Source organism: Sorex araneus, chromosome 7 (assembly GCF_027595985.1).
Source record: "Sorex araneus isolate mSorAra2 chromosome 7, mSorAra2.pri, whole genome shotgun sequence".
Classification (NCBI taxonomy): Eukaryota; Metazoa; Chordata; class Mammalia; order Eulipotyphla; family Soricidae; genus Sorex; species Sorex araneus.
Genome location: NC_073308.1, coordinates 76,794,398 through 76,864,804, shown reverse-complemented (window position 1 = coordinate 76,864,804; position 70,407 = coordinate 76,794,398). Strand labels below are relative to the sequence as shown.

The 70,407-nt window shown below is 54.6% G+C and overlaps 1 protein-coding gene across 2 annotated transcripts; it reads right to left on the bottom strand.

The window, feature by feature from the left end:
• Positions 1-13,733: 13,733 nt before the first annotated feature.
• ANKRD50 (ankyrin repeat domain containing 50) lies at positions 13,734-41,510 on the bottom strand. 2 transcript variants are annotated; one of them, XM_055144365.1, is made up of 5 exons: positions 41,409-41,510; positions 39,534-40,777; positions 28,016-28,245; positions 18,690-22,238; positions 13,734-17,487 (listed from the first exon to the last, which is right to left on the bottom strand). In XM_055144365.1, the coding sequence occupies exons 2-4, from the start codon at positions 40,043-40,045 to the stop codon at positions 18,691-18,693; spliced, it is 4,290 nt and encodes a 1,429-aa protein (XP_055000340.1). In that variant the 5' UTR covers positions 40,046-40,777; positions 41,409-41,510; the 3' UTR covers positions 13,734-17,487; position 18,690. The 2 variants fall into 2 exon arrangements, with proteins under 2 accessions (XP_055000340.1, XP_055000341.1); XM_055144366.1 differs by lacking the exon at positions 41,409-41,510 and having other exon boundaries at positions 39,534-41,216.
• Positions 41,511-70,407: the final 28,897 nt, after the last annotated feature.

Here is a 70,407-nt window from a genome sequence, read left to right as displayed (position 1 = left end):
AGAGGAGTCGGGACCCCCCCAGAGAGCCAGAGTCTTGAGGACCTGCACCCGGGCCCACTCCTGCACTCAGAATCCAACCCTGGTCTGTGTTTGCTTCAGGGCGAGGGTGGTGCTCTCCCCTCAGTGCTCAGGGGAGCGGAGGCAGGGCTTCTCTTCAGCGGACAGGTGGCTGGATGACGTGAGAGGGTCTGAGGCCGGACATCCCTGTGAGCACTGTTCTCGTCAGCTTCCACTCATCGGGTGAGAGAGCTTTTCCTCACAGCAAACGCCTCATCAGCCAGCCCGGGACCCAGGCAGCTCCGGGAGTGCCGCTGCGGCAGGTCCCAGTGCCGACGTGCGGCCAGGAGGCCCCGCTCTGGTCCCCACGGGCGCCAGGCACTCCTGGGGCTCTCCCCCCTGCGTCCATCCTGGTTGGACTGAGGCTGCCCTGGGTGGTCCAGACCGGGACGCCAGCACTGAGGCCGTTCCATGAGGCCCAGCTTGGAGATGAAGCTGGTCCCCCCGGGCAGGGCTGTCGGCCCAGCGGCCCCGTGCTGGACTCCCCGCGTTTCTGGACAGGGGTCAGGGTGCTGTCCTGGCAGGGTGGGACACCCACACTTGCCGCTGGTGCATTCACGAGGCTGTGCCCAACGCCTGTTCAAGCACGGGCCGGAAGCACTGGGGAAGGCGATGCTCAGTGTCCCCTGCCCGTCTCTCCCCCACCTGCCCCGGCACCAGCTGGCGTCCCCGGCCCTGCTCCCATCTGGACCCAGGGAACTGGGCACCACAGCCTGGACGGCCTGTGCTCAGGGGATTCAGGCTGGGGGGGCTCAGGGGACTCAGGCTTGGGGGGCTCAGGGGGCTCAGGCTGGGGGGCTCAGGGGACTCAGGCTGGGGGGGCTCAGGGGACTCAGGGTGGGGAGGGGCCGTGCTCAGGGGGCTGAGGGTGGGGGAGCTCAGGGGGCTCAGGCTGGGGGGCTCAGGAGACTCAGGGTGGGGAGGGGCCGTGCTCAGGGGGCTCAGGCTGGGGGGGCTCAGGGGGCTCAGGCTGGGGAGGTGCCGTGCTGGGAGGGACTCAGGGTGGGGAGGGGCTGTGCTCAGGGGGCTCAGGCTGGTGGCTCGTGCTCGGTGGGGCAGGGTGGCAGCCCCGCGTCCCACCCCCCCAGTCCTCTGTGGCTGGGAGGTCGTGGGGGCGACCTCGGCTGCTTCCTGCACGGGCCTCCGTCTGCTTAGAGACGGGGCACGAGTGGCGCTAAACTGGGGGCTTTGCTGGGCAGCCCAGCCGTCCCCGGTCCCTCTGAGCTGCACGGAGCCCCCTCGGCGAGGGTGCTGGGCCCAAGCGTGTCGGGTACCTGCCTGGCCTCCCCAGGCCGCACGGGAAGCAGAGAGCTGACCTGGGGTGGGGTCCTCTGCCAGAGTGGGCTGCAGGGGGCAGAGAGGCCTGCAGCGGGGGTGGGAGGAGCTGGACCAGGAGTGAGGCAGGAGCCCTGCTGCGGAAGCTTCCGGAAGTCCCTCACGCAGTGGTCATCCCGTCCCCCTGGGTCCTCTCCCCATCCCCAAGAGAGGGCCTGGTTCTCTTGTGCTGCCAGGAGCCAGACTGGGGCAGACCCTGCCTGTGAGTGCCCAGTGCCCGCGGGCAGGCAGGCGGCCGTGGGGGCGTCCTCCTCAAGCAGCCCCTTCTGGGGGACGCCATTCAGCCACCCCAGAGGCAGCGAGGCCCTGCCAGCCCCGAGACTGTGGTGGGCCTGTGTCAGGGAGAGGCTGGCTGCTACTGGACGCGTCTGCAGAAAACACGTGGGAAGAGACTTTGTAGACTCAACAGCTCACGGCCTTGAAAGCTCCAGCGGGGTCACGGCCCCTCCAGGCCGTGCCCCTTGGACATCAGACACGGCCCTCCGCCCTGGAAGGTGTTTTCATTGCGTGCCACAGGCAGGAAGTAGGGGCAGAGGCCGGCTTCCGTGGGGAGGGGTGGCCTCGCTCCTCCTAACCCTTCCCTCCCGGGCTCGAGGCACCCCCGGGCACTCCTGGGAGGGTCAGTCCAGCACGTGCTTCCCCTTCAGAAAACGTTGTCTGCCTGTGCTCAGGTCTGCAGCTGGACATGGATCAAGGGATAGCGCGTGCCTTAGCGTGGTTCCATGGTCATTGCTACATGTGCTGTGCCTTCGTGATTCCGTGTTCATTGCTACACGCGCTCTTCTTTCTCATGATTCCATGTTCACTGCTACATGTGCCGTGCTTTCTCGTAGTTCTGTGTTGGTGGCTGCACGTCTGTCTCCACGGCGGTCCCTGAGACTTGGCAATTGGCCCTCGCTCTCAGCTTCCAGCCTCGAGGGAACCCTCGATAACCCCCAAGCCGTGCTTGGGCATGATGCTTGAGACTTTCTCTGCGGACCCAAGAAAGGCCAGAAAGCCGAGGGACGAGACGGGGGCCCCACCACAGGCCGTCACAGCAGGCCTGCCCGCCCCTGTGCACGCTTGTTCCCACCGAGGCCCCGTCCTCTTGGCCTCTTCTGGCTGCACATGAAGAAACACTCTGGCCTAGCATTAATTAGCTGGCCGTGACCCCCGAGGGGTGCCGCCACTCACCGGAGTCAGCTCAAAGGTTTTTCCGGAGAAAGGAACGCCCAGCCGAGACATGCCTGCGGCGTGACTGAACTGCTGCTCTGGGGACGAGTCTATTTTGTCCCTGCACTTCCCTCTCGGCCTGGCTCTGCTGAAATGCTGGAGCCAATCGCAGCCACGCCTCATAGTGCCAAAGGTCCCTCAGGCTGCACCTCTGGGCCCAGCCGCCTGTGCAGGCTGAGGCACACTGGCGGGATCGTTGACACCAAATACAAGCAGACCACAAAGGCCTGGGGACCACATTGGGAGAAGAATCCAGCAACAGCCATTTCAGCCCAGAAGATAAATTTCTTAAGCATTATCCAAGTTGTGTTCAAAAGAGTAGATAAGGAATAGGAGAATTTTTTTTAAGTTAGGCACTAGTTATTTTCTAAAATCAGACATTTCTTCAAAGAAACAATTGGAAGATAGTAATGCTTAAGTTTTTTAATATGAAAACTCACTGTCCTGTACATAAAGAACTTGCGACAGAAATGGTGAGTCTGTGAGATCTTGTTGGCACAAAATGGGGAGCACCTGGCCCAGAGCCAGACTTCTTGGGGTTAGAATTAACTCCTCATCCAAACAAAAAGGACGGAGAAGCCTCTTAGTTTAAAATGTATTTCCCCAAACATAAAAACATGAATTTAGGAGATACATGCACACCTGTGTTCATTGCAGCACTTAGAAGTGGGGATATGGAAACAACCCAAGTGTCCAGCAGGTGAGTGGATAAAGCGACTGTAGATATATACAGTGGAATACTATACAGCTATAGAAAAGGTGAAACCATGTGGTTTGCTGCCCTTTGATGGAATTGGAGGCATTGTGTGGAATAAAGTAAGTCAGATCAGAGGGAGAAGGACAAATACTAGATGTTCTCACTCTTCTGAGGTCTGTAACAAGATGAGGGTATGGAAGTGCCCAAGGCAGGCTGACTTTGGCCCTGGATTACAGAACTGAGAATGCCCCCAAGGGAGGGACAATCAGGCTGACAGGAGGTAACACGGTGAAGAGGCAAGGTGACTGTGGATGACAGACTCCTGTGTCCACACTGTGTAAGCATGTGACCCAAACAATAGGTAGGAAGTGGAAGGGAATCTAGGTGGAGAGTGAGGTTGTACCCTGCGAAGCCCAGTGCCGGGGTGGGCAGGTGGGCCCAGGCCGCATCTCCGCACGACTCACAGAGCTGGAGTCTTTTCCGCGTGTTTGTTTGGGGGCCACACTCGGTGATACCCAGAGGTTCTTCCTGGCTCTGAACTCAGGAGTTACTCCTGGCATGGCTCGGGAAACCATATGGGATGCCGGGGATCGAGTCCTGGTCAGGTGGGTGCAAGGCAAGTGCCCTGCCCGCTGAACTACCTCTCCAGCCCTGAGATGTGGCTCACGGGCCCGCTGACACGTCACTCGTCCCCGGACACCGAGGCTGCTCACCTTGCCTGAGCGTGACAGCCATCTCCCTTCAGGCTACAGCGGGAGCCTGGGGCGTTTTCTCTCACACACAGCAGGAGCAGTGAGAGCAGCAAAGCCCTCACCGACCTGAGCGGCGTCTGCCAACTCTCGTCCAACAGCACCGACAGTGGGAAAAGGCACAGCCCCAGCCCGGGGCTGCCCGGGGCCTCCTACTGGAATCCCGAGTGCAGGGGGGAGCCCGGGGCTGTGAGCAGTCCTGAATCGCCCTGACCTGACTGCTCGGAGACCAGGGAAGGGCACACGCCCTGCCCTTCCTGCCTCGCCCAGATCCCCGAAGGTTCCGCCCGGGGCACCTGAAGACTTTCCTGGGAGTGCTCCCAGAGAAGAACGAAGAGTGCTCGTGCAGGCTGTCCGCAGCAGGGCCGGGGGGAGCGCGTCCCCGTGGGCCTCGGCATCCCCGGGAGAGACGCTGCAGTGCTGATGGGTCATGGAAGGAAAGAAGGCGGGGGAACTGCGGGGCCAGGAGCCACTGGCTGGGTGGCACGGCGCCGTGACCCTTTGCTGTAACCGTGGTCCCCAGGTGGAACACGTGAGACTCTGGCCGGGGACACGAGTTCTCCTCGGACCTATGACAGCTCTAAAGAGCCACTCATTTTTATGGGATTGATTTTGGATTTCACTTATTGCATCATGTGATTGGAGCACTTTTGTTTTTTTCTTTTTTATTATAATTTTAATTTTTTATTGAATCACTATGAGATACAGTGACAAAGCTTTCATGATTGGGTTTCAGTCATACAATGTTCCAACATCCATCCCTTCACCAGCGCACATTTCCCACACCAATGTCCCCTGTATCCCTTCTGCCACCAGCCCGAGGCGGCCTCTATGGTAGACACTTTTCCTCTTCTTCCTCTCTCTCTCTCCCTCTCTCTCCCTCTCCCTCTCTCTCTCTCCCTGTCTCTCCCTCTCCCACTTCCTCTCTCTCTCTCTCTCTCTCTCCCTCTCTCTCCCTCTCCCTCTCTCTCTCTCTCCCTGTCTCTCCCTCTCCCACTTCCTCTCTCTCTCCCTCTCTCTCTCTCTCCCCACCCCTTTCCCTCTCTCTCCCTCTCTCTCTCCCCCTCTCTCTCCCCCTCTTACTCCCTCTCTCTGTCCCTGTCTCTCCCTCTCCCACTCCCTCTCCCCCGCTCTCTCCCCCTCCCTCCCTCCCTCCCTCCCTCCCTCCCTCCCTCCCTCCCTCCCTCCCTCCCCTTTTGGGCATTATGGTTTGCAATTGAATACTGAGAGGCCATCATGTCCGGTCCTTTGCCCACTTTCAGCACGCATCTCCCATCCAGAGCGACCCCTTCCAACCATCACTGCCCAATAGTCCTTCTCCATCCCACCTGCCCTCTCGCCCAGCCCCTGAGGCATGTGCGATTGGGTCACTTTTAATTGGACCAAGTGCCCGTGATGCAGGAAGAAGCAAGCGAGGGATGCTGGTGTGGGAGGGTCTCAGGAGACGCCCCCACACGCTCATGCGGCCTGACACCACATGGCTGTGCCTTTCATGCCGTGCAAGTGGCCTGGAGTCCCTTGCGATAGGTGACGCAGGAGATGCACCACACCTGTGCGGGGCGAGGCTGCGTCTCCTGCCCCAGGCTCGCTGCCTGACTCTGCCCTCCTCTCCTCCTGCCTTTCTCTTCTGCCTTAGTCCTTCGCAATTACAAATTTAATGGAAGTATAATGGTTGTTTCAGCTCATCAAGAAAGCAAATTACCTGGAAAACTTAAATAGAAATGAACTGAACTGAAAGGTGCCTGACTCACTTACCAGGGAATTTTCTTTCACGTGACTGGGTGGCCTGAGGTATTTGTTCTTTGTTTTTCACTTGAATTAAACTGTGCTTAAACTCCTTTTCCGAATAATAAAGACTAAAACAAATTCCAGAGTAGTGATGGAGGGTACATATCAGAACACTGGGGCTTTCTCTGAGCTACAGTCTTTCTCTCTTCTCAACATTATTGATCCCCAACATGGTCCCGAGTTAGTAAGTTGTGAGAAAATTTGGTTATAGTTCAGTTAGAAATTTGGCAGATGAAAGAAACAAACACTAGAAATATCAAACCAAGCCTAAACTGCATCCTTAGGCCTGGGATTGTTGGTCACGTGGCCTATATTGTTTCGAATTTGCTTTTGTGGGGTTTTTTTTCCCTTTTTTTGGGTCATACCTGGTGATGCTCAGGGTTTACTCCTGGCTCTGCACTCAAGAATTACTTCTGGAAGTGCTCAGGGAACCATATGGGATGTTGGGAGTCGAACCCGGGTCGGCTGTGTGCAAGGCAAACGCCCTCCCCGCTGTGCTCTCGCTCCAGCCCCTGGCTTTGGGTCTGGAAGGTGCAGAAGTGCATGCCTGAGTTTAACTGAGGGGATGTGCCGTGGACGTATCAGTGGCTTCCCGCTCGCCGTGGACTCGCCATCCCAAGGACGAGAGCAGGAGCCAGCCAGGCCAGATCTCCAGGCACCCAGACCAGCGCCCCTGCGGGCTCTCTGCAGGATGGTTTTTCCCACCAGTGGCTGTGGCTGGGTGCTTTCCAGGTCTGAAGAGGAGAATGTCTGCATGGAAAATACTTCATGACACAGAAGGAATTATGGAGCTCTCGACACCGCCCCTAACAACTCGCAAGGCATAACACTCTTGCAGAGGTTTTTACTTTAGATGTTGCTCATTTAAACCTCCCGGCACTTGGAAAACCGGTTCCAGATGATGACTCAACCTCCCCCAGAGGAGAAGGCTGGGAGTGCCGAGTCACTGCCCGAGGGTGCACGTTGCCACGTCACTGGTTTAAACCTGCTTCCCAAGGCTGCTCTTCTAAGGGATGGATAAGGGGCCTGCAAGACCACAGACCCCCTCTCTGAGCACCACCAGTGAGTCAGTCTATGTCTCGGTCCAGATGGGCCAAGCGGTGCCTTGGACATGGTCTCAGCTGACCGTGGGGCCAGTGGTTATTGTAGCAGATGTGAAGAGGACAGTGTTAGACCCGGTCACACCTAGAAGGTAACCCAGGGGGTTTGCTGTGAGGGGAAAGTGGGCATGGCAGAGGCCTCGGGCATAAGGTGGGGACAGAGACATGCCCTGGGGGTCATGGGTCACGGACACCAAGGCGACATAAAGGTCCAAGGCCACACTGGGGTTGCATGTGGACCTGCCCGGACACCAGAGAGCCACAGCAAGAGGACAGGGCCGAAGCAGCCAGCAGACAGCCTGTCTAGAAAGTTTCTGAGTGGGGCCAGGGGGTCAGAAGCAGAAGAGGGTCTTCTGGGAATAGTAAAGGAAACAGATGCCGATATGGGGTCCAGCCGTGTGACAGCAGGACCTTCTGCTTGCTGTGCCCCAGGGCTCCTCAGGGGAAGCCTCTGTCCTCCTCTCCAGATGCCACGACACCCCGTTCCACGGGATGTGTAGGTCTGTGAGACGCTGTGGCTTCACACCAGGCCGGGGAGCCAGACACAGCCGTGTAGAGAGTTCTTGTGCTCTCCATTTTCAGGAGAGTCTCCGAGCCTCGTTCTCTGGGGTGGGGTGTAAATCTGTCATCATGCCTGAGAGAGTGCTAGATTTTCATCCTAAGATTGGAGACATTTGTTGTCGTCGTAAAGAATTACCGTGCTTCCTCTTACCAATCTCTGCGCAATTTGTCTGGCCGTGGGAGGCCCGCGCTGGCTGTGGTGTGTTGGTGGGGCACAGGGCAGGAGCTGGCGCTGCACACGGTCCCAGGCAGCACATGCACACAGGACTAGAGCAAGACTACAGCTCTGATGCAGAAGCAGAACTTGTCCTCTGCTTACACGTTCATTACCTGGTATCTTCCTTCTAATTACAGTTGCCAGTTGTACTTAGATTGGAAAGCAATGTGGCTTTTATGCTTCTATTTCAACTCTTCCACATCACTGAATGGAAAAATTGCAACCTGAAACACTCACAAAGAAATGGGTATACTTATTGTGAAGTTTTCCTCTTCATCCAGATCTTTAACTAAGGGGGTTATAGCGGGTGTGGAAATAACCTCAAATGGTTACTAAGAATATGCCTGCAAAAGTTACTGGTGGTTCAAGTACTCCGAGCCCTCTCATCTGGAAACATAAATGAAAATTGGAGAACCAGATCATTCCACAGCGAATCCTTCGGGAATGAGATAGAATTAGTGCAGGAATGGCTGTCGAATCACAGGAAGGGACACTGGGACCCACGCCAACCAAGTGGCCACTCCTGGGTCCCTGTGAACTGAGGAAGAATCGCATGTGAATGCCACTGACATCTCTGAGTCCAGAACTGCAACCCCAGAAACCAACCTGACTCACAACCTGTGGTTTTTTAATTAATTTTATTATAATATTATAAATAGTTCACAATATTTGATTACATTTAATGTACGAACACCAATCCCACCACCATTACATCTTCCCACCACCATATTTGGATGTTTCCATCCTGAACCCCACCCCTGCCCCAAAGCAGAACTGAAATAATTTATTTTGTATTGTTTGTAATGAATAAACTGCTGAAAATGCTCCAAAAAACTTTCCTTAGTGGAGAGTGTGTGAAGATTGTTGTATTTCACCCAGGGGCCATTAAGCCCTTCTATAAGAGATCACGAATATGTGTTAAGGGTTGAGCCTTGTGTGTGTGTGTGTGTGTGTGTGTGTGTGTGTGTGTGTGTGTGTGTATGCACATATATATCTGTAAACATATATTTCCCTCTAAGATTGGTTGCTAATCTTAGATAACCCCATCAAACATGGTGCACTACTCTTGGAGTGTGAGTGGGGTGAGGTATGAGATGTCCAGGGATCGGTTTACTCGTGGGTGACTTCAGCCTGAGCATGTGGAGAGCGGCCGGGAACATGGCTGTGGTTGAGTTCTGGAGGATTTCAGCTGCTGGGGCTGGGTCCCTTGGGGTGGGGAGGGCCTCACCTGCCCCCCTCCAGGGCACCCTGAAGGAAACGGCCTGCGCGGGGTCTGGTGGCTATGACAAGTCCTTTCATGCTCTCACGAGAGAAGGACAATGAGTCTCAGGATGTGGCTGTTGATGAGATTATCTGGTACCAGCCAGAGGTGGCTTGTGGGTGTGACTGCCGAGTTGCCGGAAACGTGGGCAGAAGTCACCCATTCCCGGTTCTGTTGAACCCAGAGTTTTCAGTCACCAGTCCCGCATACCTGGGTTTCTGCAGATTCACTCCGGTGAGGCTCGGCCCATGGCGATGGCAGTACGACCTGTGTTTATACACCGGGCAGCCCAGCCCTTTAGCTGCTTCTGTTCAGACTGGCTATGGTCTCTGTAATGAGGGTGTGACAGTCTCATCAACCTAACTGGCTACAAAATGACCAGATATTCTACATAAAGACCAAGCAGATTGGCTGTAGGGCCATAAGGTTGGGACAGGCAGCCAGGAGTTATCACCATGGACCTCTGCCTCCAGCTTGGTTTCCCAGGGGACTCTCCTGAGGGAGCAACAGGACCCCTGTACCTGCAGGGTCTCCGCCCCGAGCCATCAGCTCACAATGGGACCTGCTTGCTTTTTTGGGGGGGTCGGGATGAGGGTGGGTACAGGGTTTGGGCCACACCTGGAGATGCTCAGGGGTTATTCCTGGCTCTGTGCTCAGGGAGCACTCCTGATGGTGCTTGGGGGAACAGATGAGATGTTGGGGATTGAATCGGATTAGACAAGCGCAGGGTAAACACTGTTCCCGCTGTACTATGGCTCTGGCCCCTTCGCTTCCTCTTCCTAACACACTGCCCCCTTGGGATGCCCAAGAGCTGCTGCAGCTCTGGGCCACAGTTGCCCCCAAGGGAAGAGACCCCAGTACACACTGCTTCCAGTCCACGGGAGCCACGCCTCTGCGGGAGCTTCCTGTCCACGAGCCACACCCCTGGAGACAGACTCCCTCCAAGGCCACCTGGGACTTTCAGCATCATCTCTCACAGGAAGTTGTGCTTTGCTTGTCCTTAGCTGCAAGGGTCCTTGTATACAGCACCTTCATAGCCCCAAACACACACACACACACACACACACACACACACACACACGCACATGCACACACGCACTCACGCACGTGCGCGCCTAGTCCAAGTCAGAGCCTAAAAGCACACACAGGCCTGGGGCAGGTGAAGTTTCATTTCCAACCTAATTGACTCTCATTGTAAGACCCAGTCTTGGGGAAACATAATGAATTATGATTTATTTAAATACCGTTTAAAATGCACCGTTCTTCATTTACCAAACATTAAATTATGGAAGGAGAAATCAATTGCATAATCAGTAGTGTTATATTATTCTGAGCTAAGGCAGTAATTAGAAAGTTAGCTGATACTGAATGTAACAAATCATCATGAACTGTGTTTAAAAGATGACAGAACTGTTTTTAAAACAATGTTAGCTGAAAGGGCACAGGCATAATTTAAAAAGAAGACATTGTGCAAGAAAAAGCAGCATAAGTGACAAGAAATGGTCTTTTTGTGTGGCCTCTCCTGTGCTAGGCCGTGGGGTACCCTCTAGTGATTCTTGTGACACCAAGCCTGCAGTTTATGCAAGGGCCCAGGGTGCCCTCCAAAGCTGCACCCAGGCATGCTGAGGGGACCGCGGTGCTGCACACAGGGCACACACCTTAGCCCCTGTGCTCTCTCTCCAGACCCAGGACAGTTTAAAAATGCTAATGGAGTGTGAGCTGGAAGCAGTGAAGAAACGCCCGGTAACTGCACACTTGTGGGTTCAGGAGTAAAGCTGCCTGAGCCAGGGTCTTGAGTAGACGGCTTGTGTTTCAGAGGCTGTCGGTCTCCCTTGGGGCCGTTCCAGGTGACTGCACCCCAACTCACTCCCACTACCCTTGGGGACACCTGTGTGGCTCCTGTCCACGGCTCTGCTAACACGGGTATACAAAGGTCCCTTTAGGCCCCTGTGGGTGACTCTGCAGGGAAACCAGAAGAGACGGGTGACTACAGGCTGCGAGGGGAACATCCTGGTTCTGTGAGCAGCCCGAGGGAACTTCCCCCTGACCCGCCGCAGCATCCTCATGCCTGTTGGTCTCCAGGTGGGACTCACGCGTCCCTGGCGGCCATCTCCTGGTGCCCCATCTCCATAACCTCAGCCCTGTCCCCTCTGAGTGGGGCTTCCTCGCTTCTCCCTGGGATTCTCTGTGCTTTCCTCGAGCTCACTCAACAACCTCCCCAGAGTGTGTCCCTGTCACGCTGAGAGGCTCTAGAGTGGCCTTCGTGCCGTCACTCAGAGCTCCGAGGCTCTGACAGGGCTTCCCCAGTGGGTTTGCTGAGCATGCGTCTTGGTAGACTGTCCTGAGGGACGGGTTGGGCGTGGCTCTTTCCTTCCCCTCCAGTCTTCATCCCCTAACAGATGGCGAACATGCAGCGTGAAGGCCATGAGTAGAATGGTTCAGGGTACGAGCAATGGCAAATGGAGTCCTGGACACGTGGCGTGGATGCTGGCCTGGAAGGCTGTGGGAGTCCAACATGCAGGGGTGGATCTGCCGAGAGGCAAAGGCCTTGTATCTATCTTTAAAAAGGGTTCATAGCATAACACTTCCTTAAGCAAGAAATCCTGCTCAGGGGGCTGACTGGTACCTTGTGTCAACACTGAAGGGCAGAAACACCATTTCTGTCTCCATCTGAATATTCTTCCAGAAAACTGATCATCCACTTCCATGCAACATTACCTACTAAAACCAAAGATACTACAAAAGGCAGAAAGCTTGAGCTCAATACACCTCGAGAACACACAAGTAAGTGAAAATCAAATCTAGCAATCTGAAGGGTAATACCCCATGGCCAGATTGCATCATCCCCATTTACAGAATTCATGTTGATTCACAATTTCCATTCCTTACAAATTGGGAACAGAGAGAAATGCCCTCTGTGTATCTTATGGTTAGATGTAACAGTTGAATGCTTTTTCTAACTTTGGTAACGAGGGAAAATTTCATTCCTAAAATGTATTCAGTACTGTACTTAGTGCCCTAGACAGAATGAGGTGAGAAAGGGTACAAAAGGCACAAAGATTGGGAAGAAAGATACACAGGGCTCAAGCTCAGCTTGTAAACTGTTCTCACAAGACTGTCACTGTCACTGTCATCATCCCATTGCTCATCGATTTGTTCGAGTAGGCACCAGTAAAGTCTCTCATTGTGAGACTTATTGTTACTGTTTTTGGCATATCCAATATGCCACAGGTAGCTTGCCAGGCTCTGCCGTGCGGGCACGATGCTCTCGGTAGCTTGCTGGGCTCTCCGAGAGGGGCGGAGGAATCGAACACAGGTCAACATGCATTAAAAATGTAGCACAGTTTCTTCAAAATTTGCCATTCTATCAACTTTCTCACATGCAGACTAAGAAGAAATGAGCAGCCTAAAGGACACCAGGGCTTCTGAACTTCATAAATATATATATATATATATATATATTTTTGCTTTTTGGGTCACACCCAGCGATGCACAGGCGTTACTCCTGGTTCTACACTCAGGAATTACTCCTGGCGGTGCTCAGGGTACCATCATAAATAGATTATGAGACTATAGTTATCATTTAGCTGAAATTTGCCAGTGTGTTAATGAGAAGGTGGATACATGAACAGAAATCTAAACATGCAGTAAACTTCAAAGTATTTCATTGTAAAGTTGAATCACTTAACTTGAATTTTATGGTAGCAGTAATGCATGAAAGCAGAGGCCATATCTGGAAAATCATGATTGCAAATAGATTTGCATGAATGAGAGTTCTCTGAAATCCGGCTGAATCCATACTATTCAGAATCTGCCCACGCACTGGGACAAAGGTGTGAAACTGGGGCCGGAGCGATAGCACAGCGGGTAGGGCGTTTGCCTTGCACGCGGCCGACCCGGGTTCGATCCCCGGCATCCCATATGGTCCCCCAAGCACTGCCAGGAGTAATTCTTGAGTGCAAAGCCAGGAGTAACCCCTGAGCATCGCTGGGTGTGACCCAAAAAGCAAAAAAAAAAAAAAAAAAAAAAAAAAGTGTGAAACTGGGTCAGCAACAAATTTTCACAGTCCACTCCCTTGGAAGATCAACTAGAAAACTCCACCTAAGTTTAGCTCACACAAGTCTGTTGTAAAATTCTTTCTTCTAGGTATTCTACCCTTTTGTGCTTAAGCATTTTCATTTAAACAGTCTTAGGAATCTCAAAAATTTAAAATATAAATCAGGTAATTGCTACTGAGCTCTGTAGCTGTCGTGAACTGTTTGTATAGAAATTGCTTATTGGCCTTCTTTGAAAGTTTATTCTCTTTGAAGTAATAAACATTTATATATACCCTTTTGCATACACATACACACTGATAAGTCACTGAGTGAGGATATAAGGGGATTTAGAAAATGAATAACTATGTTTGCAATAAAACACCAAAATATTACAACTACGATGATCAGGGTTTTCTGAATAAACACACAGTTTACTGGAATTCTCAGACATGGTGGGGTCCAGTATGAACCCCATCAGCATAAACAATGGGACTACAGTGAGTCCTCAAGGTAACTCTAGGAAGACAGAGAGGCTAAGCCTTTTTCCTTCTCTATCATCCTTTAAAGTTTTTTCTATTTCATTTCTCATTTGTAAGATGTTTCCAGATTCATCCTCTCATATTTACTAAAATAAGCTAGTAACATAAAATAAGCTGTTTTTACTGTAAGCTTGTCACACATGTTCTGTTGGTTCCAGGATAAAATTAAAACAAGATATCCTCTGTAAAGCAAATATATTTATTATGCACTTTCATATACACAGGGATTTTTGCTGAATATAGTACAAGGAATAAAATAAAACTCTTACAATGTGAAATTCAATGTACATTTTAGATTATTTACATACCCCAAACCAAGGGAAAAATTAAAAGGAAGCAATCATCTGTGACCACATTGGATAAGTATAAATGGAGGCGAGAAGCAAAATAAACATTTGCATAGTCGAACAATACTGAGAAGAGGGTTGGCTCCTAGGCTTGAAGACAGGAACAACCGCGGGAGTGGGGGGGGGGGACAAGGACAGGAGGGAGGGGCTGGCTGTGCTCCCATTGTACATGGGGGCAGGACAGGGACAGGGACAGGAGGGGATGGCTGTACTCGCAGTGTACATGGGGAGGGACCGGGGGCAGGACAGGGACAGGGACAGGAGGGGATGCTGTGCTCGCAGTGTACACAGGGAGGAACTGGGGGCAGGACAGGGACAGGGACAGGAGGGGATGGCTGTGCTCGCAGTGTACACAGGGAGGAGCTGGGGGCAGGACAGGGTCAGGGACAGGAGGGGATGGCTGTGCTCGAAGTATACACAGGGAGGAGCTGGGGGCCGGACAGGGACGGGAGGGGATGCTGTGCTCGCAGTGTACACGGGGAGGAGCTGGGGGCAGGACAGGGACAGGGACAGGAGGGGATGCTGTGCTCACAGTGTACACGGGGAGGGACCGAGGGCAGGACAGGGACAGGGACAGGAGGGGATGGCTGTGCTCGCAGTGTACACGGGGAGGGACCGGGGGCAGGACAGGGTTAGGGACAGGAGGGGATGGCTGTGCTCACAGTGTACATGGGGGACCGGGGGCAGGACAGGGACAGGAACAGGAGGGGATGGCTGTGCTCGAAGTGTACATGGGGAGGGACCGAGGGCAGGACAGGGGCAGGGACAGGAGGGGATGGCTGTGCTCGCAGTGTACACAGGGAGGAGCTGGGGGCAGGACAGGGTTAGGGACAGGAGGGGATGGCTGTGCTCGCAGTGTACACGGGGAGGGACCGGGGGCAGGACAGGGACAGGAGGGGATGGCTGTGCTCGCAGTGTACACGGGGAGGGACCGGGGGCAGGACAGGGACAGGGACAGGAGGGGATGGCTGTGCTCGCAGTGTACACGGGGAGGGACCGGGGGCAGGACAGGGACAGGAGGGGATGGCTGTGCTCGAAGTGTACACGGGGAGGGGCCGGGGGCAGGACAGGGACAGGAGGGGATGGCTGTGCTCGAAGTGTACACGGGGAGGAGCTGGGGGCAGGACAGGGACAGGGACAGGAGGGGATGGCTGTACTCGCAGTGTACATGGGGAGGGACCGGGGGCAGGACAGGGACAGGGACAGGAGGGGATGCTGTGCTCGCAGTGTATACAGGGAGGGGCTGGGACAGGGGCGAAGGGAGGGCTGGTTGTGTTTGAAGTGTACACGGGGTGGGAACATGTACACTTCAGTGTACATGAAGTGTTGGGGAGGAATGACAAGGACAGGTAAAGGACAGCAGACAGTGACACTGGTCGTGCTCACAGTGCACACAGACTTCCGTCACCCTTCCTTCCTGTAAGTACCTGGAGTTTTCAGTTTTCATTCCTGCATTTTCATTACTTCCGTCTTTCTCAACAATGGGCACAGTGGAATGTAACACCGATGTTTTATGCACAAGGATCCCGTAGTTGAGCGGGTGATTTACAAAATCTGAACATCTTATGTCAAAAACAGTTTGCTTCCGATTCACACCGAGAGGTGGGAGGGGCGCGCCCAGCACTCTTCACTGACCTGACCTTGCTTACAGCCCTCCCTGTCCTGTTTCAAAGCAGAAACACCGACTTGTGAAGAGTCAGTGCGACTCACCCCAACAGTGCTCCTTTCAAGCACTGTTTCAAGTGTTTGTGGCATGGACACAAACCCTCGAATTTTCTGAAGATCATCATCCCTCACATAAGGAGTTATAGCTCTGCCCTCTGGCCACAAGGTGTGCTTTTGTAAGAACAATAAAGTTAAATAAATACAATAGTTCAAAGTTAACAGAAAAACGGGCAGCTTTCAGGATTCTCTTCCTAAAGAAAAATACTGGAACAAACAAGAGCTTCACCTTCTATAGTGACATAAGCAGATGGCATTTGTGATGTGAGTTAAGTTGGTTCAAAATAGCTTGTGTTCGGATTTATTAATAGGATCGTCAACACTTTTAAGGCTGCTTTGCAAGAATCCTATTAAATGTATTACCAAATGTCCCATAGGGACAAAACCCAATACCTGCAACATTCATATTCGAGTTATCAGTATTTCCGTGGCACCACAGCATGCAAACACACAGCCCAGCTCTTATTTCTGATGCCACTGAAAGGACAGGCTACCGGTGCAGTGAGACAAACGCAAGAGCGACACCTTCCACTCATGTCCCATGAAGCAGAGTGGAAGCCCGTCCCCCCGGCACCTAGACCCCAGGAGACACTCCAAGGAGGACAGCAGTCAGTCTCCAAAGCTCTGCCATCGTCCCCACCCCTCAGCAGCACGAGCTATCAACAGCACCTCAGGGCTCCTCCATGGCCAATGCCCATGCCTGGGCCTCTGCACAACCAAGTCCAGTCACTCTGGGCACAGAGGCCAGCATGGCCCTGCGGGGTGCAGGCAGGGGCTGGAGCTCCTGGGAATAGACCGCTCCACTTCCCTGAGGACAGATGCCTTCTCAGACCTATCCACCATCCCCTGAGCAATGGTCCAAAGAAGGCCGGGAAGAAGGCAGCGAGTCCAACCCCCTCACTCTTGTTATGGGAGCAGCTAGGAGCCTGCGCGGCATGGGGGGGATACACCCCACTCCCCATTGCATGGACTCGATGCGCTGAGGGGATGCTGAGGGAACGCCTATGACGGTGCAGGGATTTATGAGCTAGGGACAGCTGGGTGCAAAGCAAGTGTGGATGTTCACATATAAAATCAAGCTCATCAAACAGAGAGGGCGGCCCAGAACTGGGTCAGGGGACCCCGGGCACCACCTGCCCACAGGACTGTGCCAGGCCATGTCCTTGAGGCTCCATGCTCAGGATCAGGAGCCAAGGGGGTCTGGCTCTGGCCAGCATGGGAACTTGGGAGACCTGGAACGTTCTACTGGAAAGTCCAAATTCAACTCGCAGACCAGAGCTGCTCCTGGAAGTCTGAGAAATCTGACACCTTCTGTCCAGAAACCATTTTTTTTTTTAAAAAAAACCTTGAGGTGGCATTGACTGGAAACTCACTTTAAGCCCAGGCTGATGGTGCAGTGAACATCAAAAGACATGTGCGATTTCCTTTATTGAGCAACACTTGCAAAGATACACAAGGAACAGACCAAACAGACAGGGCAGACGCAACAAACAGAATGTGCACGTGTAGGTGCCACAAGAGGAAAAAAATAAATACAAGAACACTTTTCATATGTGTTTGATCATGGCACATGCACGTTTATCAAATCTTAACTTAAAATACTCAAATCTTTTTCAGCGTTTCTCGGGCACTGCAGTTCATACCTACATAAAAAAGTGCTGAGTCCTAGTGGTGGGTCCAAGCACACAGAGAGGCCTGAGCCCAGTGGTGACACAGAGAAGCAACCAGCTTCGGGCGGGAGGCATGTCACAACCACAGAAAACTCTCGAGACCTGCTTCTTCCTCTCACCAACCTGCACCAGGTTTCTGTCCAGTACTGCAGAACTGCTCCGGCCATGATGCCACACGTTTCACGGAAGAGGACACTAATGTGAAAGTTAAAAACAAAATTAACTTCTGTATTCTGCATCTGCTGATCACTTATGCACAGTCTGAGGACCTTCTGGAGAACATCTGTGCACCAGACACTTTTTCTGAGAAGCACTGAGAGATGCCTATTCAGGACTCACACTCAAGGCCCACTTCAACAGTCCACAAATGCTCAGCAGCACTGTGATTCTACAGGAGGTACGGTGAGGCCTGGAAAAGCACACCATCGGAACATGTGTGCTCTAGAATAATTGGAGTGGAGGATGGACTGCAGACTCATGTGTGACTCTGATCTGTCAACAAGGCAAGGTTCCCAGAGGCAGCTGTTTATTAGGGGAAGGGCTGCGGTGATTTATAATCACGTTTCATTATCTCTCCAACAATGAAAGAAGCCAGAGATCCCAGCTGGCTGAAGACTGCCACTGGCAGAGGTTAGAAGGTGAAGGGGAGGTGGCGAGCAGGTCTATTATAAAGTCAGCAAGGCCCATCAGTACTGTGTGGTGATCCAGCACGTATGACTGGGAACATGGGCCATGTGTCAGCCATCCCTGCACATGCAGGGGACACTACTGAGTGCACTGGTCACCATGCACAGGCAGGGGCCACCTGAGTGTAGCCATCCCTCCCTCCCTCGGCACAACAGAGACCACCTGAGTGTAGCCATCCCTCCCTCCGCACAGTAGGGATCACCGTGTGTCAGCAATCAATGCAACAATGACGTGCTAAGAGCTCGTCTGAATTCCCCGTGTCTCCTCTGTCCTTGGCATGCACACTTCAGACAAGAGTCTGTAAATGTCTGCTGTCGTCAGCGCTGCCCTTTACACCCCCAACTGCTCTCAGGAGATGTCAGTGACACAATGTTCACCGGATTGGAGACCACCCCAGACACCACCCCACCATCAGAGCAGTGTGAGGAGGTGAGCTGTCCAGGACAGACACTGTCCCCATGCTCGGGCTTCTGAGTAGCCTACATGTGTCCCACTGATGAGTGTGTCCCTTGGAAAGCCAGCCATGCACGTGGTGACGGAAAAGACTTAAAGCAGTATGAACACCTGATACTTTGGACAGGGACTGTGGAGAGGAAGAGGGGGACTAGGGGCGGGGCTGGGATAGCAGTGGGGACAAGGGGACGGCATGGGTGGGCAGGCCGGAGAGTGCCCTCTCACATCTCCTTGCCATGGGGTGAGAGGCAAGTTACCTCACAAGGGCGTCTCCTTCTTGTAGTTGAAGCTGGGGTCGGAGCTGTCGAGCTGCAGCTTCAGCGCCTGCTTCAGGCTGAGCTCTGTGTCGGAGGGCGGGAAGCCTTCAGGCACCTCCTGCCGCCCCCGGTCGGGCACGGCGCGGGGCACAGACACGCGCCCCAGGAACACTTGGGTGCTCTGCAGGTGGTAGTTGGGGTTGGTCATGATGCCGTTTCTCTTCTTCTGCTCCCCACTCTGCTGCTGGATGAGCAGCTGCTGCTGGGAGCGCCCCACGTCCTGTGGGGCGGGCGGGATGACCACTTGGCAGGGAGGGTCTGAGGAAGCCATTCTGTGGGGGCCCCCACTCCCAGTCTGGGCAGGGAGGCCCCTGGCATCGAGGGGGGTCATTTCGTATTCTAGCACCTTTGGCTGTGTCGAGTGGCTGGCTTTGGTCTTTCTGCCTGCAGAGCCCGCCTTGCCCACGCCATCGGCTCTCCCACTTTTGCTGCTCTTGGTGGACTTCAGGCTGGGCTTGACCTGGCTCCACTCAAACTCACTGCTAGGGGAACGGTGGCTGGGGCCCAGGGACTGTGTGGTGGAGGAGGGGGACACGATGGACTGGCGGCTGCGAGAGCGAGGCAGGGAGTGCTGCTGGATCTGCTCCGTGAAGGACAGGCCGGGCACGCTGTCCATGGGCACTGTCTGCGCCGTGGCTGTGGAGGACGTGGTCCGCAGTGAAGAGTTCTGGGAGCTCTTGAGGGAGTTGTTCGACAGTGACGACTTGTGGCGCTCCACAGTGGAGTCAGGCGACTCGGACGGGGAGCTGAAGGCGTGGGCCGGGCCGCTGGGCAGGCCACGCAGAGAGGGCGGCGCATCACCCCCACCCGTGCTCCCTGAGCTGCTGGACTTGATGGTCAGCGCCTGCCCCTTGGCCGAGGCTGATGGGAGGGGCTTCTGCTCCATCGTGTGCACGGGGGATGGGGAGCAACCGTTGAGGCTCGAGGCACCATACTTCTCTAAGAGTTTCATGATCTGCGAGTGGCCATTTTTGGCTGCCACACGCATGGCTGTGCGGCCAAACTGGTCAGCGTGGTTGGGGTCGGCACCACGCTCCAGCAGCACCTGCACGACGTCCAGGTGGCCCTCCTGGGCTGCGATGCAGAGCGCAGTGGCACCCTGGTTGCAGGTATGGTCCACCCCAGCACCACGCTCCAGCAGCAGCCGCACCACCTTTCCATGGCCCTGCCAGGCTGCCGACTGCAGGGCCGAGCGCTTCTCGCTGTCAGCGGCGTTGACATCGGCCTGGTGGCCCAGGAGCACCCGTACCATATCCAGGTGTCCCTGCCAGCATGAGACGTGCAGTGCTGTCCTGCCTTCCGCGTCGCTGGCCTCGGCATCAGCGCCGTTCTCCAAGAAGTACTCAGCCATGGCCAGCTGGTTCTCCAGTGCCAGGATATACAGTGTGGGCCGGCCGTCAGCGTCCTTATAGTCAACATCGGCTCCATGGCTGAGGAGCAGCTCCACGATGTCACGGTGCCCCTCCAGGGCCGCCACCCGCAGGGCATTCCGGCCATCATAGCCACGGTGGTCAATGGCCGACTTGCTCTCCAGCAGGACCTGCACGCAATCATAGTGGCCCTCTTGGGCGGCCAGAATAAAGGGGATGCGGCCATCATTGTCCATCTCGTTGGGGCGGGCACCCTGCTCCAGGAGTGCCTCGCAGATGAGCCTGTGGCCCTCGAAGGCCGCCATGTGCAGTGGCGTCCAGCCCGCATCATCCCTGTGGTTCTCGTCCAGGCCCCGGTCCAGCAGGGTGCGCACCACCTCCACGTTGCCCTGTGCAGAGGCTATGCTGAGCACCGTGCGACCCTCACTGTCGATGCTGTCCACGGCGGCGCCCCAGAACAGCAGCGTGTTCACCACTGACGCATGGCCCATGGAGGCTGCCGCCAGCAGGGGCGTGCGGCCGTTGTGATCTGTGTGGTCCACATCGGCACCCCCCTCAAGCAGCAGGTCCACCACATCCACATGGCCCTCGTAGGCGGCCACCAGCAGTGGGGTCATGCCGTCTTTGTCACAGTGGTCCACCTCTGCCCCTCGGTCAATCAGGAGGCTGACAACGGACGCGTGGCCCTTGCTGGCAGGCACACAGAGTGCAGCCACAGAGAGTGCTGTCCGGCCGTCCACGTCCTCGTGGTTGGCTTCAGCACCGTGCTCCAGCAGGTGCTCCACGATCTCCCGGTGGCCCATGTAGGCTGCTGCGATCAGCGCCGTCCTGCCCTCGTTGTCGGCTTTGTTGACCTCTGCGCCGTGCTGCAGCAGGTTCAGCACGATGTCCTCGTGGCCACCCCAGGCCGCCGCCCTCAAAGCAGTGCGGCTGTCAGCATCTGCACAGTCCACCTTGACACCTGCGTAAAGCAGGGCGGAGACCACCTCGGTGTGGCCACCCCAGGCAGCGGACCGCAGCGCCGTCCAGCCATCTTGGTCAGTGTGGTCGATGTTGGCGCCGCACCCAATCAGACAATTCACCACCTTGGTGTGGCCCTGCCTCGCAGCCAGCGTCAGTGGCGTGTGCCCATGAGCGTCCTCCACCTCCAGGTCAGCCCCCCGAGACACCAGGAGGTTGACAACGTCCAGACTGCCGCTGTAGGCGGCATTGGCTAGCAGCGCCCGCCCGTTGGAGTCACGCTGGTTGACAGAGGCACCATTGTCCAGCAGGGTCCGGATGGAGTCCTCCCTCTCCAGGGCCTGCCGTACAATACCTGAGGCGCGCTCGTCCCCGCTGCTAACGTGGGCGCCAGCCTTCACCAGCAGCTGCAGGACCTCCTGCTCCTTGGGGATGAGGGTACACAGGGCATCGCGGACTGGCGTGCCATTCCAGATCATCCAGAGTGCCAGCTCGGCAGGCTCCAGCTGCAGGTTGGAGTTGACCAAGTGCAAGGCAAACTCCTGTGCCTGCAGGGCAGAGAGGTGCCGAGCCTGGCAGGTGTAGCTCATGGCCAGCATGCGGTGCCCCTCCGCAGCATTGCACAGGTACTTCTGGGTGCAGTGCTTCACGTCCAGCAGCCACTCGGCGAAGCTGTAGTGGAAAAGGATCTTTGTGCTGCCGAGGCCGTCAACGAGAAGCTTGGAGAGGACGTCTAGCTTGCGCTGGAAGTCTTCCAATGTGAGGGACATGTTTTTGGTCCATACTGCATGATACAACTCCATCACTGTCAAAGGTCGACAGGCTGCAAGAATCACATTCAAAATGGGTTGGACCTTTGCAAACTGTTTTCTCACAAAGAGTCTTTGGCACAGCCAGAGATAGAGCCCATTGAGCGTGCCCGGGATGTCACGGATCTCTCTGAGCATGATGAAGCTCTCCACGACTCCATCTAAAACCCGCTCCAGATAGAGGAAGCAACCGCTGCTCTTAATGTGCAGCTGGTTGAGCATCTCCGCTGTCTCCTTGGTGAGGTGCTGGCGCAGAGCCTCCTCCTGGTCTAGGCGGTGCAAGATGTACTGTTGCACGTCCTTCACGATGTAGGCCTTTCGGAGGTCATCGAGGCTGATCTTCCGGAAACCTGCACAGGAAGCAAGAGAAAGGTCATCGGCTGAAAGTGACTGCAGAGCTGCCACCAAGTACAGGAAATGACTTTAGTGTGTCACCATCACAGACACTGATAACAAGCTACTCCTGATAAAGCAGGGACTCCCCACCAATGATAGACACAAGCTCTCCCTTCTAGGGGGCACTGATCCTCCCACCAGCTCTGTGCCGCTCCACATCCCAGTCCTGGAAGCAAGCACATACCCACAGCAGCACTGGTGAGGTAACTCCCTGATGACAAGGCAAAGAAAGACAGGCCAGTTGTTTCCATATAAAAACCTTAGCTGTTTCCACCATACATACCAGCACATCAACCATCATTAAGGGAATGTCACTTGCCTTTCAAGTACATCATAGAACTGTCACTGTCACTGTCATCCCGCTGCTCATCGATTTGCTCGAGCGGGCACCAGTAATCTCTCCATTGTGAGACTTGTTACTGTTTTTGGCATATCGAATACGCCACGGGTGCTTGCCAGGCTCTGCCATGCAGGCAGATACTCTCAGTACTTGCAGGGCTCTCCGAGAGGGATGGAGGAATTGAACCCAGGTCAGCGGCATGCAAGGCAAACGTCCTACCTGCTGTGCTATCACTCCAGCCCACATCATAGGACATGTTTCCAAATTCAAATGATTCTATCCCAGACTGTTCACACCTTGACCCTTAGCAGGCAACTCACCCAAATCATGTTAACAAAACATCAGCATTGCAAAAACATAGCAACTCTCTCAACCCAAACCTAACTAAAGGCATAAGAGTATAGTCACTAGAAAGTCCTCCCTCCCTCCTCTATAGGGAGCTCCTCTGAACAGATGCAGACAAGGGGATGTCCCCACTGCAGAAGCACACAGATCCCAGGAAGAGAGAGGAAGGCAGTAGCTCAGCAGAGACTGAGCAGAATTCCCTCCTCCAAGGAGCAATGCAAACCTTCTCACCAACACTTTCCAGGCAGCCTGAGAAGAGGAGACAGATGAAACCCGCCTGGGGGAGCAGATGGGGATCCTTGACCAACGAGACCAGATATGGGTTGTGCATGACACCGTTACCACAGAGGGAGGAGGGGCACTAGGATTCAGACGGGAATTAGCATGATCTGACTGACCAATTGCAGCAGCAGTAAAGACAAAGGGAAAGGTGGATCTGGGAACTGCCAGCTGAGCTTAGCAAATGAAGGAGAGAGCAGTGTCTGCAGCACTGCCAGAGAGCTTGGCAGTGGGAGGGGGTCCGAGGTCCCTGCAGAACCGGGAGCAGAGAGCTGACATACTCTGCTTTGTATCATTCAGCTAGAGGCACTTAGATCCAACGTGCAAATTTAAGGAAACATACAACTGACTGAGAATACACAAAGAAGAAACATATCTGCAAAGTTCTAAACCTATGCAAAGATGGAATCTAACTATACACAAATACCACAGATAAAAACCTGCAGTTACTATATGTACATCTATAAAGAGAAATCTGCATTATCCATATATACACTTAAATGGAATCTATAATTATATATACATCTTAAATGGAATATATAATTAGACATACCTAAAAAAATCCACACTTACATGTCTATACATACATTTAAATGGAATCTATAACACATATATACACACAAACCTAAAATGGGATCTGTAATTAGATACACATAAATAAAATCTGTCATCTCTTTCTCTCTCTTACACACACACATATACACACACACCTAAAGTGAAATCTGTAATTACAAATATATATGCACACCTAAAGTGGAACTGCAGAGCCACAACTATGGATAAGTGGCCGATCCCATGGCCAGCATGTACAGGACCCTGAGATCTGTCCCTGGCAGCATACGCCGCCCCCCCCCCCCCCCCCCCCCGCCCAGGCCTCCCTCCCACACACTAGGACCACTGGGAGTGACTCTGGGCTCCCAAGCACTGAAGAGTGAGTGGCTCCTATAAAAAAAAAGTTAAAAAAATATTTAGAAAGAAATCTGGAGGGGCAAGAAAGATGGCACAAAGGCTGGATGCCGGCTTTGCATCCTGGAAGACCCAGGTTCAAACTCTGGTACCATGTCTCTGTAAACAATGCCATGAGTAACCCCTAAGCACCGAACTGGGAGCAGCTCCGGGTACCATCAGGTACAGCCCCAAGACCCAAATGCTTATCCACATACTCAAATACACCTATGATGAAATGAAGTATGCACATACATACATGCATACATAGAACTGTTAAAATATGCATTCCTGGATTATGTATATAATTATATAAACATATGCCTAAATGGAATCTAATTATATTTACATATACCTAAAATAGAAACATAGCCAAATGGAATATACAATTATATATATACATGTATGAAAAAATAGAACCAGTAATTATATATATACACATATACCTAACGGAATCTGTAATTATATATACATACACTTAAAACAGAACCTGTAATTACACACATATACATATACTAAAATGGAATATATAATTACAGATAGAGCAATTGAATATACATATAGTGATTATTTTCAACAGAAATAATTTTTAAAAATGCATTTTAATTATAAAAGAAGATATTCTTGATCTAAGGAGAATTTTAAACACGCCTAGAAATTAATAATGATCCATCTTTACCACCTTGATCTGAAATAACTATCCTCCACACATGTTTGCATTTTCATTCACTATAAGCACTAGAAATTCATGGAAACAATGTAAAGGAGAACACACAGCACTTTGCTAACAAAAACTAACAAAGTAATAGCTACTTTACACTACACAATGACTGGAGGTCTCCAGAGTGATCTTGTCTTGTCTTCACATAAAAGATCACATTACTTGGCTGAGGATGTGGCTCAGCGGAGGAGCACCTGCCTTGCATGTATGAGGCCCTGGGTTCCAACCCGTGCCATTAATAGCAAAAAGAGATGATACTGCCTATTTCAAACAAATGTCTATGATTTAAACCTAGTAAGACAGTATGATGGAAACTGAGAAGAAAAACACAATGTGGAAACACCCAGAGCACCAGTTCATATACTAAGAAGTGACCACTGAACCCGTCCTCTGGAACTCTCAAGGCAAGGACCTGGCCTCTAGATCTTTCTTTTGGGAAGGACCTGTCCTCCAGACTTCTCCTCAGGGAAGGTTCTGTCCTCCAGAACTCTTCTGAGGGAAGGTCCAGACCTCTCTTCAGGGAAGGTTTTGTCCTCTGGAACTCTGCTCAGAGAAGGTCCTGTCCTCCAGACCTCTCCTCAGGGAAAGTTCTGTTCTCCAGACCTCTCCTCAGGAAGAACCTGTCCTGTGGATCTCTCCTCAGGGAAGAACCTGTCCACCAGAGCTCTGTTCTGGAAAGACTAAGAAATAGGGTCCCTCACTTGAACAATAAGGAGGTTAAAGGCTCAGGAAGATTGGGTAAATTGCCCAGAGTGTTACAATTAAAAAAATATGAAGCAGTTAATATTAAAGCCTGATTTCAACCTAAGTTGGGTAATACAGAATATAACAATTTTAAATTTTACTTAATCTCTGATTTCTGTGGTATTTTAAGAATTTGTCATTTAAAGTATTTTATATGTGGCATATGCATTATTTTATAAACCAGATAAAGTAAGAATCTTCAAAAATGTTGGAGGGTTAATATTTTTGTGTACAAATTGTTTTCAAACAATTACTGTCATTCATAACAAGCACAAATAGCTGTTAGCCTATAAGCCCTAAGCAACAAAGTGCTTTTCATAAATTAAACTCTAACCTACAGCTGTTCAAAATGCTACTCATTGCTACAATAAATATATCAGGAAAGAGAAAATATTTATAACATGTTATCAATGGAAATAGCAGAAGAAACTGAATTAGGCAGGATTGAATTATCTCTTACTGTCACTGCTCTAAGTTGATACACCTGTCAATTTTCATTTTTAATACATATTTAAAATGTCAAAGCTTCATCTACATTAAAAGTTTTAAGCAAATTTAATGATCTTTGGGGGAGGACTGTATCATTGGTAGTTATAAATTTTAAGATATGATATTAAAATCTAGAAGATCAGGTAAGAATAAATAACTTAGAAATTTGATGCTAACTGTACCTCATTTACTATTAAAAAATAAATAAATAAAATATTTTTTTAAAAAGTCTGATTCTCTACCGACTGAGCTATCCGGTCAAAAAAGGGCTGGAGCGATAGCACAGTGGTAGGGCATTTGCCTTGCATGCAGCCGACCTGGGTTCAATTCTTCCGCCTTAGAATAGCATAATATGCTATTCTAAGCTAGGAATAGCATATTATGCATCTTTCTAGAAGGCAACTCTCAGAGAGCTTGGCAAGCTACAGAGTATCTTGCCTGTACAACAGAGCCTGGCAAGCTACCTGTGGTGTATTCAATACGCCAAAAACAGTAACAAGTCTTAAATTGGAGACATTACTCATGCCCGCTGGAGCACATTGATGAGCAACGGGATGACAGTGACAGTGATTAAAAAAATAATTAAAAAAAAAAAAAAAAAGAAATTTGACACTCATGGCAAAGGGGTAGTTATAGAAGGAAAACACCAGGACATCAGCTCAAGGAAGAAAGCTTTCAAGGGCAAACAGTGCATATAAATATGAAATACAATTTCACAACCAAATATTATAAAAAGATATAGTTACTGGGAGTATATTTAAGGTAGGAATAGCATAGTATGCATCTTTCTAGAAGGCAACTTGGCAATCTGTGTTAATACCAAATTATTCTAAAGCACTAACCCAAATTCCAAATCTATCCTCAACAGAGACGTAGTCAGAAGCAATCAGCACTGAAAGAGCAGCTCAAGGAAAATCCAATTTCTTCAGAGCCCACCCTAGTTCACTGCTGTTTCCATCATAAAAAGAAAAAAAGGTTCAAATTGCCTGGTTGCCTGTCCCAGCTGTGTGGCAGCTGTGGGAGCAGCAGGGTGCAGAGGGGCCCCAGGCAGGGGCCACAGAGGGATCACATGCTTACACAGGGGTAGACAGCAGGAGACCTGAGGAAATGAGGACAGATATGGTGACAGGAGCAGATTCAAAGGAGCTGGAGAGACTGAAACAGAAAGAGCAGAAAGTGATCAGGAAAGATGGCAGGTAAGGAGAGAAGCTGGGACCGGGACTTGCAGGCTCCACCCAAAAGCAAAATCCTCCAAACCAAAACCCACTCTGGGAGGCACAGATACTGGCTGGGGAGACTAGAAAAGGCCAGTTCACAGGCGGGACAGAGGTGACGCCCCAGAACTGAGCTCCTGCTTAGCACACTGAACACGCACTGCCCTGTCCTTGCACGGCCTCTGTGCAGTCTGAGGCAGGTGGCCTGCCATGCTGGAGAGCTGTAACACAGTGGGTGAGAGGAGCCTGAGGGCCCCAGAGAAATCAGTGGTGGCTGCTGCAGGGGAGGGTGAGAGCATGGTGGGGGCAGGGGCACAGACCTGGGGCCTTTCTCTTCCTGTGCCAAACCCCCATTTTCCTTGCACACCCCAGACCCAAAGCTCTCCCAAGCCCCAAGTGCAGTTAGTTGTGCAAGGGGCCCTGGTGGAGCCCCTGGGGTGAGACTCCGCCTCCTGGCCAGGGCCAGCTGCACCCTACAGGGCACCACGCATCCGGTGCTGGCTGGCGCTGAGCAGCTGCTGTTGTGCATCCCCTGTGCACCGCTGTGTCTCACATTAGGGGCCTATGGGAGTGGCCGTGGGGAGGAGGGGCCCTTTAGAGACAAGTTTAGCCCAGTGTGGGTCAGGCTGGGGGTAGGGACACCGCCCTGCTTACCTGGGAACAACTTGGTCACGGCCTTGCTCTGTTTGCGGGCTGAGCAGAGCAGCAGCAGCCACGGGGGGAAGAAGTCGTGGTGGGAGGCCAGCAGCTCAGCGACGGTTCCGGAGAAGCTGGCAGCTGCATGCTCACCCTCTGCCACACCGCAGCCCTCATCCACTGAGTCCACCAGCACGAACAGGCTCTGCGGCGGGGGTTTCATGCCCAGGAGTGGCAGCAGAACACACCTGTAAAGAGCCACAGGGTGGGCATGTTAGAGGCCATGGTCAGCAGTTACAGCTTAGGGGATGTATCAGTATCCAAACACAAGCCGGTTCGTTCCACGGTTCCAGTGCCACGACTGCCCCCAGCAGTGTGAGAGTGAGTGACTGAGTGTGCACAGGTGTGAGTTCAGCACAGTTAGCAGGAGCAGCAGTCACGGGAGCTTACATTTCCATGTTCTCTTCCTGCTTTTTTCCACCAATGATAAGAAACTTCAAGTCTCGATAATGAAATTAAATGGGTTAGACAGGAAAGAAAACACTGGGCATGGTTTTAGTGAGAAGAGAAGAATCCTCGGGATTAACAGGTGTTTTATCATCTCTCTTACAAAGACCAGACGTTATACTCACATGACCTGAAAAGACTGTATGAAAAACCTACAGCCTGTGGCCCCTCAATGCTTCTCTCCTGTCAGAGGGAACTACTAAGATTATTCCTGCTCACTGAGTTTACATCAGAGTTGACTGACTGGCTCTTGACTAAAGCCAGGACATACTGGCTGTGATACACCAGCTCGGCCTTTAGAGGCAATAGGGAGGAGAATATCTCCAGGAAGTGATAGGGACAGAGATGGATGAATAATCCTGTTTACAAGTCCAAAAGGATCACCACCACCTACGAGATTTCTTCATGAAGTGTCTCAAACCCTCTTCAGTCTGCCACATCATCACCTCATCCCAACTGCCGTCCTGTGCCTCACCTGGGCTGCCAATAACAGCTACGCCTGCTCTCCTCCAGAGCCCCCACCAGCCAGCCTTTCCCCTGTGAGCCCGAGGGAAAGAACTCAAGTGCACAGGCCTTGTCCTAGGCAGGATTCCCTGCATGACCCAGGCTTCCTGTTCTCCTCCTACACCAATACTTCAGCCCCCAACTGGAAGCTGGAGCATCCTTCTTTCAAGGTCACAGCCTGCCCCATCCCTGTGTACTTGATTACATCCAAGGTGTCCTTCATGGCTCTGCCAAATTCCAAGGCCAAGGCCTGGTGCACTTTACCACATGGGGAGATTTGTATTTGTCTCCTATGCCGTGAAGCCACACAAATAGGAGTGGGAGTGTGTATGTGCGTGTGTGTTGTGGGGGAGGAGGGCAGCTGCCACTTTCGTTTGCCCCAGACCCTGACAGTGTGTGGGCTCTGTGCAGGCTCCTGCTAATGCCCAAAGCCAGCCAAGGTTCTGTGGTCTACACCCACATTCCTTACTTGTGGATCAAGGTCCCAGGTGAGGTCACATAACAGAAGGTGGGAGGGTTTTAAAATCGACTTATGACTGATTACCAGTACACATTTGATTGCTCTACCTCGTGAGATACCTACATCAGAAAGAAGAAACAGTGCCAGAGTCCAAGCAAACATTGTGAAGTGTGAGAAGAGGAACAGTAGTCAGGAACCTAAACTCTTACTTGCCAATGTGTGCGGCATTCCTGTGGTGTCCAATCTCCCTGTTGGGAACTGCCAGTCCTGGGTACAGCAGAGGACAGGGCCAGCACATGACAGGAAAGGGTCAATGGGAATCACGCCTATGCGCTCCCATCTCAAAGGGACAGCATCCACATGAGCAGGGCCAAGAAAAGGACCAGCCTGAAGCAGTATCTGAAGAGACCACGAAAAATTCTCTTCCGAAACCTCAATTCACCGGTTTAAGAACCTCAGTAAATCAAAATGCAAATACAAAGAAATCATACTCTCGTATATCACAGCCCAACCGTCCCTGAAGACAAAAGACACAAAATCTTAAACAGATCAGAGAGAAAGGAATTCTCCTCAAAGGAACAACTAAAAGGAGTTCAGAAAACTTTTGAATAAATATATAAAACATTTTAAAGATACCTTTAAAATGCTGAAGGAAACAAGCATACAAAATATTTCAAATTTCTAACTGGCAAGCCTCTATGACAAATAAAATCAGCTTTCAGAAGTGAGAATTATTCAAAAAACAACTACTGATTTTTTTTTTTGGATCACACCCAGCAATGCTCAGGGGTCACTCCTGGCTCTGCACCCAGGAATTACCCCTGGCAGTGCTCAGGGGACCATATGGGATGCTGGGAATCAAACCCAGGTCAACCGTGTGCAAGGCAAATGCCCTACTCACTGTGCTATCACTCCAGCCCCAACAAAACAACTACTAATGAGAGAATTTCTCAAGGTTGCCAGTAGCAGGTTAACATATAAAAACCATAGAAATAACTACATATTAGTATGAAAAATTTATAAAATATAAAAACTATTTTGGCATCATTGACCATTGTTAGTATATGAAAGTTGGATATTTATTGCTTACATTTTGCATGTGAACAAAATCATGGGCAATAGCCCCCAAGTACCAACTTCTTGAGAATCAAAGGTGTGTTAGAACGACGGAAACTATGAAACACTATTGAGGAAAATTTGGGAAAAAAAGATCTAAGTGGGGGGCTGGAGCGATAGCACAGCGGGTAGGGTGTTTGCCTTGCACGCGGCCGACCCGGGTTCGAGTCCCAGCATCCCATATGGTTCCCTGAGCACCGCCAGGAGTAATTCCTGAGTGTAGAACCAGGAGTAACCCCTGTGCATCGCCGGGTGTGACCCAAAAAGAAAAAAAAAAAAAGATCTAAGTGGAAGGAAAGTGCGTATTTGTGGACTCGAGGATGCAAGAGTACAAATAGGCCAATTCGCAAAAATCAGTCTGGTCCCACTAATCCAAACACTTGTCCTAGTCAGAATATTCTGCGCTCAGATTCTCCCCACATCTCCTAGCCTATGCATTTGGAGAGTGCAGCCATTCTTTCATGAGACTGAAACAACAAATGCTATGTTAGTATTTGTTGTCTGTATTTGTCAACAACTCAGAGACAGATTTCAGTGATTTCTAGAAACCACTCTTGGAGGTCTACTAACACCCCCACCCCTCACTCCCAACCATTTTCTAGATGACCATCTCTTTCTAACCTCTAGTATCCCCTTTGCTTTTATCCTTACACCCAACTACTATTTCCTGGATAACAGGGAACATTCAAATGAATCAGACTCATGAGTCATGCAAAGACGCACAGCCAGTAGAGCATGCCTACATGCTCCCCGGCATGCAGACTCTAGCCCTCACCTGCCCCTCTCTCTCTACACTCTGACTTCCCTTCTCTACAGCAGGTGAGCACCCATTCTCCAAGCCCATCGGCTCTTTACCGCCCTGCTCCTTATGCTCCAAATTACCCTGGAAGTCATATTCCATGTTGTTCAATTCTGGCAAAATGCCCCAGAAATTCTGCCTATATTCACTGCCTATTGACTCCTCTCATTCCCTGTTAGCCACTAAGACCCAACTCTAATTCTACCCCATCCATGAGAGAGCATGTGGACAAGGTGAGGTTCAAGCAGTTACACATGCATCTTCTGGCCTGTGTCTTCTCTGGGGACTTAATAAGGGAAAGGTGGATGGACAGCACTGATCCAGGCACATTTACACAGCCCGAGGTCAGAGACTGAGGCCAGGGCAGGGGTTTTGTCCATGGAGGTCAAGTAGGGAAGTCACATGACCTGACACTCCACTGCTCTGGGAAACTCAGCAGATGGAAGCAGAGAGAGTTGGCCAGCTGAGAGACAGGAGACATGGCATGACAAGAACAGAGGGAACAGGAGAGAGCACAGAGCTCCATGGCCAACAGAATAAGGGTGCTGGGGGAGACTGATCGGGCTGAGCCCTGGGGGCAGGAGGGGACTGATGCACTGCCCTGGGTATTCCTGAGTCTGTGCAGTGTCAGTCTCTCTGGCAAGTCCTGTCTCACAGCTCCTACACCCAGCAGCGGAAAGTCACAACCATTTCTTCCTGCTCTGCAACAACTGTTTGTTGACCCATCCTTGTCCAGGATCTGGGCTACATCTCCCACACTTCCTAGGGCCACTAAGCCTGCTGGCACATGTTGTTCCTGTGCTCCTTGGAGGCTTCTGTGTGCTGACACCACAGCACAGCAAATGACATGGCCAGGCCAGAATCAAAAGGCAGAGCTGAGCCCCCTTGGAGGAGGACCTGAGTGTCTACAGCAAAGACCACAGTTTCTGTGCTTGCCAGCCATGAGTCACCCGCGGGAAGGTCACCAGTTTCTGGAAAGCTCTAAACTGTTCTTCAAGATAACCACAAGATATAATTAGTTCCCTTAATGAACACTTACTTTTATTAAGCAATTATGTGCACATTCTCAAACTCAGTTTTATTACCAAGGACTGTAATCACGAGTGTGCGAGCTTAGGGAGATGCTGACACAAGGACAGTCTCAGAGGACAGCAATGTGAGCGTGGCTAGTCCCAGCCTGGACAAGCAGCAATGACAGCTGAGAGCACCCTCAGAGCTTGTACCATAAGGGCACATATTAATGCCTTCAATATGGCAGGGAAATAGGCATGGCACTTCTGGAAAGCAAATCACTTGACTGTTCAGAAATAATCTGACTTCGTCAGGATGAAAAAGCAAGTGAAACTGCTTAAAATAAAGTGAAGGGCAAAGAAACCAAGTACAAATAATGTGCCACCTACCCAGTTCTGACCCCTCCCCAGCCAGAGCTCAGTCAGCAAGGGACCAGATGACAGCAAGTGCCCTGTGCAGTCCTCTCTGATGGTCATGAAGTGACAGACGCCCATCCGCAGGCCCATGCAGTAGGCTGCATTGTCACTGACAGTCACAGCATCCTGGGAACCCTCAACAGACTAAAGCAACACCACCTCTAGCCTGGGATTCCCAGCAGTGTGCACATGGTCCCATGTGAGTGAAAATGCTCCTGAAAGAATAAAGGAGTTTCCTGTGTCCTGGCGGGTAATGGAGACAGAGACAACTCAGTGGAAGGGAAGTAAGTCAGCAACATAAGGAAAAAAGTTTACTCTTGAAATCGTGTGTGTATGTGTGTACTCATGGGCTACATTTGGTGGTGCTCAGGGCTTATTCCTCACTCTGTGCTCGGAGGTCACTCCTCGTGCAGCTCAGGGGACCCAAAGGAGTGCTGGCAATAGAACTCCAGTCAGGCATAAGCAAGGCAAACCTTATACCCACTGAACTCTCTGGCTCTGAGAAGTTTGGATTTGCTGCTCAGGTACTGAGGGCTTAAAACGCTGCTTCATGCTGGTAACTAGCTATTGAAACCAATCAAAACATGAAGAGGCTAAACAGAGGGAGGCAGAAGTAGAACAAAACACATTGGGTATGAAAGTGCAGAAAAAATTCCAGGGAAAAAACTAACCACCTTCAACTAGAGAAATAGGAAGTAGAACAAGAAAACGCTAGGAACCTGGGAGGGGGTTCTCAAATGGGACCATGCACAGGACTCTCTTGGGGAGAGCTGGTCACAGGCAGATGCAGATGAGCCAGACCTGAGACCCTGCAGCTCTCAGACATCACCAGTGATGCCCAAGAGGCTGACCACAGAAACACAGGCAGTGAGAAAGCGTCTAGGGAAGGAGACACACTGCGGCAGCAGGGGTGCAAAGTGCCTTTCTCTGACCATGCCTCCTGCTCCATGCACTCTTCCCATCCTTTCCACTGGCCAAAGCTCTATTTTCACGACATTTTTGTCTCTGCTGAATTTTGTGTCTGTAACCCCCTCTACTCGGTGTCCTGTGGGCTCCCCCGAGCCCTCTTAGTGCTTATCTGGCACAGAGTGGATGCTGAGTATGTGAGACATGACGGAGGGTCTGGGGCAGGGCTCAGTAACACAGTGTCTGCCTCAGTGTGATGCCCTGAGTATGACCCCAGCACTTCCCCACGTGCCATGTGTGATCATGCTGACACGTCTCTTGGGATCCCTGGTCCATAACAAGTGCGAAGGTCTGGTGTGACATAACTGTGTATAAGTACTACAACCAAGGTGCAACCCCAACACAAGACAAGGGAAGGGAGATTAAGGGGTGAATGAGTCAAAGGCCAGAAATGCTGAGAGTGAGTGTGGTATGACCAGAGGAAGCAGGAAAATGTTGGGTTCCTGTGCATCGGGCAGCTTGTGCTCAACAGGCACACTGAAGGATGGCCTTTTAGTCCATCCAAAAACTGAGGAGCAGAGAGGATGAAAGTAGTTTTGTCAGACACATGGCAGAGCACAAAGAGGAAGGGCGGCTACAACAGCCAGACTGGGTATTCCAAAAGGATGATGCATGGTCCTCAAATGACTGAGGCCTGAGCGGCTGCATGTGGATACCTCTGCGATGGGCTAGAGACCCAGGAGAGAGAGACACACACAGATGCAGCCATATACTTGTGGGAGATGAAACTACAGCCTTTCATTCACAGAGAAAAGGGAGATATCCTCAGGCTTGAAAGCCTTTTGGAGCAAGTGTCAAACAAGGAAGCTGGGGGCTGTGACCAAGGGACACAGTGCTAGAGCCTAAAGTGTAGAGTGGACACCCATCAGACAGCACAGGACTTGATGCTCCACAAAACTGCTTTAAAGGAACGACAAGTGTCATGTTTCTATCAAAAACAGCCAGAGACCTGGGTCAAACATGAAATTTCCTGAGACAGGCAAAAGAAATACCCAGCCAGCTGGGCACCCCTTGACTCTTTCTAGTCTAACAAAGGTCTGAGTCAATAATCACTACATCAAGGTCAGCAGAGCAGAGAGGAGCAAGTGGCTGACAGTGCAGAGCAGGCGACTGCAGTAGGGGTAAGTGCAGCAGAGGGCGCCAAGGTCAGGGTGGACTCAGCAGGGGAGCTTGCAGTGGTGGTGGGGGGGGAGGTTGCAGGGCAAAGGACTTGAGGGAGAGGAGGGGAGGCCAAGAGGGACCCACAAATGTCTGGAGCAATGCCATATCCAAACATGCTGAAGAGCAGACAGCAGGTTACTGAATTAATCATCACTCTGCCATTCTGTTCTGCACTGGAAACGGACCTAAAGGATCTAATATTCAATTCCCTTTATGTTCAATTCCCTCTAGTGTGCAAGACTATCAGGCAGTCCTTTGATGATGCTCCAACCTCCCCTGGCTGGGCAAAAGCATTGCCAACAGTACCTGCAGAGCACAGGTCAAAACAGGGCAGTAAGCAGGAGAGAGTCTCTGGGTTTGACTGAGGCCACAAAGGAGACAATACAGATGCCTAATAACTAACACAGAAGCAAACGATCTGAAAAACATAGGGAAGACCTACAGCTTTGAAGAGGAAGAGAGAGTAGCCAGGAAGATTCAATCCTTCACAGACTCCTATTTGATTGAAAAAACACATATGAGACCTGGATCTTCAATTCCCAACCCTTTTCCAACATTAGCACAACTAAACAAAACACAATTTTCTGTTGCACTCTTAAGGCGGTCTTTCATTCTTACTTCCTCATTGTGATCTTATTCACACTTGTGGCACCCTTAAGATGCTAAACTGATTCCTATCAATATTTCTCAAACAAAATCCATACTTGATTTGCTCAGCTCAAAAAAAGCAGGAGAACTCACATCTGGTCCCAAAGGCCGTTCCCCAGAAGTTAGCATGTGAAGTCCACAGAACAAAGATCCTGTGTCCCAATCACTGCAAATCCACTATCTGCACTCAGAGGCTGGGCATCTGGGATGGCTGTCCCGAAGACACCAGTAGTGAGGTGAGCAAGGGTTTGGGTTGATGAAAGCAGCCTCTGTAATGGTTCTTAAATGAACTTCTCCTCTCCTTCCCCAGGACCCTGGGCCTCCTGTCAAAGACAACCCAGCTGTATTCTAGGTTTTAGGGTTGCCAGAAAGCCCCAACATTATCTCAAAAGAGACAGATGCAAACATATAAGTTCAGCATGATAATCTGAGGGAGGATGCAAAAACACCATCAGCCTTGGGTTCTTAAGAGTAAGCAAGTAAATATGTCACTGGTGACAAAAAAGTGGAAGATGCTCTGAGCACGTGCCAACAGCCTTGCACTTTCATCAGCGAGGAGAGAAGCGTGGGGGGCGGAGGGCATCAAGCTATCATGGTAGAAGGCGCAGAGCCCACAAACTCAGTGGCCTGTCTTCATGCCAGGTTTTCTTCCTCCTGGCCCTACGGAAAGACAAGAGTGTGAGGGTTTCAGCTCCATGGAGACAGGGCGAGCTGCATGCCCCAGCCTGGCTGCTGGCCACTCACAGCTGGCTTCTGCCTGACCCCAGGAAGGCCCAGTTGCACTTCCCAGGGAAAGGCGTCTCATCACCTTGATTGGCTCTCAAGGTATGGGTGCAGACAATGCAGAGCAGCAGAGATGCTGTGGTGATGAATTTGCACATTAGCAGAGTATTACTGTCTCAAAGTAGAAAGGAAAGGAAGGCACAGTGAAAGAAGTTTCACTTCCTTCAAAATCTCTGAACAGAAAGTGATTTCAATGTGCTTAGAATCAACACGTTACCACTTAGGATGTTAGCTCACACTACCACTCCCCTTATTCTGTCTTGTATCATTAAGGTTTTAAAAGAGGGAACATTTATGAAGCAAAACTGAAGAAAAGGGTTAAAGATAATTCTTACTAAACATCTTTTCTGCAATTTTCCCAATTTCATGGATCTGTGACCAACAAACACTTTATCAATTTTCTAACACTATTAAATTGTTCCACACTTGAACATATGCAACCATCAATATCATCTGGTAAAAGCTTGCAAAAGAGCACTCAAATGTGTTTAGAATTATTTTTGTTACTAGTGGGGGAAAAGGGGTGGTGGGAGGGGTTGGGAAGATGGCTCAAAGGGCTACACAGCAAGACAAACGCATGCTTTCCATATAGAAGTCTGGAGTTTAATTCCTAGCACCCATAGTTTCCTGACCACCATTGGGTATGGCCTTTTTTTTAAAGAAAAAAACAGAATAATCCTTTATTATATTTTTGTTAATTTTGATCTCTCATCATGTTATACACCTGCTACTTCCATCTCAGTGTTCTTCAAAAGATTCTAACTCCTTGAAATAATGACCTGCCACACTATCTACCAGCTGAAATCCCTCTGTCCCTGGTGAAATCAAATACTCTTTCATGAAAATTATCTGAAGGACTTAGTTAACAAATCAGCCCATCTCTATTTGTACACACAATAAAATATTAACTATTATCCAAAAAGCAGAGACCTAGACCTCCTAATGCACTGGCTCTGCAAAACAACTTTTTAACTCTAAATTGGCTTCTCGTGGGTCTCATGGGTCTCATTTACTAGTGCTTGTAGTCACACATGCTTAGAGGAATCGAGTCTCTTGGATCATCATCAAAGTTACTCCCATAGAGTAGTGATGAATTACCTATTTGATGAAGGAATCAAGTAGCCCAGATCTCTTAAAGGTGAAATGTGAAGCTCAGTGGTTGCTAAGTGGCTCACACAGAGTAAGGCAGGTGGTATGGGCTGTGTCCTCAGTCCCTGGAAAACGAAGTGCTGGAGTGGTTCCTATCCTCCCTCCATTTCCCACCCCACCGCTGGCCTCCACCCAGGAGTCACCAACTAAAACTCACACAGAATCAAAGATAACAGGAGGAAGGAAGGAGGGAGGGAGGGCCTTTTTCAGGAAAATACTATAGAGAAAGATCTGTGGAGGAGCAGAACAGATTAAAACTGTGGTCATCAGATACAGCACTAGAAATTTACATACGAATCACAATTATTCCAATTTAGAATATTCTCTCTCAAACTTGTTTCCTAAGGTGTTAACAATTCCACATAGCTCACAAAATCACCTGTAAAACATGAAACTTCAATTCTCCAACTGTTGGTCACAAACAACAGTTGAGTCGAGCCAAGAGCCTGAGTCTCCTATGCAGTGGCTCCATACTTAAGCTGTCGCCGCTAACTCCCCAAGCCCTAGTAGTGGCCGGGGTGGACCTGTCCACACCAAACCCTTGTGGGCCCAGGCAATGCCCAAGAGCCCCTCCCAAGCCGAGCTCTACTGCTGTAGCTCTGCCCTGCTGCCTGTGTGTCCCTCAAGGACAACATGTCAGGCCTAATGTCACTGGCTCACACTCAGACCACTGTGTCTGAGAGCCACATCCCCTTGGTGGCCCAAAGAAACGCTACCCATGTCTAGTCCAGACAGATCACTCTGGATCAGATCTGTTGCTTTCCTGGGTCCTTGAAAACCACAGTGGAGACACACAACCCCTCCCCCTGCCCCACCCCAGCTTCCAGAAACCCTCCTCTTTGCTGAGCCCTCCAAAGGAGTGCTCTGGTAACAGACTTGCATGCACCCTTGTGTACTCAAGTCGGCTAGCCTGAAACTGAGGATAAGTTGCTGATCAGTGGGCCTCAGTCTCCTCATCTGTAAAAGGGGGAAGTGATGGTTACTTTACAGGACTCACATGAAGGAAGGATGATCTCATCCTGAGAGAGGGTAAGAGCTGGCTCTTACCCTCATTATTATCATATTATTATTCCCGCTGTGTGCGGGCACTGTCACAATGAGAAGTACCGAGTCATGCTCTGCCAGTACTCCCAGATGCTTGCTCCTGCAGACAGGAAGGCGGCTCTGCAGGGCTGGTGCGGGCCCTTCTCCCTGCCAAGCCAAGTGGCACTGTGCAGGGAAGCTAAACCTGGCAGAAACCCCTGTGGAAACCACCTGCTGCTGCCTGCACCCCAATGGGTAATGTGTGAAGCTCCAGTACAGCCTGGTCTCATACTATACACTATGTATCTACAACCACTCTGACAATAATTTTCTCGCTTCTTATAGACCAAGCCATTTACCAGGAAAAAATACTTCACTGAGGTCAGAGAAGAAAATATGTTTTCTGTATCACTCACCACAAATAATAAAGCCAGGTTTTCATTATTTTGCACATGCCACATATCTCAGAAAAGCTAAACCTTTCATTTACTTGGTGGCTGATTAAACTCTAAACACACTGAGGGCTGTCTTCAGCCTTTCCTGACTAATCACCATCAGAGGACTTCTTTGATTAAGGAAATAATACTACATACCAAGATGGTAGATTTTATTCTGAGAATTCTGAATTTAGTGCCATGTATTCTGCCTACCTCTCTGAAATGTAGCCTCGTCTCCAGATAGCTAATTGGGAATAAATCTATTGTGCGATATCAGAAGAGGAAAAAGTAACCATCATCAACCTGGAAATTACTTTCTGTACTGCTTCACATGTGGTTTGAAAAAATTATAGGCAGTGCATTGATCCATGCCTGGTACAAGAGGAAACTCAGATTTTGGCCCCACATTCAAACTAAACAGGTGTAGTCAGAACCAACGATTACCCCCAGAGCAAAGCAGTGGCACTTCACAGAGTTTTTTAAAAAAACCCACATCTCAAAACCATGAAAAGCACTTTGCTCTTGGCACAGCAGCCAGCATGCATGAGGCTATTACCTTTTAAAGGCTTCGCCGGGGTTTCTCTCACACTCCCCAGGCTGCAGCAGGCTCTGCACCGCGGGGTCCCTCAGCTTGTCCTCATATCCTGGGAGCAGCCCGCTGCGGCAGATCTGGGCCACTAGGCCACGGATGAAGCCTCCCACACACAAAGTCTCCGCGTCCTGAGCCTTGCAGAAGTGGAAGGCCAGAGCCTGGCGGTGCAGGCCTCGCTGTGTGCTGCTGGGCGAGCTGGGCCATAGCAGCTCAGTGCATAGGGCCGTCTTGCCACTGCCAGGGCCTCCGACCAGGAGCACACCCCAGGCGCCTCCCTTGGCAGGGGCAGTCCCAGTGTTATTCCCAGAATTCCCGGGCGGGGCCGGGGTGTTGCCAGCACTGTGGCAGCAGCTGGTCTTCTCCTGGAGGCAATGCTGCAGCCGGTGGAAAACCCACTCTCGACAGTAGAAGGGCTTTCCCTGCAGCAAGCTCGTCTGAGCCATCCTGCATACTTTCTCCTCCCCGGGGTCAGTCATCACGGCCTTCCTGGTGTCCCCACTGGCTAGACGCTTGGCACACTAACCTTGGTCCCTGCAGCCATCAGGCCCTGGGCTGCACAGTGCGCTGCTCTCCACTGGCAGAGAGACCAAGCCGCGTCACAGTCGACAGCAGAGCCCACTGGGCAACAGGACGTGCATGGTTTGACTTGGTGGCCTTGTCCTGGCTTCACTGGAAGAGACATCAGTTCAGTCCTGGGATGGCAGAAGTGTTACCTGGGGCCACAACCTGCCACTCTGAACCTCCCTGCGCTGGCCACATAGCTCTGTGGTTCTGCAGTTCATGTGAATGGTGTGTGTTTCAAGTATGCAGACAAGATAACACATCTGAAAACTGAAGAAAGCCGAATCTTTTGAGTCATACAAACTACTCCAGCTTCCAAGTGTGAGTCCGTTTCTGAGGACGAGTCCTAGGAGAGGTACCCCCAGGGGAGCAGCAGAGACTCATAGAGCGGGCAGGCGGCTCTGCTCCTGTGCAGGGCACTGGGTCAGGTGGAGACAGCTGCCAGTGTCGGGCACTGAGGCAGGTGCCAGGCAGGGACTGCTGGGGAGGTTTCTTAGGTGGCAGGAATCACAGGACATTGTTAGCACCATCTCAGTCTTCACAGCATTCTCATAAAAGGCATTTTCGGAGGAGCAGGTTTTCTTCCTGAGCCTGTTCACAGGTCTGCCCTCTTAACACACAGGGAAACAAGGAACTTCTGCAAGTGGCTGGAATAAAACAAAGGAAGTTATCTTAGTGCAAAATGTCACGCTAACAGCGTACTTGTCCACGGATGCAAGGACCTGGTAATCCGAAAAAAAAAAAAAATCAGGTTTGGCCTGTTCAAACAGTTGGAGGCCACCCCGACATTTTGCACAAACGCATTTTTCTGGCTTGCCCGCATTCCCCGCAGGGCGCCCACCAACTCCTCACCCCGCAAGCCCCCGTGGCCTCCGGAGCCCGGGCCAGCCGCGCCCCGGGTCGCGCCGGCAGCCGAGGGGTTAAGGACGCGAGGATGACAAACGCAAACAGGGCACCGGGCCTTCCTGCCTCCGCCCCCGGGAGGCGCGGGTGGGAGCAGCCCGCGGCCCGCGGACGCCCCCGGTTCCGCCCCGGCCTGCGGCTGACAGACAAAAGGCGTCCGGGCCGCCGGGCCGCCGGGCCGCGCGGCCCTCGCGACCCCGCGCCCGGGCCCGGGGAGCCGCCGCGCGGCGGGGCCGGCGGGGACGCGGCGCCCGGCCCGGCCCGACCCTCCGGGCCGCCGCGGCCCCCGCCCGGCCGGGCGTGTCCGCGCGGGAGGGCGCCCGGCCCAGCCCGGCCCGGCCCGCCGCCGCCGCCCGCCGCGAGGCCGCCGGTTACCTCAGCCCGCCGCGCCGCCCGCGCCCGCCGCCCTCGGCCGCCTCAGGCCGGCGCCGGCCCCGCCGCCCAGCCCGGGCCGCGCCTCCCAGCCCCGCGCCGCCGCCGCCGCCGCCAGCCGCCGACTGTCTGAGGCGCCCGCCGCCCGCCCCGCCGCGGGCCCGCCCGGACCGCCCCCGCCCGCCTTCCTCCGCCGCGGGCCGCCCCCAGCCGCCTTCCTCCGCCCCGGACCGCCCCGGACCGCCCCCGGCCGGCGCGGGCCCCGCCCCCGGAACCGCTTTCATCCGCCGCGGGCTCCGCCCCCGCGCGGCCTCAGACCGTCCCTCCCCGCGGCCACGCCCCGCCCGGAGCCCCGCCCCTACGCCGCCGCCCGCAGGCCCCGCGCCGCTCGGCCTTTTATCGCCTCTCTCCGAGTCTCCGCCTCTTTCATCAGGCCCCGCCTTTATCGGGAGCAGCTCCGGCCCCGCCCTCTCGGCGTCCATTCGGGCGCCGGGTTCAAGAACATGCCCCGCCCTCCAGTCCCGCCCCCTCCCAGGAGCCAGGCTCCGCCCCTCCAGCTGCCCGGCCTTTCTTTGCCCGCGGGCTCCTCCACGGCCGTGAGAGGCCCCGCCCCTCGCCCCTTAGGCTCCGCCCTCTACCCTTAGGCCCCGCCCCGCGCGGGGCCCCGCCCCCGTCCTGATACCCTGCGCTCCTGCCCTGTATGCCCGGGCCTGGGCGCCGCTACGGGGGTCCCCAGGAACTTCCACCTTCTCTAGGCCCGAGGGCCGCGCTGCACCCACCCGCGGCCTATGTCCTCGAGGGGGGCCGGAGCCGCACGTGCCGGACACCCGGGCCGCGGGGCTGCGACTCCCTCCGCGCCCGCGGAGTGGACGTCCCCGCCCAGCCGCCGGGGCCGGACCTGGGTACGCGCCGGCCCGGGGCTGGGCTGCGGTGTCAGGAAAAGTCTCAGCAAGAAACCTGCACAGCCTGCCCTGAGCGGTCTCTGGCCATCGCAGAGCGTCCCGTGCACGGCCCAGGGACCCCTGAGCCGCGGGCAGGCCCGCTGCACACGCGGGGTCCTATTTGTCTCGTTAGGGTTCTGTCTGTTCTCTGCGGGCACAGCTCTGGGGGTGCGTGCAGGGGAGCGGGGCCGGGCGCGGGCTGGCTTGGGGGCCCAGAGCGGGCAGGCCTCCCCCAGGTGGGCAGCGAGGACACCTATGCACAGCATAGTAATAGGATAATTATATGTATATAATGAGTGGCCTTTGTGCGGCACGCTTAGCCGTCACCCAGACCGGGCGTTCAGGAAACGAGAGACAGACAGTACGTGGCGAACCCACACGTGTGCTTATTTATTGATCAGAGATTGGCTCGTACCCTAGGGATCGGAGAGCTCCACTCAATCCCTGAACACAGCCACTCCAGGAGCAGAAAGTGCAAAGGCCAGGGGGTCGCGAGGCCTCTGAGCACTGCCGGGCAGGACCAGCCCAAGTAAACACTCGGCAAATGAACACGATCGCGTGTGGGCTCACACGAATACACTTACGGATCCACTTTTACACAACTTACGTCCTCTTCTTTGAAGCTACAAAGTCAGGCGCAGTGGAAGTCAGTCTGAATGCCCTGTAGCCCATTTCTCCGCCCGTTTTTTCCAGCGGCAGGCACTGGGATTTCCCTCGAAGAATGCTTTTTAATATTGTTTTCTGCACTTTTAATTTGTTCATAAAATTTCTCAGTACCTTCATAGCAACCCAAAATTGTAATTGCATCTCAGAAGACCATGATGCTCTTAATGTGAATCATCACTAAGCTCCGGTGCCTAGTACATTCAGAGGAAATTAGAAAATCGTTCACAATTGTGATTTCCTTCCAGTTTCTCTGTGGGGCCCCTCCCCCACCCTGCTGCATCAAGGCGGGCCATTGGCATCAGGGGCGGGGCATTGGTGTCAGGGGCGGAGCATTGGTGTCAGGGCTGGGCAGTGGTGCCAGGGGTAGAGCAGTGGTGCCAGGGGCGGGGCAGTGGTGCCAGGGGCGGGGCAGTGGTGCCAGGGGTGGGGCAGTGGTGTCTGGACCGAGCAGCTGTACAGAGCCTGAGAGTCTACATGCCATGTAAGACATGTGCTCCACCACACAGCTGTATTCCTACCTCAGTTGTGATTTCGTTTTATTGAAGTATACAATTTTTCAGCCTAAATGTGTCTGTATTTTTAAAATCACCAAAACTAACAGCTTTTAGCGAGTATTTTTACAAGACAATTTCATCATATCAATGCTTCTTATTGATGGGTCTGAAAAAATGTACTTTTCAATTATAATTCATTTGGCTACAAATGATTTTGGGCTGGAGCGATAGCACAGCGGTTGGGCGTTCGCCTTTCGCGAGGCCGACCCCAGTTCGATTCCTCCGCCCCTCTCGGAGAGCCTGGCAAGCTACCGAGAGTATCGCGCCCGCGCGGCAGAGCCTGGCAAGCTACCCGTGGAGTACTGGATATGCCATAAATAGTAACAATAAGTCTCTCAATGAGAGTCGTTACTGGTGCCCGCTCGAACAAATCGATAAGCAATGGGATGACAGTGACAGTGACAGTACAAATGATTTTACCCAATTAAATAATGGCTGCTCCATTGAAAACGTCTTCCCCCCAATTGAAGTATGAAAGATGAAAGTAGGTCTTTCAGAACACCTGGGCCAGGCCGGGACACTCCCGGCCCACGGAGCAGGGCTGCATTTCAGTGGCCCCCCTTGGGTGCTGTTCTCAGTCACAGCACTGAGCCCCCAGCTGCCTGGTGCAGTCTTTTTTTTTTTTTTTTGCTTTTTTTTGGGGGGGGGGTCACACCCGGCGATGCACAGGGGTTACTCCTGGCTCTGCACTCAGGAATTACTCCTGGCAGTGCTCAGGGGACCATATGGGATGCTGGGAATCGAACCCGGGTCAGCCGCGTGCAAGGCAAACGCCCTACCCGCTGTGCTATCGCTCCAGCCCCAGCCTGGTGCAGTCTTGACGGAGAGCATGTGGCCACTTGTGGAGCCCCGGCTATTCCACAGCTGGGTGGACGGTGCAGGGCAACAAGACTAGGGCATCCCCAAGGAGGAAAGGGTGGGAGGGCTGACAATGAGGAAAAGGATGCAGCCTATTTCCAGAGGAGTTCTTTACCCATCTCAGCCTGGCTTCAGGTCTGCCCCGACTCAAAGATCTCAGGCCACACCCCTGGCCCTGTGTTCTCCTCAGTTGCCAGGATCCTGCTGACACCTTTCCACATGTCCCCTGCACCCCTGCTCTCCAGAGTCTCAGGGAGGAAGGGCCCTGGGACCTGCAGGCTGGGGCCTGGGCACTCCCGCAGCTCCTGCCCACCCACGGTCCGCTGGACACAGCCTCTGTCAGGGAGTGTCCTGTCCCGGAGAGTGATGGCTTTGTGACTCGCTCTAGAATGAGTGGTTGCTGGCAGTCTTTTAGATTTCCCACGAATCTCAGAGCTCTGTGCACTAATGCATCTCAATGCTTTATCGGATAGGGCCAGCAGAAGCTGGAAATAAATATGAAATGCTCCAACCCATTCCTGGTTATTTTTAATTGACTATTAATAGTTGACACAGACATGCAAGTTATGGTATGTTAATTGCACTCACGGCCTCCAAGCCCCTGGCTCTCTCTGACACAAGCATCCAGAAGACAGAGACCCCAGCTGTGGCTGCCTCTGAAACCCCCCTTTGAAAAGAAAGCTTATGTAAGCCTTGCCATTCTCAAGCGCTGTCGTTGCCAGCTGTGTTTGTTCCTGTGCTTGAAAACAAGCCTAAAAATAGTCTTCTCATATAAAATGTTTAAGGTGTAGGCCTCTCCTTGAAGGCCGCAGGCTCGATTCAGATTCATTCTGCAGAATGGCTGGGCAGAGCAGAGACCTGCCAGCTGTGGGCGCTGAGTAGCGGGTGATGGTGCCCGCCGTGCCCAGAGGCGCTCGTGACGGGTGTGTCAGCGAGTGACCCCTGTTCTCTGATCTAACGCAGCTCGTCCAAAGGTGCTCACCATTCAGGCCCCTTCAAAGTGCTCCCCTTTGAGGAGGACCAGGAGCTCTCCTAGGCGCCCAGTCTCTTCCTGCCAAGCCGCCCATGCACTTGGGAAGTCGTCTCTGACCGGCCAAGGTATAAATCTCAAAAACAGCCGGAGCTGGTCCAGTGGCGAGTTCCCTTCCTCGCACCCAGGCGAGCTGGCCACTTGGACAGGGAGGGTCACACAGAACCACGGTGCGTTGGAAGGAATGCGGGTGGTCGCTTCAGGGGCCTCTGTGGCTCCAAGGACACCCTCCGTGCCCGGCAACCCCCCACCGGGGCTGCTTCGCTGCTCCGGGGGGCTCCTGGGGGAGGAGAGAGAAGGTTTTCTCCCTTGCCCCCATCCCTGCGCCCCCCAGCTGCTCCTGGGGTTTCTCTCCCCGGCAGGAGACAGCTGTCTCAGGACGGTCGGGTGCCAGGGTTCCAAAGGGTGGCGAGGGCAAGGCAGTACCAAGCATGCAGAGGGACGGAGAGTCTGGAGGGGAGAGCGTTCCGGAAAGCCTTAACCGGGCCCGAAGGCTCGGGGAGCCATGGTTGCAATCTGTGGACTCAGCCAGGTGTGGTCTCGGGGGCAGGGGAGTCCAGAATGCTCCGGGAACACGGCCTTCCTTTTCCTGTGCCGTGGGTTCTGAGTCCGTCCTGCCATCAGCCCGTGCAAGGGCCCATACCCTGCTGTGGAATCACAAAGCAGGTGTGTAACAGCTGCCGTACCTGGTCTTCCAGTTGTCCCTGGCTCTGCTTTACGGCAGTTCTTCGATCTTCGTTCACTCTCTGTGCAGTCCCTCTGGGTTTGCAAGGCCGTGAGAGAGCCCAGGGCCACCGCTCAGAGGAGGCTGGAGGGATCTCTGCCCTGGCACGAGCACCCCTGTGCCCCAGCCCCTGTCCCTCTGTCCTGACCCCCCGGGAGGTGGGCCTGTAGCTGCCAGCGGCTCCTGCTGGGTGAGTCCCCTTGAAGCAGGTGGGGTATCCCGCCCTAGGCCAGCCTGTAGGGCACCCTGCTACACACAGGGGGTGTCTGAGACCCCGAGAGGGGCCCAGTGCTGCTGTGGGAGTCAGGGACCGGCCCCGGCTTCAGGGAGCCGTGGCCCCTGCCTGCCAGGAGAGAGATGTCTCCAGCCATGGGGGATGAGCAAGGCCCCGTGCCACGCCCCCACGGGGTTCTGGGTTCTGGCAGGGCTGGGGGGTGGCGTGGCAGGTGCTCTTTCCTGGAAACAGGATGAGGGACGTGACGGCAAGGCCCAGGGTTTGGACACAGCCCGGAAGACGTCTTCTCTCTCCACGGGGTTCCCTGTGGGGCTGGTCCAGGGAGGCCTACGGCATGGCCGCAGTCAGAAGCTGCCCTGGGCACCAACCCCCAGCTTTCATCTCCTGGGTTGTGATGGGGTGGAGAAGAAGCTCTCAGCAGAAGCCCCTCATCTCCGTAGTGTGGGCTTGAGCACTGAACGCCCAGAGTCTGTAGCTGTTTCCAAATTAGAAAGGAAAACTTCCATTTTGTTTGCTTCGCATTAACCTTAAGTGAACCTTTGGGGCTGGGCAGAAACCACAGGGAAGAGGCGCTAACCTTGCAGCCAATCCTGATTGACCCCCTAATCATATACGGTGCCTGCGCCCCACCAGGAGGGACCCCTGAGCACTGCTGAGCATGGCCCCCAAATGAACCAAGTTTTGGTTTTGTCTCTGCTGCTTCTTTATTTTTTTTTTAAATAGCAGACTCTATTTGCTAAGCCACATCTGTGCATCAGAAGCACATGGACGTTCTGCTTACACGGGCAGGCCTGGTCATTGCTGGCTGAGGCAGCCTTCGCTCCGAGAGCTGGAGTGGGGAGCAGGAGGCGAGACGCTTACAGGCCTGCGCTTGGCTGTGCCACAGTCGCAGGGCCCAGCAGGCCGGCCCAGTCAGAACTGCAGAGACACGGGGAGCTGTGGACCCAGACGTGTGGGGAAGGGGCACGGTTCGGGTGTCTGAGGGTCATCGGAGAGGCGCTCTCTGGCCTCTGGGGCAGTGCCGCCTCTCCTGTCCCAGTCGCCCTCCCGGCCTGGCGCTCCCTCTCCGGGACGTGCAGGCAGGGCCCTGACGCGTCCCGTACTTTCTCCAAGAGCGCTGCACCCTGAAGCCAGGAGGGCAGGCCTGTGCAGAGCCGGCCCCAGAAAGGCAGCCTGGGCGGGCAGCAGGGACAGAGTCCCCGCGGGGCGGGGGGAAAACGGGAGAGGACAGAGCAGTCTGATGTCTGCTGCTGTTGGTGGGTCCTTGGGACACAGGAGGGAGCGAGCACGGGGCACCCTGCGGTCCCGGGACGCAGCTGCCTCCTCTTCCCCCCCCCCCCCCCCCCCCCCCCCCCGTCACCCAGACCCCCAGGAAGACGACTGCATTCACGTTGGCTTCAAGATCATCGTCTTTCTGTTCTACCGATAAAAGAACAGCAGGGACACAAGGAAGCCGCACAGGAAGCAGAGGCGAGGGCCTGCACAAACCTCTGCTGGGAGTTAATTTTGGTGGAAATGGGCGTGAGGACTCCGTGAGGCCCAGGAGGTCAACCGGGAAGAACCCACCACTGGTGGGAAGGCAGCGCCACAGACCCGTGAGTCGGCAGCGAGCGGGTTGGGTCGAGGCGCCCCCGCGCAGGCAGACCACGTGAGGTTTCCACATGCATCCCACCCGCCGGCAGTGCCCGTGCCTTAAAAACTAGGAGCAGATGATGTCCTCAGAGCATTATTCTAGGGTGAACCCAGATGCCAGCCTCCCGTCCCCGAGAGCTTTGAGAAGGCCACTGAGCACCCACATCTCTGAGAGACGAGGTGGAGAAATTCTGCAGCTGTGGCGGGAACCAGGGAGGCAGATGGCCAGTCTCCGAGGCCTCGCGTGCTCCGTGCAGCTCATCGGACACCAGCTCCCACGTCCCCGACCCCGGCACGGTCAGCTCTGCCCCAGAGCGTCCCAGACTCTGCTCCCAGGAGGGAAAAGAAGAAGCCGAAGGGCAAGAGGGCAGCAGACCAGAGGGAGAGGGGGCCGCACAGGGCCAGGGGGAGAGGGGGCCGCGAGGGCCCAGAGGGAGAGGGGGCCGCACAGGGCCAGGGGGAGAGGGGGCCGCGAGGGCCCAGAGGGAGAGGGGGCCTCGAGGGCCCTGGGGGAGAGGGGCCCTCTCGGGCCAGAGGGAGAGGGGGCCGAGAGGGCCCAGAGGGAGAGGGGCCCGCTCGGGCCAGAGGGAGAGGGGGCCGAGAGGGCCCAGAGGGAGGGGGGGGCTGAGAGGGCCCAGAGGGAGGGGGGCCGCGCGGGCCAGAGGGAGGGGGGCCGCGCGGGCCAGGGGGAGAGGGGGCCGCACAGGGCCAGGGGGAGAGGGGGCCACGCGGGCCAGGGGGAGAGGGGGCCACGCGGGCCAGAGGGAGAGGGGGCCACGCGGGCCAGGGGGAGAGGGGGCCACGCAGGCAAGAGGGAGAGGGGGCCGCGCAGGGCCAGGGGGAGAGGGGGCCACGCAGGCAAGAGGGAGAGGGGGCCGCGCAGGGCCAGGGGGAGAGGGGGCCGCACCAGCCCGGGAGCCCTGGCTGGTAGGAAACGCCCAGGGTCTAATGCAATAAGGATCCGGGAAACCAGAATGATGGGGGAAGACCCGCTGCTCTCCAGCCTCCCCTCCCAGGGCTCGGGGCCCTGCGACTCTGTGGCCGGGTGGCCCGTCTGACACATTCTCTCCGGGCACGGATGGCATGGAGGGCCCGGGAGGAGGCGGTGCATTGCCACCTGCGGCAGCTTCAGGAGCTGGGTACTGCCCCTCTGGCCCGTGGTGCTGGCTGTGGGCCCCTGGCGTGCTCACCCCTCCTGGCTCCTCTCAAAGGCTGGCCTGCAGGCAGGTGGGCGGTGGAAAGTGGGGTGGGGGTGTCTCTGGCCCCTCCCTTCCCCGCGTGGTGGCCCTGGGGACCGAGTCCTGCCAAGAGTCTGGAAACCCCCTGGGCATCGGGACGAGGCATCCCCTCTTCCAGCCCTTTACAGACTTGAGCAGTTCTCCAGAGCACCCAGGTCCCGGCAGGGGTGCGGGACAGGGTGGGGCTGCGTGGCCTGCCGAGGGGATGAGGCGCGGTGTCAGGAGCTGTGTTCTCAGAGCCCAAGAGATGAAGTCCCTGGGGGAATGTTCCTGCCAGGCTGCAGGGGCTGCGGCGCACCCACACCTCCCTCTCACACACTGGGACGAGCAGGACGGCGCGTCCATCCACACGGCGCCTTCTCAGTGCCGGGCTCTGGGCTCACCAAGCCAGGGCTGTGCTTGTTGGGATGGACGGGAGCCACGCCGGAGGCGGACACCGCACTGCTCTGGAGCACTGCTCCCGTAAGTCAGGCCGACAGAGGCACTCTTCTATCTTCTGCCCCTGCAAACAGGCCCTGGCGCTAATACCTTCTGCTCTGTCCAGTTTCAGTTTCACACGACTCGTGTCAGCCCATGTTTATCCTCTGTAGTACTTGGTGGTTGAGTTTTTTTTTTTTTTTTAACTTGGGGTAGGAGCACACCCTCTATGGCTCAGGGCTGACTCCTTATTCCATTCCTGGCTCTACGCTCAGGGATCACTCCTGACTGCTCAGAGAACCACACAAAATGCCAGGGTTGGAGCTGGGGTCAACCACATGCAAGGCAAGTACTTTACCCCCTGTACTATGTCTCTGGCCCTGGTGGTAAACAAGGAAGTGTAGTTGGCTTCAACTTAGTTTTAGTTAATTAGTAAGAGATTAACAAGTTGGGTGTTGAATCACCCGTCAGCTGAGCATTTTGAACGATTTCCCTCTGACCACTGACATCTGTAATAATGTCTGTACAACACTATCAGTAATAATATCTGCAATAACAAGATGTCTCACTTACTACAATCTTGGTGATGTAAACAGGCTTTGTCGCTCACTGGTTTAATTTGGCGGAGCTCCAAGCAAAGTGAGTGATGGTCACTTTATTTCACCTCCTGTTTGTTTCTGGACTTTTATTATTTGCTTGGGAGGAATTCAGAAGCGTCACACGGCAAATGCCTGGGTTCCAGCCTCTAATCTGGAGCTGATAAGACAAAAGCCAGGCTTTCTGATATGTGCATGAGGCGGGCCTATGGGTTGCTGACATTCCAGAGGGACAAGGCGCTGCCTTTGATAGAAAGGCTGGGTGGAGGGGAAGCCTGAGCGAGGTATGCACTCAGGAGAGAGTGTGGAAAGGCGGGTTCATCGTGGGAGGGGCCCAGGCCCGCCTCCACACGTGCAACTCTCAGTGGAAAGTCCCAGTGGCACATCTCAGAGCCCTCACCCCAAGAGGCTATAGGGATGGGAAGCCCTCCAGGACTGCACCCTGCACCCTGTCCCAGCCGTGAGCTCACCCCTCCCACCCCACTGTCTCTGCCGCCTGTATATGGGGTGTCCCCCGTGCCATTCTGTCTCGCCCTCTGCCCTGTCACCGAGGTGTGGAGATCCCAGAGCCCAGCCTGACCGTGGGGGCTGAGGTTCTTCCTTCCGGCAAACGCAGGGTCCTGTGGGCACTAGGGGCTCACTCCTGCTGGAGGTGGGTTTGGGGGGACTGCACTGGAGTTGGGGGGTTGCCAAAGCGGAGTCATAGCGCTCCCAGGGCAAAGGGGCATGGCAGGGACAGGGGCAAGACGCAGCAGCACGTGCAGCTGACCCAGGGGCTCATCACATCGCAAACCAAGGATAAGTCAAAACTGAACTTCAGTCAACACGGACAACCAAGGGCTCAGAGAAAAGTCCTGCCTGCACAGCTGAACACAGAGCGGCATGGTGGGTTTGACAGCGCCAGGCCCTCGGCTCAGCTGGCCCGAGTTTCTGCCTGACACTCCAAACCTCGTCGTTTCTCAGGGATCTTTCCCCTGGGGTTGTTTCCACACACACCTCCACAGCACCCTTGCCACCTCCTGTCTCTGCCCAGGGTCCTCTCCAGCTGGGGCGAGCTGGCCTGCTTTCCCTCCGGACAGGGAAAGGCCCCTCACCTCAAAGGAGGGATGAGGCCCTGTAAATGGGAAAGAGACATTTTCACCTCAAAGCACAAACACTCTGTGCTGAGGAAGGCTCCGTGTCTCCAGGTGTGAAGGCTCCATATCCCCAGGTGTGAAGGCTCCATGTCTCCAGGTGTGAGGGTTCCGTGTCTCCAGGTATGAGATCTCCGTGTCCCCAGGTGTGAGGGTTTTGTGTCCCCAAGTGTGAGGGTTTTGTGTCCCTAGGTGTGAAGCCTCCATGTCACCAGGTGTAAAGGCTTCATGTCTCCAGGTGTGAAGGTTCCATGTCTCCAGGTGTGAAACTTCCATGTCTCCAGGTGTGAGGGTTCCTGTCTCCAGGTGTGAAGCTTCCATGTCTCCAGGTGTGAGGGTTCAATGTCTTCAGGTTTGAAGCCTCCATGTCTCCAGGTGTGAAGGCTCCGTGTCTCCAGGTGTGAAGGCTCCATATCCCCAGGTGTGAAGGCTCCATGTCTCCAGGTGTGAAGGTTCCATATCTCCAGGTGTGAAGGTTCCGTGTATCCAGGTGTGAAAGCTCCATGTCCCGAGGTGTGAAGTCTCCATGTCCCCAGGTGTGAGGGTTTCATGTCCCCAGGTGTGAGGGTTCCATGTCTCCAGGTGTGAAGACTCCATGTCCCCAGGTATGAAGGTTCTGTGTCCCCAGGTGTCAGGGTTCCGTGTCTCCATGTGTGAGGGTTCCGTGTCTCTAGGTATTCTGAATCCTTGTCTCCTGTGCTCAAACACGCACTGAGGGTGGACAGTGGTTTTCTGACCACCTGTGAGTGCAATGTTAGCTTCTCAGGGTTAATAAATAGAGATACAAATGAATTCCACAAAAATGAAAAGAAACTAGGTAATGTCAACGCGTCTTGCTCTGGCTTCTATTATATGCAGATACAGCTTCACATGTTTAAGAAATATTTTTTTAAAGTGTGGTGCCCAAGAATTCATGTAGGGAAAGGGATTATGTACGTGAGTTTGGTTATGGCATCTCATCTGGCAGCTCTACAGCATTTATGTGGACCTCGGGGTAAGAGACAGAGTGAGGATATACAGACATCCACAGCATGCATGTGTGTGTGTGTGTCTGTGTGTGTGTGTTCCTCCACGGAGATACACGAAGATCCCATCTCAAACATTAAATTTCAAATCTCCTCAACTTTAAATCGTGGACCCTGGGTCACAGAACCTGGCACCAATCATCTGGCAGCAGCTTAGCACTAGCAGCCTGCTCTCTGCCTGCTCAACCTTGCTGGAGAGAACGGAATTAATGGGAAACAGTCTGGCTGACCTGGAGCCATTCTTGCTGGAATTGGGAAAAGCGAACACTGATAAAGTAGTAGCAGCATGTGTATAGATGACGGCACGAGTTTCTACTCAACTTTTAGGGCTAGTAAATGATCAGCAAGTGGAAATCAAGCAAAATCCCTTACCTCAGCACTGCTGATTTAACTTGACCAAAGGAGCTCATGGGAAACAGGTGGGTGTGTCTCAGCTCCACACCATAGCCAACTTACATTTCACATTTACTTTCTCAGCATCGCATTGACCATGCTCCCGGGACGCTGCATGGCTTAGAGAGAATCAGTTTGTCTATAAAGTCAAGTCTGGGCACATGATTCCACATGACAGTGTCCCAAGTTCACACTTCGGGAGCTCGCAGACTGTGGGGTGTGAGCCTGGCCTCTGGGTCCCTTCCCCGTGTCTCCTGCTCCCGAAGAGCTTCCCGGTGTGAGTGGCTGCAGTGCGAGTTGCTGCCCTCACCGCTGGGCTGGGCTCTGAGTGCTGGAGGCAGAGATTCAGTACTGACCTTCCCTGCATGACCAGTTCATTTTTTCCGCCCTGGAGCTGGTGCTGCTGCCAGGTCCCTGCCCCTTGGGAGCTCTCGGGATGCCCCGAGACTCCGGCCTCTGCTGGGGGTCACACCTGAGTTGTTGCTCATTGCTACTTCATCATTAAAAAGTAATGTGTAAGAAAGCTTGACCTCCCACCCTCCCCCCCTGCCTCCCTCCCTCTATCTGTTGCTGTCACAGCGATGGAGGTAGCACTCACTGGGGTCACTGCAGGCGCTTGCTGGGGTCACACTCCTGGTCGTGAAGAGAGCACCTGAGTTCACTTTTATTTTATTTCTTTTAAGTTTTGGAGCCACACCTGGTGGCGCACAGGGTTTACTCCCAGCACTGTGTTCAGAGATCCCTCACCCTACAGGGTCTGGAAATTGGGTTTGGGTTGGCTGTGTGCAAGGCCAGTGCCCTCCCCACCGTGCTGTTGCTCCGGCCTTACTTCAGTGGAAGCCCACCGGGGTTCCGTTCTTGGTCTCAGTCACATGCTTGGCTGACTAGGCACCTCACACAAGAGAGGCTGTGTGATGCCGGGGATTGGATCCAGGTTGGCGCATGTGAGGTCTTTGACTCAAACGAGCTCTCAGACCCATCCAGAAGCATCTGACCTTTTGGAGAAATAACTTCCATAAATCTTTGTTTCATCAAGTTATAAGTGTTATTTCCCCATCATACTAAATTTATGTGCATTTCCCATGCTACTTGGTAAGTCAGAATTTTAAATGTAATTAATGCAATGGATTTTAAAGGCCAGATTGTGCGATAATCACCCAGCATTAAGGTGGATCAAGGTTGAAGTGGGTATTTGAAGCTGCACGCACACATGCCCGCTTTCCTCTGGAAGCACTCTGAGTTGGAGGCCAGGTCTCCCGCTTTCCTCTCCACTGTGCCTCACTCGGATTCTTGTTTTTTTTTTTGTTTTTTTTTGTTTTTTTTGCTTTTTGGGTCACACCCGGCAATGCACAGGGGTCATTCCTGGCTCATGCACTCAGGAATTACCCCTGGCGGTGCTCAGTGGACCATATGGGATGCTGGGATTCGAACCCGGGTCGGCCGCGTGCAAGGCAAACACCCTACCCGCTGTGCTATCACTCCAGCCCCTCACTCGGATTCTTCATGCTGGAACTTGGGCTGAATCTGGGACCCAGGGCCAAGCTGCTCCTGCCCAGGGCACGGTCAGCCGTGCTCGCGGGGGAAGCTGACACTCAGCGCCTTCTTGGTCCTCACAGCTGCCGATGATGCCGGGACAGGACAAGGCACCCAGAGGCAGCGGGGACAATCTCAGAGAAGACCTCTGTGGTGCAGACCTCTGTCCTTCGGAGCCAAACCAGGAGGGGATGCTTGGGCACTCCTGAGGGTGGGACGCTCGGTGCTCTGGAGCTGTCACAGACCCTGTCGCTGGGGTCATGCCCAGCAAATAAATGGGTGAGTGTTCAGGATGACCGGCCGGCCATTAACTCACACACCGATTCCTTCTCAACCCGAAAAGGAATCAAGCCGACTCTTTCACCTTCTTCTGGCACCGTTTTCAAAACCAGTTTGAAGTGGACTTCCTGCTGCTGGCGTGCCCCAGGAAGGCGCTGCTGGCTGGCGTGAGGGGCTCGGGCAGCTGCGCTAATCCGCTGTGCGCAGCCAACTTTCCCCGGACACTGTGCAAACATGAGATCACAGCTTAGACGTTGTTTTGGCAAAAACCAATGGAATAACATCAAGGGGCGACCCAACGCTTGCTGGCGTGGGCCGGCGGTGGAGGGGGTTGGGGCCCACCTCGGGCACCCTGAGGACGTGTGGCTCCTGGTTATCAGACGGGGCTGTGGGCTTGGCTCCCTCTGGACCAGGCACCAGCCCCTCATTTCCTCATCAAGCATGTGGCACAGAGCCACAACGAAGTGGGCGTCTGTGGCTTCGTCCCTCCAGGGCCTGGCCTTGCCATCAGGGCTCGCGGGCTGTCTGGGAGTCTCCTGGGGCACTTCTCTCCCTGTCCTCAGAGGTCTGATCTCTATGGGTGCCTGCGTCAGACGACCTCTCCTGTGGGGCCTCAGGCAGAGGGAGGTGTCTGGGGGCTATGAGGAACTCCTGCAAGCGTCTCGGGGTTGCCTGTGGCCGTCCTGAATTGTGCAAACCCAGCAGATGACTCGATCTGGACTCAGGCCCTGCCCACTGCGCGAAAGGCCAGTGCTAGCGTCCGTGCTCCCCTCTGCTCTTCCTCACTGCTGGCCGCAAGGCTCGAGTGCGAGGGGCCGCGCCTGCCTCGTCCACGCTCTCGCCGCTGCCGAAAGCCTCTCACTCAGCAGCTCGCGCAACAGCGGGCATGGCACGGCGCACCTGGGACAGACAGCTCGGAAGTGGCCGGGCTGGTTCTGCCCTGAGCAGCGGGCGGTGGGCGGACGCTGCTCCCACAGAGCTGACAAGTTGGCGCTGGCGCTGGCAGCAGGTCTGTCTGGGAGGGCGCGTTCGCATACCTCCAGCCCTGTCTCCAGCACCGAGCACCGAGGAGGCACCCCAGAGCCCCCTCCCTGCACGCACACACCCTGTGGCGGAGGGAGAGCAGGGCAAGTCTGGGGTCAGGGTGCCAGGTCAGGGGTCAGGGGCCAGGTGTGGGGCCGCGGGCCAGGGTTCAGGGTCGGGTGCAGACACAGTTACTGGGTGGGGTAGGGTGCGGGCTCCTCACCACCAGCCTCTGCCCAGCCTGAGGAGGAGGCTCTCGCGGCACCGGTTAGAGGACAGGGGCCCTTCCCAGCAGGAGTGCCCGTCCGGCCTTGGCGGTGCAGCCCTGAGCACACACGTGCCTCAGCCCAGCTTGAGCCTGGCATGAGGAGGGCCCTCGGTGCTTCCCGAGGGAGCCTCGGCACAACACAGCCTCGACGGTCCTTTGCTGCGTGAAGCCAACAGGCACCTACCCGTGTTTCCCAGGTGGAGGAAGAGAGCAGCCTGGCCCGAGAGACAGTCCCGGAGGTGCAGCCACCTGTCTGAAGCCTTGCCCAGGTTCTGTCCCCAACAGTGCCAGGGCTCACTCCTGAGCACAGGCCAGAGTGGCTCAACTCTTCCTCTGAACTGAAGGGACAGGTCATGTGTATATCATTGGCCTGAGGCAGGGGACACGGGAAACTGAGACCTCTCACCCCACACACACCGGCCAGCGCCACATGGACCCCGGACCCACATGCCCACCAGTTCACAAGAACCCTGAACCCACACACTCACCAGCTCACTTGGACCCTGAACATACCCCCTATTAGCTCATATGGAATCCAAACACACACCCCTCACCAGCTCACATGGACCCCGAACCCACACCCCTCACCAGGTCACATGGACCCCAAACCCACACCCCTCACCAGCTCACATGGACCCCAAACCCACACCCCCCACCAGCTCACACGGACCCCGAACCCACACACCCACCAGGTCACATGGACCCCGAACCCACACCCCCCACCAGCTCACACGGACCCAAGCCCACACCCCCCACCAGCTCACATGGACCCCAAACACACACCCCTCACCAGGTCACATGGACCCCGAACCCACACTCCTCACCAGCTCACATGGACCCCAAACCCACACCCCCCACCAGCTCACATGGACCCCGAACCCACACCCCCCACCAGGTCACATGGACCCCGAACCCACACCCCTCACCAGCTCACACGGACCCCGAACCCACACCCTTGACCAGCTCACATGGACCCCGAACCCACACCCCCCACCAGCTCACATGGACCCAAGCCCACACCCCCCACCAGCTCATATGGACCCCAAACACACACTCCTCACCAGGTCACATGGACCCCGAACCCACACCCCTCACCAGCTCACATGGACCCCAAACCCACACCCCTCACCAGCTCACATGGACCCCAAACCCACACCCCTCACCAGCTCACATGGACCCCGAACCCACACTCCTCACCAGCTCACATGGACCCCAAACCCACACTCCTCACCAGGTCACATGGACCCCGAACCCACACTCCCCACCAGCTCACATAGACCCCGAACACACACCCCCCACCAGGTCACATGGACCCCGAACACACACCCCTGACCTGCTCCCCCTGCACCCCTGCACCCATATACCCAACCAGCTCCACCCACACGCACCCCTGAACTCACACACCCACCAGCTCATATGGACCAGCTGGCTGTTCGAGCTGACATCTCCAAGACACTGCACAAGCACACAAGTGTGAACATGGGCTTGCCCTCTGAGGGTGGGTGCAGGGACCCATAGGCTATCTGGGCATGTGGGTGTGCGAGAGGGCACAGTGAGTTTGTGAGTGTGAGTGTGTAGGTAGGTGTGCAGGCATGAGAGTAGGCGTGAGTGTGCGGGTTTGAGTATGTGCAGGTGTGAATTTGTGGGAGTGACTGTAAGTGTGTGTGTGTGTGTGTGTGTGTGTGTGTGTGTGTGTGTGTGTGTGTAGTGCATGCAGGTGTGAGAGGCTAGACGTGTGAGTGTGTGTACAGGCCTGTGTGGACGAGAGGGGGCTGGACCTAGGAGGGCCTGCTGGGCGTGGCTTGGTGCTGAAGGCAGAGCCGCCGAGCTCCTGGGGAAGAGTGAGTACATCAGAGCAGGACGTGACCTTCAGGGCCGTTGGGCGAGGGTGCCTGGCCCTCCTTGAGGAGCCCGAGGCCAAGGGGCTGAGGTCCCGCGACCCTCTGGAGCTGGCTCATGTTCCCTGTGCCCTTGTTTTAGGTTGTTTTAGGAGCCCCATGTGGAGTTTGAGTCTGGGCTCCACCAACGTTCACTGGTGTGACTGTTTATCAGACAAGCCTGTGAGATCACGGGCCATGAGCCTGGCCAGAAGAAGCAGGGTGGCAGACGGAGGGAGCAAGGCCCTGCCCTGCCCGTGCTCCCTTTCTGAGCTGCACGAGGACGGTGTATCACTGCATGCTCCCTCGGAAGGCAGCCTTGTTCTGCCATCATCAATAACAGGAATCACAGCAATGGTAGAGCATGATAGCAGTTATTCTAACCATCACAATAGTGACAGTAGCAATAACAACAACATTAGCAGCAACAATAGTGCTCCTCAAATAGTGGCACTGTAGCACTGTCATCCCGTTGTTCATTGATTTGCTCGAGTGGGCACCAGTAACGTCTCCATTGTGAGACTTGTTACTGTTTTTGGCATATCCAATACGCCATGAGTAGCTTGCCAGAGTGTGGGTGAGATACTCTCGATAGCTTGCCGGGCTCTCCGAGAGAGGTGGAGGAATCGAACCCAGGTCAGCCACGTAATAATAGCAATGGAACAGTACTAATAGCAATGGTTATAATCAAATCAACATAGCAACAATATTAATGGCAACAATTATAAAAGCAACAATAGAGTGGCAATAAAAGAGCAATAATAATAATAATAGTAGTAAACTAGCAATAAGAGCAGTAACAGGAGTAATCCTAATGGTAAAAGCAGCAATGACAGCAATGACACAGTAGTAGCATTACTGACACAGCATGGCACAGGGGTCCTGTTCCTGCCTTTCCTGCCCAGCCAGGACGCCTGGGCGCCCAGTCCCCTCCCTCGCTCTGAACTGTGAACTGAGGGGCAGGAGCGAGCGGCCCACTGGCCCTGAGCCTCCACTGCTGGGTCTGGATCCTGCATCTCGGAGAACACTGCCACACGGCTGAAGGTCAGCGGGTGGGAAAGGGCACTCGGGCGTCCTGTCCCAGCTGTGAGGAAACTCGAGCTGCGTGTGAGTGCCCTCCGCCTGCTCTGTCCCCAGTATGTGACAGTTTGTGTGTGGACTGAGTGTGAGTGAATGTGTGAGTGAAAGTGAGGGTGTCTGTGAGTGAATGTGAGTGTGTGAATGTGTGACTGAATGCAAGTGTGCGAGTGAACGTGTGTGTAAACATGTTTGAGTGAGTGAATGTGTGTGTATGAATGTGTGAGTGTGTGAGTAAAAGTGTCTGTGTGAGTGAATGAAAGTGTGAGTGAAAGGGAATGTGAGATTGTGTGTGTGTGTGTGAGTGTGTAGTTTGGCAAGTGGTCACTCTCCAGGGGTCCTGTCTCCTCACAGGTCCCTGCAGTGGAGTACATGCCCTGAGAAGCCAGGAAGTGCCTCCTCAGCACATTTCCCCGGCAGGAGCTGAAGCCAGGCCAGCCCCCTCAGCCAGGCCTGACTGAGCTCCTCCTCAGAGAGAAGCCGTGGGCCAGGCTTCTCCTTCCCGAGGGACCTCTGCCTGCCCTACCAGTTAGCCTGGAAAGTCTTTGCTCCTTGGCTGTTTGTCTCCTGATTCTGGAGCTGCCCTATCTTCCCTCCAAGCGCAGGGGCCGCGGCTCAGCCCGGCAACATAGGCCTTAACAACAGAAAGTTTCCTGTTTATCTTACAGCAAGAACGCCTGGAAAGGGCGAGTCTGAAGCCAGGTTTGTTCCAGAAGGTTCATACACTTTCCAGCTGAATTGCCTGGGAGGTGGAGGTGGACTCAGGAGCCCAAGTCTGGGTCCTGCACTCTGGAAGGGCTGGTCAGGGCCTCCCCTGGGCTCCCGTGCTCTGCACCCTTCCCCGGGGCTGCCTGCAGGCACCCTGGCCCCAGGGGCGGAGAGCGAGCTGTCTCCTCCCGGCCTCGCCAGCTGCTGCGGCCCTCAGGGTGGGGGTGGGGGCTTCCGCTTCCAGCTCTTCCTCTCCCTCAGCCTCCCTGCAACTGAGCTCCCGATTCTCTCCCTGCTGCCCTGCCTCCCCACCTGGCGCTGACTCACGGACGGGTACTCACGAGCACCTTCCCTAACGGCTGCTGCAGTGACTGGCCTGTGGGAGCAGGGCTCACAGCCCATAGGTGCCTGCTGCTTCCACGCCCATCGTCAGAACACAGAATCATGAGTGATTCCGGGGCCTGCTGGGGCACCTTCTCGGGTCCTCATGGGTCCACCTGCCTGCAGGGTGCGCCCAGATACTTGCCCCGGGATGGACTGCTGTCTGTCTCCACAGCCCTGCACAGGGCAGGGTCTCATTCGGAGTGGTGACCAGGAGTTCACCTGACTGGAAGGGCACCTCAACTTCCCCAGGGGACTGTGCCCACCAAGTCATCGCTGAAGTGGTCCAGCTGAGCAGGTCCCAGGACTTGTTCTTCTTCATCCTGTGCTTGTTGCACTGGGCAAACAGGAGAAATAGACCGTTCCCTAAGGGCTGTCCTCATCTCCCTAAAGGAAGGCCTCATCTCCCAGAGGGAAGGCCTCAAATCCCCAAGGGCAGGCCTCATCTCCCTGAGGGAAGGTGTCATCTCCCTGAGGGCAAGTGTCATCTCCCAAAGGGCAAGTCTCATTTCCCTGAGTGAAGGTCTCATCTCCCTGAGGGAAGGTCTCATCTCCCTGAGGGAAGGTGTCATCTCCCTGAGGGAAGGTGTCATCTCCCTGAGGGAAGGTGTCATCTCCCTGAGGAAAGGTCTCATCTCCCTGAGGGAAGGTGTCATCTCCCTGAGGGAAGGTCTCATCTCCCTAAGGGAGGGTGTCATCTCCCTGAGGGCAGATCTCATCTCCCTGAGGGAAGGTCTCGTCTCCCTGAGGGAAGGTGTCATCTCCCTGAGGGCAGGTGTCATCTCCCTGAGGGCAGGTCTCATCTCCCTGAGGGAAGGTGTCATCTCCCTGAGGGCAGGTCTCATCTCCCTGAGGGCAGGTCTCATCTCCCTGAGGGAAGGTCTCGTCTCCCTGAGGGAAGGTCTCGTCTCCCTGAGGGCAGGTCTCGTCTCCCTGAGGGCAGATCTCATCTCCCTGAGGGAAGGTCTCATCTCCCTGAGGGAAGGTGTCATCTCCCTGAGGGCAGGTCTCATCTCCCTGAGGGCAGGTTGTCATCTCCCTGAGGGCAGGTCTCATCTCCCTGAGGGAAGGTCTCATCTCCCTGAGGGAGGGACGTGTCATCTCCCTGAGGGCAGGTCTCATCTCCCTGAGGGAAGGAGGTCTCATCTCCCTGAGGGAAGGTGTCATCTCCCTGAGGGAGGGTGTCATCTCCCTGAGGGAAGGTGTCATCTCCCTGAGGGCAGGTCTCATCTCCCTGAGGGCAGGTCTCATCTCCCTGAGGGCAGGTCTCATCTCTCTGAGGGCAGGTCTCGGCTCCCTGAGGGAGGGTATTGTCTCCCTGAGGGAAGGTGTCATCTCCCTGAGGGAGGGTGTCATCTCCCTGAGGGCAGATCTCATCTCCCTGAGGGAAGGTCTCATCTCCCTGAGGGAAGGTCTCATCTCCCTGAGGGAGGGTGTCATCTCCCTGAGGACAGGTCTCATTGCCCGGAGGGCAGGCCTCATGTCCCTGAGGGAAGAGCTCGTCTTCCTGGGGATGGTCTCACGGTGACAGGCCCAGTCAATGTTGCTCTAGTGTCCTCAGTAGGGTCTGCTCCACAATGTTTCCCATTGTCCGTGTTTTCCTACCCTCCGAGGAACAAATTCTGCCTCTGCCGAGATGTCGGATTCGCTGCTTTCATGTACCGTCCACCCCTTTCTAAAAATATGCCCTGGGTGTTCTTTTCACGGTCCTGCCTTTCTTCCCTGGCAGTTCCGGAGGAGGCTCCCGCCCCTGCATGTGAGGGTCTCTGTGGGGCAGGCAGCTGGGGCTCCAGCTCCCAGCTCTGCGGGGCCGCCGCACCCCTGCCTCTCACAGAGGCAGAGGGTCAGTGCAGTGAGCGGGCAGCGCCCCTCCCAGGCCTGCCCGGGACCCCCGGGAGCGGGCCGGAAGGGCCTTCCTTCTGTTCTTGTCAGGACATCCGGTGCCTGTTTCCAGCTGCCCTTCCGATCACCCGGCGGACGCTCCCCAGCCCTCTAATTAGACGAGCTCATCGTGCTCTTGGGGGCGAGCACGGCAGGACCGGCTCCCCGGGAGCTGCGGGCTGCGGCCCGGATGCGGGCCGGGGGCGGGCCAGGAAATGCCCCGGGCGCTGCCGGGGGCTGGGGACAGACAGAGGCTGAGTCGCACAGCCCTGTGCACGCCCGGCCTCTCCCCTGCTGCCCCCCGCCCCCTCCCGGGTGACCAGAGCAGGGAAGGCACAAGGCCTGCTCTGAGGGTCCCGCGAGGCCACTCGCGCCCCGCCCCGCGTCTCCAGCTGCTCCTGGGGGGCTCCGGGCTTCTCAGGCTCCCACGGAGGCCTGAAGCAGGCAGGGAACCCGCGTGTGCGGAGGGCCGGGGCCAGCGGCAGGGGCGGGGCCTCGCGGATGGGCGGGGCCTCACGGATGGGTGGGCCCTCGTGGATGGGCGTGGCCTCACGAATGGGCGGGGCCTCACAGATGGGCGAGCCACAGACAGGGCTGTGCGGGGGGCGGGGCCGCAAAGGGGCGTGGCTGCAAAGAGGGAGCGGGGCTGCACAGAGGGGCGGGGCTGCACAGACGGAGCGGCGGCTGCAGGGAGGGGCGGGGCTGCAGGATGGGGCGGGGCTTCACAGAGGGAGAGGGGGCTGCAGAGAGGGCGGGGCTGCACAGAGGGAGCGGCGGCTGCACAGAGGGGCGGGGCTGCAGAGAGGGCGGGGCTGCACAGAGGGGCGGGGCTGCACAGAGGGGCGGGGCTGCACAGAGGGCGGGGCTGCACAGACGGAGCGGCGGCTGCACAGAGGGGTTGGGGAGGGGCGGGGGTGCAGGGAGGGGCGGGGCTGCAGGGAGGGGCGGGGTGCAGGAGGGGGCGGGGTGCAGGAGGGGCCGGGGCTGCGCGGAGGACCTTCGGTGTGGGGCAGAGCTGTTGAGTAGGAACCTTGCCGGAGCGAGGAGCGAGGAGCGGTACCCTGGCGGTGCAGGGGAGGGTCCTAGAGGACCCCCGCGGGCAGCAGCCTGGGGAGCCGCATGAGTTACACAGACCCAGACTCGTAGCAGCTCTCGGAGAGGCAGGCGTGGGGCACTGGCCCAGGGGCTGGTGTTGACCAGTGTATCCCGAAACCCAGTCATGAGTGGCCAACTCACCATGAATCCCGGAGAAAAGAGGGAAGGGCGGCGTGTGCGGGGCTGCAGGGGGAGGGCTGTGCTACAGAAGGAGTGAGGAAGGACCCGCTGCCCTGGGCTTCGGTTCCCTTCGCAGCTCCGTGCCGCCCAGAGTCAAGTGCTCCTAGGAAGCTACAACCACCGACCTCCCCAAGAAGCAGAAAACAGAGCACACCCACAGTGCACTAAAAATGTCTGAGGCTGTGGTGTGTGTGTGTATCTTTGGGGCGCAGCTGTGGGTGCCGGGAACTGAGCCAGGGCCCTGCCCGCAGGCTCCTGTTCCCGCCCTTTGTCCCACCTGGGCCCTTGTGATTCGTCAGGCTGCACTTCCCCGTGAGTTCTGGGTCCCCGCACCTCCAGACTCCACTTCTCAATGCACAGCACAAGGGGAATGTTCAGGTGTCGCGAGCAGAACTCACAGAGACGCCCCAAACCCACCCCCCGTGCTTACCGTGTCAGCAGCTGCCCTGCAAGTGAAGTGGTCAGACTTCTGACCCTGGTCAGCCAGCCGGTCACTGAGCCCACGATGCTGCTGGCGCGTGGGGTCTCTCCTGAACCCAGAGTCTTTGGACACCCCAGATCCCTTCCAGACCCCCACAGGCTGGGCTGGGGAGCGGGGGTCCGCCTGAGAACTCTGCAGCCCCCTGCCTGCAGGAGGCAGGCTCTGAGCAACTGACCCCACTGTGGGACAGGAGTGGCAAAGACGGCTGCCCTCAGGAGCCCCCCCACCTTCTCCCCGAGCACCAGCCCTGGGACATCATGGGCACTGGCTTGTGGCACCCAGAAGGGTCTCTGGGGCCCCCGGCTGTGCCCAGTGGGGGGCTCCACGTGCCACCGCTCTCGGTCTGGGTCTTGTGTCTGTTGATTCTCTACCAGGTGGCATGTCTCATCACACGCAGCTTCTGCGGAGATCAGCTGTGGAGCGGGCGTGGCGCCTGCCCACAGCCCTGGCCCAGACGGGCACGGTCCGTGTGAGCCCGAGTCCACCTCGGGCCCTTGCGCCCCGTGCTGCTCCGGTGTCCACTAGCACCAGGGACCCTCTCACTGCACAGAGGCAGGAAATCGGGGCCCCCATATTCCTCCTCCGTCTGCTCCTCTCGCCGGCCCCCAGAGCCCTCTGGCCGAGGATCCCTTCCCGGACTCGGGAGACTCTTCTGGGGTGATGGAAACTCGCCACGCCGCAGTGGAGGCGCCCAGGGCAGGGCCCTCTTGGTGGCCAGGAGTTGAGGGCGCAGCTGACAGCCGGATGGAGCGGGGCTCCCTCCCATCACTGCCCGCGGGGCGCCGGGGCTCCCAGAGAGGCTGTTCCCGGGAAAGCCCTGGGCCCAGCACGAGCACGTCCCCTCCGGAGTCAGGCCTGCAGCACCCAGCCGCCTTCCTGGGCCCCGGAACTGCTTCTGCGAAGGTTCCGGTGTCAGCTTACCCTGAGTAAACAGATCGAACCCACCTCTTCCGTCTCCCTTTGAGTCATCACAACTAAAAGGCTTTATCGATCCACCGCCCTTCTCCTGGGCTCTTGGCTGCTCTGTGGAGGTGCATTTACGCGCGGGTAACCTCGAGTTTCTCTGGGGCACAGTTCTCTGGCATCCAGGCACAGTTGATGAGCCAGTGACCCTGCGGGGCACCGGACGCTGGCGGCTGCTGTGGGCTCACAGGCCATGTCCCTGGACGAGGTCCAGGGTTGTGCAGGTGACAATTCTGAACACTGACGTCCCAGGGCCCGCCTCTTCCCAGTCTGAAGACACAGAGGCTGAGGCAGCGTCCACACCGTTTGCTGTGGCGGCGTCCGCCTGCCCCTGCATCCTTCAGAGTGAAGCCGTCCAACCTCTGGTCCGCACTGCTGGCCTTACTCTCCTGGGGCCTGGGACGCCCTCTCTGCCGCTGCCACACGCAGCAGTGAGCAGCTCTGGTGGTCTTAGGCCCCCGAGCCTGGCGTGGCTGTGGGCACCTGGGCCACGGCTTATCAATCCTAGAGACAGCCACGCCCCATGCACACAGGCTCAGTCTCACTCGGTGATCTTCACTATCGCTCTGAAACCCTAATGCGAGGCTGGTACACACGGGAGCTTTTATCTGCTTTTGATCGGACTGATTCTTTTTTCTCTTTGGCTTTTTGGGTCACACTCAGCATTGCACAGGGGTTACTCCTGGCTCTACACTCAGGAATTACTCCTGACGGTGCTTGGGGGAACCACATGGGATGCTGGGAATCGAACCTAGGTTGGCCGCGTGCAAGGCAAACGCCCTATCCACTGTGCTATAGCTCCAGCACCTGTGTAGGATAACATAGCCTCAGGTAGTTTAGGTTTACTGGGTTACTCCCGTTACAGTGCTCCTATTCCTCTTTGTTTATTTGTAGCTTCTTTCTTAGTGTTCTGTTGACTTGTAAATAATGTTTTTCTCTTCTCCTTGAGTCCTTTGCATAGTTTATTCAGAGCCATGTCCTTTTTGTATGGACACAGGAAGACTTAGCAAATGCTTTCCTTTTGTAACCTGGGAGTCATTTGACTCTACGTGATATTTTCCTCCTGGGCATCTGCTCTCTCAACCTAAGCCTCAGCTGACCTTTCTTCCTAGCACCCCCAAAAGCAGGGTCCCGACGAGGGACGAAACGGACCCAGGGCAAGCGGTGAGTTGTGTGCTACCCTGGCATCGAGATGGGCCTGGTCAAAGTGCCTAATGCTTAACTATAAGTTAAGAGCTTGATCATGGACAAATGTTGTCATGATCCAACAGTGATACTAGATTCAGACCCTGCTAGGGTGAGGAATGATTAATCTGGCCTGAGTGCTGTGGTCTGAGCTTGTGGCAAGATGTTCCAGGAGAGCTGCCTTGCAAACCTCAATGTATCTCTTGCTATGTCCATACAAAAATAACTAGTATTAAGATGTTAATAAGTGTTTGGAATGGGGAGAGGAGAAAAAACCCTTAAGAGGTATTTTTGCCTAGGGCAGTCAGGAAGGGCTTTGAAATGCCCCTAGGTTGTGTTCCCTTTGAACCTGACAGCCCTCAGGAAGGGCTTTCTTATGTTGATTTTGCTACCTGGTGTGTAACCTGGGGGCAAGAGCGAGAGAGGAAGAAGGGAGGAGAGAGATGGAGAGAGCCCAGATGCACAGATCCAGAGAGAGATCCAGAGCCCGGAGAGAAGCAGAGGGAGAGAATGAAATAAACTGATCGAGCAACCAGTTTGGCCTTCTTCCTTCCATCGCCTGCCCTTGACCGACAGCACACACAGCGGTTCCGGGGCACCGAACGTGGGCGGTGAGACAGAGCCGCCCGGAGAGCCCGAGAGTGCACGCGCCCTTCGGAGAGCCTTAGTTTTTTACACCCCTGGACTGATTTTTTTTAAGGGTCTTGTTTCACCTGATAGTTTTTTGTCATACATAGGTTGTTTCTAGTTTCAATTGCGTGTGACCCTCACCAATCTTGTGAGTGGGTATACGTTTGCTTATAACAATTGGATTTGGAGCTGGCATTCCATGTTCCTTTCAGAAGACGTTTTGTCCTAAAAATAGGTGTGAAAGATCTCAGTTCCTGGAGCACAGGACAGGAAGAAGACCCTTTCCCTTTGGCACTGTGCCTGGGCCAGGTTGGGCTCAGAGAGGCACTGAGCAGCCCAGAAGCGGGGACGTGGGTCCTGATATGGAACCAGGATGGGAAGAAGGTTCCCAGGCCGCATCCTGGTGCCAAATGCGTCCTGTCTTCCTGGAACCTCACTCCGAGCAGGAATAGGGATAGAGCTGAAGTCAGTCTCCTCTGACTGGCCCTCCGAACAGCTGTCTTCAGACTCACGATTAGCGGAAGGCGTTCTTGGCTCCCGGCCTTCAATATTTCTGTCTAGGTCAGCCGTGCGCTGAGACATGCCCAAGAGCTTGCTTCTCAATGCCTCCTGTGTCAGCTACTGTCTGGGGACTAGGAAGGTGACATGCACAGGTGACACCCTGGCCCTTCCTCTCTAGAAACGGTTGGGAAGCATTAAAGAAATCTTCCAGGGGCTGGAGCAATAGCACAGCGGGGAGGGCGTTTGCCTTGCACGCAGCCGACCTGGGTTTGATTCCCAGCATCCCATATGGTCCCCCGAGCACCGCCAGGAGTCATTCCTGAGTGCAGAGCCAGGAGTAACCCCTGTGCATCACCGGGTGTGACCCTCCCCCCAAAAAGAAATCTTCCAGAGCTGGGGGGAGAGGAGAGCTCGCAATAGGATGAGAAGATGCCATGGGGAGGCACTGCCCAGAGTGGCCCCTGAGGGGTGAGCTGGGAGCACCCAAGAACTGGTGTGTGTGGCTCAAACCAAAAGCAAGCAAACAAAAAACAAACCAACACTCCCCTAACACCTTACTGACCGGATGCAGAAATGCTTATGGTTCTTTGCAGCAGTTTTATGGTCCCTGATCGTGTCTAAAGAGCTTTTTAAAAGTGGGGAATTGGCCATGTAAAAAAATAGAGATCTACGCAAACTTAATGGGAACGCAACTGCTTCAGCTCAAATGCCATTTCAAGGATTTGGCAATAACATGGCATTCCCCATGGAAGACAGAATATTTCTCCATGACAGTTAAGGAATTCTTATGGGGAAGAGCCAAGTCTGGAATTAGGGCCAAAAAGTACTGCTCTGAACCCAGAGCAGCTGTGGGGTGGGGACGGGTGAGAGCATGTGCTAGCTCTCGAGGGGGTGTGAGAGCGAGAGAGCGTGTGAGAGGGGCTGGAGCAAAAGCACAGTGGGGAGGGCGTTTGCTTTGCACGTGGCCGACCTAAGTTCGATTCCCAGCATCCTAAATGGTCCCCCGAGCACTGCCAGGAGTAATTCCTGAGTGCAGAGCCAGGAGTAACCCTTGAGCATCGCTGAGTGTGAACCAAAAAGAAAAAAAAAAGGCGTGTGTGTGTGTGTGTGTGAGAGAGAGAGAGAGAGAGAGAGAGAGAGAGAGAGAGAGAGAGAGAGAGAGTGCATGTGGGAGTGTGGGAGGCTGTGTGAGAGTTCCACAGTGTGCAAGGGTATCTCCTCATTTCTCACAGGAGAATTGCCCCCCACTCATGTCATGTTCCTGCAAGGGAGGGGGGTGTCTGCCTCTGGCCACACCACTGCAAACTGTCTACCAGAGTCGGGGGGCTCAGAGATCAGAGAAGTCCCCGAATCTCAAGACACTTCTAAGGTGACAATTTGATTTTGGAATAATCTCATCTCTAAGACTGTGCTTTCACAATAATCATCTAATGTGATTTCATGGGAGTACAAGAAGATTATTAATAGTTTGTCTGTGAAGTGAATTTAGAATCCATCCGGCTTAACCGCCACCTTTGAGATCTCTTCTGTCGTAGAGTTGGTATGGGTCATCATCATTATCCTTTGGGGCACACTTGGCTCTGCCCAGGGCTCCCAGCTGACTCCTGTGCTCAGTGACCATATGTGGTGTTGAGGGTCGAACTGGGGTTGGCAAAGCAGATGCCTTCTTAGCCCCATGCGATCTCTTAGTCCTTCATTTAAAATTTTAACAAAAGTTCCTACTTGTCCAAAGCCAAGTTTTTCTAGTTGGTCTGGAAATGTTGTCTTCTGCTCTTGGTCGATTACTTATATTTAGTTGCTTGTTGTAAGGTGATTTTCAGAGTAACATTTGCTGCGTTCACGCTCACGCAGCACCAGAAACTAGTGTGCCAGCCTGTGCATTGCAAAGGGCAGACCACGTGACCGGCCAGTCACCCAGCCGCGTCCTGACTGGTTAGTCTTCACTCGCGTGCTGCCCCACCCCGACTCCTATTTCCATCCACATTCATCAGAGACAATTCCTCCTCACTGATTGTGATTGTGCAAGCCAAATCTAAACATGTCTTATTGGAATATTCATGTCAGGCCTACAAGCATCGGAATATTTTAGACATTCAGCAAGAAAATATGTTTTGGAATTTGTGAAGTGTTTTCTAAAATTAGTCACATAATTTGCAGTTTTAAATTACGTCATGCTACTTTCCATTAACTTTGAAAATATTTTTCTTAAAGTCCATACTATTTTCAATTTTGAGTTCGCTCCTTGTGACCAGGTTTGGGGGCACAGAACCAAACAGCTTCTCATCTTGCTTGTTCCCCCTCAAGCCTGGTTTCCTGTCGCTGAATCTTATCTCCTGGAGAGGGCCTGCCGGTGCTGAGCTCAGGGACAGGAATGTTGGACTAGGCTGTTTCTGGTACCTGTGATGCTTGTGCATAGTATGTTTGTCAACTGTGCACTTGCCCCCCCCCCCCCCCGCCCCGTGACTAGGCATGACTAGGAATGAGCTCTGTGGGGAGTGGCGGCAGGCCCCTCCTCTCTGCCCGGCTCCCGTGAGGAAAGCCCTTTCTCTCCTGGCGGTGTCTCCGTGCTCCCAGAATGGCCCGGTCCTCCACCACGCTGGAACCGGGTGTGTTCGACAGAGTTTGTTTCTACAAAGGGAGTGACCTCCACCACTTCCCCACTTCAGTGCAGAGCCAGAGACCAGCCTCTGAGCGGTCAGATAGAATCTGGGTGTGAAAAAACCAACAGCAACTGTCCCAGTAATTACGGTAAAGCAAACACAGAACACAGACCTTCCCCAGCGCCCCGCCCTCCTGTCCGGTCTGGATGACCACCAGCAGGTGAATTCATGCCGAGCCTGGCAAACGCAGCTTCCCTTGACTGTCTGACATGGGAAGATCATGGATGGAAAAGGTACTAATAAAATATTGGCCAGGGATGGGTGCTGGCAAAAAGCTTTCTCCTTGGGAAAAACAAGACCTTTCTCTCGGCGCCTGGAAGTTCGGAGCTTCAGCACCTGGGAAGCCCTGCTGGGAGGGGCGCTGGGAGCCCTGGGCCTGCAGCCTTCCTGCCGGCGGCTTGCACCCAGGTTCCCTCTGGGCTGGGCCTGCAGCCTTCGTCCGTCCCCGCCAGCTCATGCCCCATCCCTGGGTTCCCTTTGCCTGGGCCCAGCGGCCGGGGCCCCAGGGTGTAAATGCAGCTCTGGCAGGATAACTCTGCAGAGATGAAGCCTTTGTCTCTACTAACTGCCTGCGAAGGGGCCGGAACACCTCCCCCGAGAAGGCGGCGGGGAGTCTCCTGCAGCTTGCCTCCTTTGTTCCTGAATGCCGGAATCTTGCACATCCCCAAGTGGCTCTCTGGGCCTTTGGGGACTGACTGAGGGGTGGGGCAGTCCTCCAGGGAGAGACTTGGGGGCCGCTCGGCCGTTTCTTTCCTGCATTCCTGCTCGGGATGCTCCCGGGGGCTCTCTGGTTGGTCAGGGAGGGCCCAGGAGGCCAGAGCTGGCCGTCAGCCAGCTT

What these genes read in the sequence shown, in the direction of transcription:
- ANKRD50 (XM_055144365.1), bottom strand. Translation starts at nt 40,045, where the DNA reads ATGACTGACCCCGGGGAGGAGAAAGTATGCAGGATGGCTCAGACGAGC. An exon ending in CCCGGCGAAGCCTTTAAAAG is followed by an intron (nt 28,246 to 39,533) that starts GTAATAGCCTCA and finishes GGCTCTTTACAG; the next exon opens with GTGTGTTCTGCTGCCACTCC. An exon ending in CGTGACCAAGTTGTTCCCAG is followed by an intron (nt 22,239 to 28,015) that starts GTAAGCAGGGCG and finishes CTTCCTGTGCAG; the next exon opens with GTTTCCGGAAGATCAGCCTC.